The sequence below is a fragment of the Lactuca serriola genome, chromosome 5 (assembly GCF_051521515.1).
Source record: "Lactuca serriola cultivar US96UC23 chromosome 5, Lser_US96UC23_V15, whole genome shotgun sequence".
Lineage (NCBI taxonomy): Eukaryota > Viridiplantae > Streptophyta > Magnoliopsida > Asterales > Asteraceae > Lactuca > Lactuca serriola.
Genome location: NC_136412.1, coordinates 199,008,225 through 199,080,313, shown reverse-complemented (window position 1 = coordinate 199,080,313; position 72,089 = coordinate 199,008,225).

The following is a 72,089-nucleotide window of genomic DNA, read 5'->3' as shown; positions in this document are numbered from 1 at the left end:
GGTATCTCACTAAGCTTTTGGGCTTACAGTTGTGGTTTTATGCTTTCAGGTTCTCAGGAGACTGTGGCAAGGCACAGGCTTGATCGTACCGTTCCTCGCGTTGGTGTTATATGAAATGGACCTGGGAAATACTCTGTTAAATAATGTATTGAAAACCTTTTTGTAACAACGTTATTAAAATGGGTTGTTTTTGAAAAGTTTTAATTGTTTTGAAATTTTTAGTCGTTACAAGTTGGTATCAGAGCCTTGGTTTGAGTGAATTGGAGGAACACTCATGTAACTCCAGTCTCAAATCGAGGAAGGTTTTAAAAGAGAGATGAAAACGGTTTTTAAATTAAGTAAAAGGGAGGACGTGGAGGTACGATCAGCCGGAGCCAGTAAGTAACCCCAAATTTACCATTCATGACACTTGTTTTATTGAGATTTGATAGAACAGCATGCTAGAGTTAGGCTAGGGATCTTCAGGAACTCATGACAATGTTGCCTGATATGTGATGCCTATAGCCTAGGGTCCCTTATGGGAGATTCTCAGTGTTCCTCTAGTGGTGAGGGTTGAGCGTTGTTATGCATGTTTCCCTAGGGTGTTGTGGTAGTACTTCATACAAATATGGGTAGGTGTGGAAGGTAGTATGGGCCCGTACTACTGAAAGCACAGGACCCATACGCGTATTAGGGAAACCATGATCTCTAGGGTTGGATTGAGAGAGAGAGCTGGATCCCAGGATTGTGGGAAGTGTCTGAGATTTTGTGGCGTTTTTCAGTATGGAGATCCCGAGGCATGCTGGGAGTGAATCCGGATCAGGATCGGGAGATGGAGAGAGAGTTCTGGGTGGATCGATGCCATCTGAGGTTATCGATCAGATGAGCACGAGCAAGTTGGATGTGAGGATTCGCGAGATCCTGCATGATGAGGTTGCTGCATTGTTCCGGGCTGAGTTTCCGGAACTGTTTGGGTCGATCAAGACCGCCATGGTTGAGTATTTTGATGAGCGCTATGCGACTCTCGCGGAGACGGTTTCCGTGGCGGCTACAGTGGCTGTAGCAACGGCAGGGGGAGGAGTTGATAGGAATTTTCAGTATTGGGACTTCGATAATACAGAGCCTCCCACCTTCGATGGTGTTCAGGACCCGATTGTTACTATGAGATGGTTAACGGACGTGGAGGGGTGTTTCTTCACGTGTTCATGCCCTGCTGATCTGAGGGTGTGGTGTGCTTTGAACCTGTTGAGGCTCGAGGCGAAGGATTGGTGGAGATTGACCACAGGGTCATACTCGGATGCGCAGAGGGCTGCGGTTTCATGGGATCAGTTCAGAGAGATGTTCAGCACTCGCTATGTTCCGTAGGATGAGAGGGAGAGATTGGCTCAGGAGTTCCTTGAGCTGAAGCAGGATTCGGAGTCAGTGACTGAGATCACCAGGATGTTCACTGAGAGGGCGATGTTTTTCCCTGAGTTCGCTTCGGAGCAGGCTCAGATGTCCCGATATGTGAGTATGCTCAAGGGGGATATCAGACAGTTCGTGTCTGCGTAGAGGTGCGAGACCTTGTTGGAGTTGCAGGAGGCCGCCAGGCGGCGTGAGTTAGCGGTTGAGTTGCAGTTGCGTGAGCTGAGGCAGGCTCCGATGCAGTCACAGCCGGCGCCAAAACGGTCCAGGACCGTTGATGTTAGAGTGGGGGATCTGAGCGGCCACACTTGTGGGAAGTGTGGGAGGGGTCATACCGGAGTTTGTTGGTCCGGTGGTGCATGCTGCAAATGCGGAAAGGAGGGGCACTATGCGCGGGATTGTCGGCAGTCAGTGCCGATTCCGGATTTGAGGATTTGTTATCATTGTCGTCAGGTTGGACACTTGAGGGTCAACTGTCCACAGCTTTCTGCAGCATCGGTGCAGTCTCCAGCACCGGCCACTTTGAGGATTTCAGGTGGAGGTCAGGGTGGAGCGGAGCCCCCAGGGGCTCAGGGTCGTGCTTATCAGCTTGCGGCAGAGGAGGTCAGAGCAGTGTCGGATGCAGCTGCGGGTATGTTTCTTCTTGATGTTTTGTTATCTTGCGATTATTGCGGTGTGTTGTTTGTGCTGGTATCCTTGTGTGGTTTACGATGCGGTATTCGTCGTTTTGCGGGTTGGAGTTTTTGGTTATGGATTTGTGTTTCGGGTTTTCGTTTTGGTATCCGTTGTTCCCTGAGGGTTTGGTATGATTATAGTTTGGTGTTTGTGCTATCGTTGGTTATCTTTCGTGAGGGTTATTAGTGGAGATGCGACATTGGGTTGAATGTCGGGTAGCATCTGCAGTCGTGGAGTGGATAAGTGGAGATCGGGTTTCTTTGACCGGATTGATCAGTGTGGAGCTGCGTTTTGTTGAAGGTCGTTTATGCTTGTGGGAAGCAGTCCGTGTGTAAGTGTTTTCCTTGTGTAGGGTTGTTCTGGAAGGTCGGTGATGGCGACTGGTGACTGTTAGCCAGTGTTATAAGTGGGGGAGAATTGGAGGATTCTCCGGGAGATTGATGAGTACTTGAGGGTGCTTAGCTGTTGGGATTCAACAGTGTTCTGTCAGCCCAGAGTATAGGCTGATAGGAGCGAGTGTCGGGCATGCGGGGCGGAATACAGACTTATGGCATTTGATTGTGGAAGGCCTGGGAGCAGGCCGGGATTGAGTATGTATGTTGCAGTGTGGTACTGCGGGGAGCCGTAGTACTCACTAGTCAGAGGGTGTTGTGATACTGCGGGGAGCCGTAGTACTCACTAGTCAGAGGGTGTTGTGATACTGCAGGGAGTCGTAGTACTCACTAATCAGAGGGCGTTGTGATACTGCGGGGAGCCGTAGTACTCAGTAGTCAGAGGGTGTTGTGATACTGCGAAGAGCCATAGTACTCACTAGTCAGAGGGTGTTGTGATACTGCGGGGAGCCGTAGTACTCACTAGATGGCAAGAGAATTGGATGATGAAATGTTCTCCGACCAGTGTATGATGTGGAAGAATTTTGGGCTTGAGTAGCCCTAGAATTGAGTTTTTGGAGCCGGGATGTTGAACCGGGGGCGAGACTGGGGTCCCTTTCTCTGTCGGGAGATGCGGTCAGATGCGCAAGGGGTATGCGCAACAGAAACCAGAGATCAGAGTTGATACGATCCTCGGTTGGATTATATTTTCCTCGCACGAGGAAAAGATAATTTCGTGACTTGCGTGTCAGTGGGACGGGATAGTGGTCACGGGGGAAGAAGTTAGTGAGATATTTGGATCATGATATGGGTGACCTTCGGAGGCTCAGCTGTGGAGTCAAAAGCTGACCTGGTGCTCAGTCTCGAAGAGGGATATGGGAAATGAGCTAGAGCTTATCATGATGATGTCTGAGGACACTTCAGAGCCAGCGAACGATTTAGACGCTCGAAGACATGCTTCGGGCATGTGTATTAGATTTCAGAGGGAGTGGCGGCACATATTTATCCTTGGTTGAGTTATCCTATATCAACAGCCATCATTAGTGCATTGGTATGCCACCCTTTGAGCTGTTGTATGGGGGGAGGTGCCGGACCCTCATTTGCTGGGGAAAGTGTTGATTCGCGGAAGTGAAAGTAGTAGTGAGAATGAATGATTTAGAGTAACGTGGTAGAACATTGTGTCTGTGACAGTGCTATGGAATGACATCATGATGGGATGTCTGCTGAGGACGAGGAAGGGATTCCGCGGGTGTAGAGCCAAGAGTCTCAAGATGGATGCAGGGATGGAGTCTGGGACTCCCAGATTGATTCTGATCAAGGGTTGTGTGCGTAGTGGTGGTTCCTCCTAGGGATGTTGGAGATGTCGTCAGTATGGCGGTTTTCCTAACCCGAGGGTGTTAGATCTAGTTCAGCATGCGTATGTGGTTGCAAGAAGGGAACTCGTAAGAGTTGTTCTGAGATTGATAATGGGTCTTTCCGTCGTCATAGAATGGATAGAGTGGGATCCGGATCGGGGATCCGATGGTCCATGGTTTCCTAGCCCTTATGGGCCGAATGATTGTTGAGATTTAGAGCAGAGTTGCATCTTGGGTAATTCTCGGATTTTGTGTGTGATTATCAGAGGGTACAGCCGGTGCCAGGTTCGAGATGGTGGTCAGGACACCGTAAAGAAAGGGAAAGTGTGTTCGAGTTTCGATGGGTATGCTTTGTGAGACTTGGTCCGATTAAGGCCAGGTGGCACGTTGTGGGAGTATTTCTGGAGTTGAGTTGCTGTAGGCTTCGAGGACGAAGCCTAATTTATGTGGGGGAGAATTGTAATATCCCGAAATATCAAGAGTAGAGTTGAAGGGCTAAAAGAGTAAGTTGTGAAAGAGTGACTCGGCGAGTCCATGAATGGACTCAGCGAGTAGAGTCGCGACTGGGTCGCGTGTTAACTAGCCGACTCGGCGAGTCAGTAAGGAGGAGTCGGCGAGTAGGTGCTGAGTGGAGAAAATCCTAATTCCCGGGGTTGAACCCTATATAAAGAACATAACAGCCCACTCTCAGCCTCTTTATTCATCCCCAAGTCCAGAAACCCTTAGCCTTCGTGTGTGAGTGATCATATCTCATTTGGGAGCTTGAAGGAGATGATTTTTGAAGGAATTTTGGGAGTTTGAAGGATTGGAGCAAGGGGCTTTGCTTGGATTCGAATTATATTGATGTTGGGGCGTCCCTTGGAGGTAATATCTCGTTCTTGGACTGTAGTTATGTTGTTTCTTCATTTTGGGGTTTGTGGGAACTTGTCTATGGATGTAATTGGAAGTCTAGAGGTTACATCTGAGGTTGCTACCTCAGATTTGGGATGGAGAAGAATCAGAGAGCATGAAAGTCCCTGTGTTGGAGTGTTTTGTGGAGCCATCATGTCCCCAAACCCTAGCCCAATGTGCAAATGGCCTAAATCTCTTTGGATTCACGTAAAGTTTGCCACTTTACGTGATGGATGAGTGGTAGGAGGCTAGATCTATGTTTTGGAGGAATTGGATGGCTTGGAATGCTTCTGAATGGATTCAGACCGGTGGTACTCGGCGACTCACATGGGTGTACTCGACGAGTTGCTTGAAGATGAGTTGGGACTCGGCGATTTGGAAGACCAACTCGGCGAGTTGGATGAAGATGACCTGGAACTCGGCGAGTTGTATGAACAACTCGGCGAGTAGGTTGAAGATAGGCTTAGACTCGGCGAGTCTGTTCTTGGGCTCGGCGAGTCTTGTCGAAGAGTCCCGATATTTTCTGGTTGAGTCGAGAACCGGCGAGTCAAGGGATGACTTGGTGAGTTGTGTGCGAGTGGACTCAGAGTTGTTGGAGTCGGCGAGTCGCGGGGTGACTCGGCGAGTTAGGTCGCAGATTGAGTGAAGTTCTGAGTATGGAAACTCGGCGAGTCATCGGGTTGACTCGGCGAGTAGGGTCAGTCAGGGGTTGACTTTGACCTTGTCTTTGACCAAGGGTTAACCAGTGGTTTCCATGGGTATTTTGGTAATTGTTGATTATTGCTTGAGTTCAGTGCATTGGTGGCTGTCCAGAGGTGGAGATCGTATCAGTGATCAAAGCAGCTTGTGTTATCTGTTCAGTCGGCAATTTCGAGGTGAGTTATCCTCACTATATCGACAGGGTCTACGACACCAAGGCCGACCCTTTATCGGATTGAAATCCGGATAGTTGTCTGTTATGGTATTACTTGATATGGGCCGGAAGGCATTATGATATGGGTCAGAAGGCATTATGATATGGGCCAGAAGGCATTATATATTATGTGGACCGGAAGGTCATGGTCTGGAAAGGCGTATGTGCGTAAGTAGTATTTTGGCTAAGACGTAGGGTGAAGTATTGCTAGTGATGGGCTAGGTTTGTATCTTGGTTAGGCTAATGATATGCTATGTGATCTGTTGATCGATTTGCTGACTGTGAACTGTTATATGATTATATGTTATGTGCACGGTTGCTTGGTCTAGGTTTTGACCCGGTATGTATGGCGGTTCTATGATCCGTTATGTTATGTGGGCATTTTATGTTAAGGGCCGGAAGGCGATATGTTATGGGCCAGAAGGCAATATGTTATGGGCCGGAAGGCGATGTGTTATGGGCCGGAAGGCAATATGTTATGGGCCGGAAGGCAATATGTTTTGGACCGAAAGGTCGTGGCCTGGAAGGGCTTATATGTGGTTGGTATTTTTGGGGGTATCTCACTAAGCTTTCGGGCTTACAGTTGTGGTTTTATGTTTTCAGGTTCTCAGGAGACTGTGGCAAGGCAAAGGCTTGATCGTACCGTTCCACGCGTTGGTGTTATATGAAATGGACCTGGGAAATACTTTGTTAAATAATGTATTGAAAACCTTTTTGTAACAACGTTATTAAAATGGGTTGTTTTTGAAAAGTTTTAATTGTTTTGAAATTTTTGGTCGTTACAAAGACCAGATATGATAAGTTCCACTTTCTTCTTCATCAGACTCTCCTTTCACAGCTAATGACAAGCCTTTTGCCTTCGCACACACCTCCTCAAGCTTTTCTGAGTAGTAGACTTCATCTTTGATTTTTCTTTTCTTCTCCTCTTTCTTTCTCAGCATACAATCAGCTGCGAAGTGATTTGCCCCATTGCAGTAATGACAATAAATTCCAGAATCACCTTTTAGTTTCTTCTCTTCCTTCGCATCCTTATTCTTTTCTGCAACCGTTTCCAATTTCATCTTTTCCTCACCTCCAGCTTTTATGAAACCACTCTTCACATCATTTGGCTTTCCTTTTGGATTGAAAGGCTTTTTGAAAAATTTCTTAACTCTATTGTTTGAATAGAATGCAACTGCTTCATCATCAGAGTTCATTAAGAAACCTTCATTATTTGATCCTTCTGTTTCACCAGTATCATTTTCTGAAATCTTTGAAACCAAAGCCAAAGGACCTCCTAGACTCTGTTTTGATTCTTCAAACACTTCTGTAACTTCACTTTCGTGTGCTTTCAGCTGGTTGTAGAGATAATTCAAGCTGGTTGTATCAAAACTCTGTTGGTTCTTTATCATCATACTCACACTACGCCATTCTTTGCGAAGACCCATGATGAATGTTAGATTGAATTCCATGAGAGAACTTGTGATTCCATACCTACTGCAATGATGAACAAGCTCATTAAGACAATCATAGTAGTTTTCAAGAGTTTCAGCATCCTTTTGTCTGAATTCCTTAAGTTCAACAAGACATTGCTTAACATAATTGATCTTCATCTTTTCTCTACCTTGATACTTTTCTTTTAGTGTGATCCAAATGTCCTTGGCTGTTTTATAACGACGAATGTAATTGTAAACCACAGGAGGCAAAGGACCTCTTAGTTCTCTCATACACCTTTTCTCTTGTTGCTTCATGCGATTCTTTTGATTAGCAACTTCATCTGAAGAAGTAGATTGTCCAATTAGTTTAACATTATCAGGAAGTTGACCTTTTCCACTGATACAATTCCAGAGTTCTTCATCGATTCCATTTAAGTAATCATCCATCCTATCAGCCCATTGATCATAGTATTCAGGGATTAACATTGGAATTTTGGTTGAAGAACAAAGTAAGTGAGAGAAAGAAGTCATTCTATTCATGTTGAAGTTTGTCATTGATGAACACGAGAAATTTTTAGAAAGCTTTAAAAACTTGATGAATTTGTGAATTGATCGAACGAATTGATCACCAATTGCTAATCGATCACTCTACTAAACAATTCAAATGCAAAATCGATTCAAATTTGAAGATCAACAGAGATTTTCAGAACCAAAATGCGTGGAAAATGTTGAGTAAAGTTACTACTCAAAAAGCAAATGATTTTAAAACGAAAATCAGATCAATGCAGTTTGAATCCTGCTCTGATACCAATTGAAGAGAATTGTAATCGAGATTCAGAATGCAATCATGATTGTATGAATGAAAAGTAAGAACACAGAAAGTAAATATTAGTCAGATCTAATATTGATGAAGAACTGATTACAAAATATGCATAGAGAACTTGCGAATGATTAATGAATCACTCGTGCATTCGATGTCTCTACTTGTAACCTCAGTCCCTATTTATAGGCAACCTGAGTGTAGAAAAAAATATACTAAGTCCTGAACTATACGCTTCACACAAATGAAGACTTAGTAAAATAGATATCATGCGAAACTAATGAAAGAAACACTTCGACTTTTTACAACATCTAGTCTCTACAGATTTCATCTCATGTTCATAGCTCTAAGTGACGCATCGAATTCGAGATCCGATATAGCATTTTGGTAGTTGATTTATTTTCTTGAAGCCATTAAGAATTACTCATCAATGAGAGATTCCACAATTCTGAAGTCATAGATGATTTCTACCATTAATGTGGACAATTTATGTTTATGAATTGCTTTTATTCGTGTTTAAGAATTTCATGTTGAATTTAGTGCCAGCTATTACTACATCAAGCTATGGTTCTTGAGTTGTTTCATTTTCCATGTTCCTTTAAATTGCTATGTAATTAGAAGTTTGCTTTCTGCTACCTCAACTTTTAGAGGAATAAGTGAACTTATTCTTATTTGGTTTTTATATAATAATATAAATAACCCTTTATAGTATTCTACAAATTTGTAACTAGTAGATTTTAGTTTAGAAGCTGTAGGCCTATCATATGCTTTAAAACTACAAAACATGAAATAAGATAGGGATGGAGCCTTTCCATACAAAATCTTATAGAGAAAATGGTTTATTTACTTATTAATTGTGGTTGGTATTCAAAGTACAATTGGTAGTGATTAAATAATAATCACAAAAGAATAAAGGAAGATAATTTTCACCGATTAGAAATAAATCATATCAAGTAAGATTTAATTCATCCTTTATTATCACTAAGGATTTAGATGGTTCGTACCGGGTTGTGTCTCAATTTTATATTTGAAAATTTCAAAAAACGTTTCATAAATATGTTTTAACACGTAAAATATAATTTATAACTACTACAGTTGTTAATAATGTTGATTTGGTATCTTATTCTAAATCGTAGACATTTATTAGAAAGGAAGTCATACATCATAGTGTATAGTTCTTTCATAATTTATTTCACTACAACATAGTGAAATTATCATTAGGAATCTTTTATATATAAATGAGATTTACATATGTCAAATAAACTATATTATTTGCCTTCAAAAATCCCTCTCTTGAAGTTATTGTATGTGCATTTCATCTATATAATAATGATAACAATGTATTTGATATCTTTGATTTAAAATAAGTTTAAGTCAAAAGTAGTTGCATATAGAACTTGTTATTTATAAAAAAATGATATTTACTTTATAATTCTTATTTAAGATATCTAGTCACACAGTTAGAACTTTAATCATTTCTGAATACGAAGGTGATCGTTATGTAAAACAATTTAAGTAAATAGTCAATTATTTGATAAATTAACTAAGACGTACATATTTAGACAAGATAAAATAAAACATAAATTTTTCCAAACAAAACTTTTTTGTACAATACAAGTAGATTGTGTTCCAAGCATAATTAATAAACTGAACTCGGATGGTGCAGTTCTAAATTGATTGTGCTCAGTTGGTTACTCTTCTTGAAATATTTGCAAGCCATTTACAAACATTATATGAACATTAATTACCAAGTATTCGAGTGTCATGAAAAATGTATGAGTGCAAGTTCAAGATTTAGTGTGCAAGGACAAGGTTCCATAAACTCAAACCTTCAGTTAATGCTTAAGATCAATGCCCGCTCTTAAAGGAAGGTTCCACTCGAATCTGGTAATACCAGTTAGGACTTGAAGAAGATATTCAAAAAAGTATTCAAATATTAAATGATTTAAAATTGGAATATAATCAACGAAAATATATTTAAGGCACAAGAAGAATGTTGTGAAAGAATTTTGAATTTTTCACATTACCATAAATGGTGAAGTTATTCATTGCTTATATAGTGGAGGAGGAACATGGTACAAACTGAGACACATTCCTCAGACTGGGTAATAAACTATTGTTTGAAAAACTGATATCCAAAAGATACATAACATAATGTCCTTTGTGTTGGATAAGGTGTCTAAGTTCATAACTATATTTGGTATGAGTTGGCCCGAACCGACATGGTCCATTTGGGTTGCACTTCACCTAACAAGTTGTATGGATATATTTTTTAGAATAAGATGTTTATGATACATTAATACATTATTTGTGATAATATATTAATATTATTTAATTTGTGTTGATCAATATTTGATTTATGGAATTAATTCAATGATAAAATGAAACTAATTAAATATGGACTCTTGCATATATATGGAATGGGCTAATATTTATTTAGGATGGGATAAGAGTATATGGAAGTCGATGGATATTCCATGGAGCTTTTAACCCATGGATTCTAGGTAAATGAAGAGTCATGGGTATTAGGGTGTAACCCTAATCCTCCGTAGTATATAAAGAGGGCCTTGGTTTTAGAATTGGCACTAGTGTGTGTGAGAAACAAGGGTGGGCTGATTTTAGAAAGAATCATATTCTCTCAAGTATTTCGAAGTTGTTTTGGGTGATTTGTGACACCACTTGAGGCATCCACACTATTGGTGCTAGGCTCCAAAACTCCAAGCAATCAACCACAAAAGAAAGGTATGTTATTCTACTTAAAGTTTTCTATTACAAGTACGCCATAACATGGTAGTTAGGTTGTAAACGTTGGAAACGAAATTTCCATGTATTTTATAGAAAACATAGATCCAAGGTTTCTAGGGTTGCATGTACACCTTAAGAGTGTTTGAATGCTCAAAACCCATCAGTGGTATCAGAGCCAAGGCTTGTTTTCTTGATACTTGATGCAAACTTGTTGAAAAAAAACCTCAATTTTCTGCATTTTGAAGCATGAACTCGCCGAGTCCATGGGGGGACTCGACGAGTCCATGTGATAATTCATCCTACTCGTCGAGTAGGTTCTTGCACTTGACGAGTAGAAGCCCGTTAATGTAGATTTTCGAGTTTTGCTGCTGGAAATGGACTAAAAACATTACCCTAAACCGTTTTGGTGTTTTAAAACTTTTTTTAGTTGGTGTAATGCTTATGCTAATCCATTTACACTGGCTAATCCATGAAATAACACTTTGTACCTTACAAAGTCGTTAGCGGAGGGTGTGTGGTTAACCTACACACTAATAAGGACTAGTAAGAGTGGAAAAGGGTAACTTGATTTTATCATAGATCGGTGGAGTGTGTGTGGTTAAATGGCACATCGATTAGGTGATAAACTTGAGGGTACCAAGTCAATTTACGTGGTTATTCACACCTTGTTTGTAATCCTCGGCATCCCAGTCACAAACTTGAGGGGGGCACAATCGATATTCAAACATGCGATTGTAAGTTCAATGTATCTCAAATGATCTAGGAATTTCAAATCCCATAAAACATAATAATATATTTAATTTTCGTGGTGGAAATTGGTAAATCATCATTTACCTAACTTCATGTATTTTATAACTTGGATGACGACATCCCTCTTCCAGTTATAAGTTGGTTGTAGGGTCCTAGCCTTAATATTTCATTTGGGTGATTTTTTAAGGACTCTGTATCTAATAAAACTTGTTTGTCTTTCTTTCAAATGTCTTCCGACATTGCTACAGGCTCAAACCCTACACACTCATTTTCCATAATGAACTTGTGTGGGAAAATCACTTTTGATTGTTCAAATTTCAATGAATGGATTAGGAACATCAGAATGATTACTCGCTATGAGGGGAAGGAGTATGTGCTTGACAGAGAACTGAAGGTTGTTGATGAGTCGACTACTACTCCTAAGGAGGTTGATGAGTAAATTAGCAATGATAAAGATGCCACTAAGGTGTCTTGCATCATGTTGGCCAGAATGACAACAGAACTCCAGAAATCTTATGAAGATTTCTACCCTTTTGAGATGCATCAAGATCTGATGGATAGGTACCATCAGAGTGCTCGTCAGGAGATGTATGAAATCATTTCCTCCATGATAATAGCTAGGATGAAGGAGGGAGAATCCCTCACCGGTCACTTGTAGAAAATGCAAAGGTTCGTGGACCGATTATTGAAGCTTAATATGGACTCTCTTGAGGACATGGTGATTGACATCATTCTCCATTCCTTATCTCCAAGTTATGATCAGTTTCGCATGACTTATCACGGGAACAAGGAGGAAGTCACACTCAGCAAGCTTCAAGGACATTTAAGGACCGCTGAAAGTGGCCTAAAAAGTACATCAACTATTATTCCTACTCCTACTACTACCCCTGTTCTAGCAATTGGGCAAGGAAAAGGGAAGAAAATGAAGACCCCTTCGAAGGGTACCAAGGGAAAGTCCCTTGATGGCTCCTCTTCTAGTGCAACAAAGAAAGGTACCATTCCTCCTTCTTCAAACCCTTAAAAAGCATAGTGCTTCTACTGCTAGGAAAGGGCGCACTGGAAATGAAGCTGCCCTAAATACTTGAAGGATTTAAGGGATGGGAAAGTTAAACCCACCCATGTAGGTATTTATACTATATTGTCTAAAACCTCATTGCGTTCTAACTCTTGGGTACTTGATACAGGTTGTGGGATTCAAATTTGTAATGATTTGCTAGGCCTAAGAAGAAGTGAAGAAGTGGAGCGTGGGAAGATAAACTTAATCATGGGCAATAGGAAAGCATCACATGTGACCAAGATTGGAGTTTATTCTCTAATGCTTAATAATAGGTTTACTTTAGATTTGAGTAAATGTTGTTACTAATCAGAAATAGCGAGAAATATTATTTCCTTTCATAGTTTATACAAGCAAGGATTCACATTTTCATTTGATAATAAAAATGTTGCTATTGATGCTTTTTATTATGATGTCTTTTATTTTAAAGCATTACCTTGTGATGTTGTATATGAAGCTGTGAATGTTGTAGATAATCTAGGAAATAATGTATTGTGTATTGATTCTTCAAATAGTCTAGATAAAGCATTCTTGTGGCATTGTCGTCTTGGACATGTTAACAAGAAGCGCATAGGCCAATTCCAAAAGGCTGGAGTTTTGGAGTCATTCGACCTAAAGTTAGATGATAGTTGTGAGTCTTGTTTACTTGGAAAAATGACAAAGTTACCCTTCACTGTTCCTTGTGAGACGGGTGAAGGTTTGTTGGACCTCATACACACAGATGTGTGTGGACCCTTCAAAACCGCCACTAGGGATGCTAATTGCTATTATGTGACTTTTACTGATGATTACGGCAGATATAGATATACCTACTTAATCAACAATAAGTTACCGACCTATGAGAAATAAAAGAGTTTAAGCAGGAAGTGGAGAATCAACTAGGCAGGAACATCAAGATGCTCCGATCCAATTGGGGAGGAGAGTATCTTAGTATTGAGTTCGTTGTTTATCTTAAGGAATGTGGGATTGTGTCACAATTGACACCTCCTAGGACACTACAGACGAATGGTGAAGCTGATAGGTGCAATCGAACCTTGTTGGACATGGTTCGTTCCATGAGGAGTCGAGCTTCATTACTAATCTCATTCTGGCGGTATGCCTTAGAGACTGCCGCCCATATCCTTAATCTATTCCCCACAAAGAAGGTTGCTAAAACACCTCATGAGATGTGGACCGGAAAAGTTCCCAATCTGGACCACATCCAGATTTGGGGTTGCGAGGCTTTCGTGAGGCACGAGTCTCACGACAAGCTCGAACCCCGAAGCGAGAGTTGTATTTTCATCGGCTACCCACAAAAATCCTTTGGTTACCTCTTCTATAGACCCAGTGAGAATGTGGTCTTTGTGGCAAAGAAAGGAGTCTTTCGTGATAGAGAATTTATAAGCCAAGGAGACAGTGGGAGGCAAATTGACTTTGAAGAGCTTCAAGAGTCAAGCGTTGAAGGAACCTCAAACACTAGTGACCAACCTAAGGAGGAAACTCTTGTTGATCTGATAGATGAGCCCATACCTCTGAGGCATTCCACGAGAGTTAAGAATGCACATGAGCATTACTATGGTTTCCATACTACTGCGGAAGGTGATACGCTTATGAGTGATAGTACACTTATATGTCTGGATGAACCTAACAGCTACACAGAGGCCATGGCAGGCCCTGAAGCTGCTAAATGGAATGAGGCTATGGACAGCGAGATACAATCCATGTATAACAATCAAGTTTGGAACTTGGTTGACAATGTAGTAGGTCGTAAGACAGTTGGGTGCAAATAGATCTTCAAGAAGAAGACCAACATGAATGGAATGTACACACTTATAAGGCATGACTGGTTGCGAAGGGCTTTTCTCAAACTTAGGGAGTTGATTATGATGAGACCTTTCCACCAGCGGCAAAGATTATGTCTATTAGGGTTATGCTAGTCATTGTTGCATTTCATGATTATGAATTATGGAAAATGGATGTTAAAACCGCTTTCCTTAATGGAAAGTTGGCTGAGGTTGTTTACATGGCTCAGCCAGAGGGTTCTGTCAATGCAAAGTACCCTAATAGAGTGTGTAATCTTGATAAATCCATTTATGGATTAAAACTAGCACCTCGCAGATGGAATATTTGCTTCGATGAGAAAGTCAAAGAGTTTGGCTTTTCGAGGAGCGAGGATGAGTCTTGTGTATATGTTAGTGTTGGATAAGGTGTCTAAGTCCATAACTATTTCGGGCTTGTACTTGACCCGACCCGGCATGGTCCATTTGGGTTGCATGGCACCATGCAATTGGTTAGACTAACTGAGAGAAATAACACTTGGAGATTATTAATATATTATAAGTTCTAATATATTAATAATATTATTTGATTAGTTGATCAAAGAATTAATTTGGAATTAATTAAGTGATCAAAGGATAACTAATTAAATATATGGGTTGATTATGTAAATCATTCATATCTTGTATAGTGGGCTAAGAGGCTCCATGGATTATCAAGTTGGGTTCTACCCATAGGATACTCCATGGATGCTCCATGGGAGTTACAAACCCATGGGTCATGGAAATGAAGAGTCATGACACATTAGGGTTTACATGGTGTAACCCTAGATGTGTCAACACTATATAAGAGTCCTATTCTCCACAAAATTGGCTACACAAGTTAGACAAAAGAAACTAGAGGGCTTGGCCGATTTTGAGAAGTGTGTGTTATCTCAAGAGTCTTTCCAAGAGCATTTGGTGTTGTGTGAAGCATTTGAGGCATCACACTTGGGGTGCTAGGCTCACAACGTTTCAAGGAACACAAGCAACAACAAGGTAAGTTATTCTATCTATGATTCAAGTTAAAATTGTTCCCCATGTATGCTAGATAGGAATATAACCTTGGAATTCAACTTTGCATGATAATTAGACAAACATAGATCCAAGGTTATTCGGGTTGCATGTACACTTAGGAAGTGTTAGAATGCTCAAAACCCATCAGTGGTATCAGAGCCTAGGCTTGTTTGTTTGTTATTTGTGCTTAAAAGTTGAAGAAAGTCGAAAATTCTGCTGTCTGATTGACGGACTCGGCGAGTCCAAGGGGAGGACTCGTCGAGTTCATGTGTATTTTAAACCTACTCGGCGAGTAGGTTTTTGCACTCGGCGAGTAGGGTCGACAGAGTGCAGAATTTCGACTTGAGTTGATGGAAATGGATTAGAATCATTACCCTAAAATGTTTTGGTACTTGAAAACTTGTTTTAGAAGGTGTAATGTCTTTTCTAACTCATTTACAACAACTAGTTATCAAAATTACAAAGATTAAATGTGATTTTGATTCTTGAAAGTGTTCATATTCATATTCTTGTTCTTATGATGTTTAGATGATCATAGGAATTATTTGTAACCTATGTGGTAGATTGTTCATGATCATAATGTGTTTTAATGGAGTCCATAACTTGTCCTCAAGTTATGGAAAACCAAAAGTCTCTTGGATTAAAAACCATTAAAAGAACACAAGAGTTAGGAAAAATGAAAAGTCCTCATTTTATTACTCTATTAAACTCATAAGTTACAAGAAATGAAAAGTTTTGAAAGTTTACAAAACTTGCCCTCAAGTTTTGGAACAAGTAAAGTTAAGTTAAAACTTTAGTTCCAACCCATAGAATTTTAAAAGTAAAAATTCAACCCTTATACTTATATTATTATGATTTAATAATTATATATATATATATATATATATATATATATATATATATATATATATATATATATATATATATATATATATATATGTATAAGAACAAAGTCGTCTTACCGCTAGTACGCCTCATTCACGAAACCGGTCTATAAGGTGGGTATAAGGTTGTTGCCTATAAAATGGTGACTTAATGGGTGTCCACTCTCACCCACCGCTTGCTTGATCGGTGGAGGGTCGTTAGCCGAACGGGTAAGACAAGGACTTATTGATTCTCATTCAAAGTATGATGAATATTATAAAGTAACTAAATGTTTTATTAAATTCCCAATCTTAGTTACTTTAGGAAAAATGTGAATAAGGTGCTATTCCATGAAATTACACTTTACACTTTGATTAAGTCGTTGGTGGAGCGTGTGTGGTTAACCGGCACACTAACTTGGACTTAACAAGGTAGGTAAAGGGTGACTTAGGGTTTATTATAGTATCGATGGAGCGTGTGTGGTTAACCGGCACATCGATTGAGTGATAAACTTTAAGGGTACCAAGTGATTTGCATGGTTACTTCACACCTCGTTTTGTGATCCTCGGTATCCCAGTCACAAAACTTGGAGGGCACACTCGAGATTGAAACATGCCTTTGAAACAGTTCATTGAATCTCAAAGAATCTAGAAATTTCTAAGAACCATTCAAAAACCTAATACTAAAATATTGCGGTTTTCGTGGTGGAAATTGGTGAATCGTCATTCACCTACCTTTCAAATATGATATAGCTTAGATTACGGCATACCTCTTCTAAGTTATATTATATTGTGATTGGATCCTAGCCTTAATATTACATTTGGGTGTTTTATTAAGGACTCTCTTATATCTAAACAAATCTTGTTCTCTTTCCTTCAGATGTCTTTCAACAATGCTTCTGGCTCTAATCCTAATGGCTCCTTTACCCTTATGAACTTGTGTCGGAAAGTCACCTTTGATGGATCCAACTTCAATGAGTGGATCAGAAACATCAGGATGATTACCCGCTACGAGGACAAAGAATATGTCCTTGACAAGGAGCTTAAGGAGATTGATGAGTCCACTGCAACTCCTCAGGAGATCGCTGAATTTCGGGCACATGAAAGGGATGCTACTAAAGTGGCTTGCATCATGATGGCCACGATGACAGCGGAACTCCAGAAGTCTTATGAGGATTTCTACCCTTATGAAATGCATCAAGATTTGATGGAAAGATACCATCAAAGTGCACGACAAGAGAGGTATGAAATCATCTGCTCCATGATAACAACCATGATGAGGGACGGGGAATCCGTCACGAGCCACATGCAGAAAATGCAAAGGTATGTGGATCGTTTGCTGAAGCTTAATGTGAACTTCCCGGAGGATCTTGCAATAGATATTATTTTGCATTCCTTACCATCGTGCTATGATCAATTCCGCATGACATATCACATGAACAAGGAAGAAGTCACCCTCAGCAAACTTCAGTGACTTCTCAAGACCGCAGAATCAGGTCTTAAGGGGAAGTCGGTTGCTATCACTTCTACTCAAAACTCTACTCCGGTTTTGGCAATCGGGAAAAGTCGAGGGAGGAAGAGAAAGAGCTTTTCGAAGGGTACCAAGGTTCGGACCCTTGATGGCTCTTCTTCAAGTGGAACCAAGAAAGGTTTCATTACTCCTTCTTCTGACCCAAAAGAGGCTTAATGCTTCTATTGCCATGAAAAAGCTCATTGGAAGCGGAACTGCCCAAAATACCAGCAAGATGTGAAGGATGGGAAAGTTAAACCCAACCATGCAGATATTTACACTATCATTTCTAATAACTCACCCTATTCTAATTCTTGGGTCCTTGATACCGGGTGTGGTATTCATATCTGTTGTGACTTGCAGGGACTAAGAAGAAGTGAGGATGTGGAGCAAGGAAGGATAAACTTGATCATGGGGAATAGGAAAGCTATACCTGTTACCAAGATTGGAGTTTATACTTTATCGCTAAGTAGTGGGTTTAGTTTAGATTTGAATAAATGTTGTTACTCGCCAGGAATGGCAAGAAATATTATTTCCTTTCATGCTTTGTACAAACAAGGGTTTACCTTTTCATTTAATAATGAAGTTGGTTCTATTGATGCTTTCTTTAATAATGTTCTTTATTTTAAAGCATTACCTTGTGATGGTGTGTATGAAGCTGTATCTGTTGTAGATAACTTAGGAAATAATGTTTTGTGTATTGATTCTACTAATAATAACTTGGATAAAGCATGTTTATGGCATTGTCGTCTTGGACATATAAGCAAGAAACGCATAGGCCAACTCCAAAAGGATGGAGTCTTGGAGTCGTTTGACCTAAAGTCAGATGATAGTTGCGAATCATGCTTACTTGGAAAAATGACAAAGTCACCCTTCACAGGTTCGTGTGAGAGGGGTGAAGGTTTGTTGGACCTTATACACACGGATGTGTGTGGACCATTCAAACATGCCACAAGGGATGCTAATCGTTATTATTTGACTTTTACTGATGATTATAGTAGATATGGATATGTCTACTTGATCAAGCATAAGTCAGAGACTTTCGAGAGGTTTAAGGAATCTAAACAGGAAGTCGAGAATCAATTGGGCAGGAACATTAAGATGCTTCGATCCGATCGTGGTGGTGAGTATCTTAGTTCAGAGTTCCTCGACTATCTAAGGGAATGTGGGATAGTCTCACAATTGACACCTCCCAGGACACCACAGTTGAATGGTGTGGCTGAGAGGCGTAATCGAACCTTGTTAGATATGGTTCGTTCCATGATGAGTCGAGCTACGCTACCAATCTCATTCTGGGGGTATGCCTTAGAGACTGCCGCCCATATTCTTAATCTAGTCTCTACAAAGAAAGTTGCCAAAACACCTCACGAGATGTGGACTGGTAAAGTACCTAAACTAAACCACATCAAGATTTGGGGTTGCGAGGCTTTCGTGAGACGCGAGACTCATGATAAGCTCGAACCTCGAAGCGAGAGGTGTATTTTCATCGGTTACCCACATCAATCCTTTGGTTACCTCTTCTACAGACCTAGTGACAATGTGGTCTTTGTAGAAAGAAGAGGAGTCTTTCGAGAAAGAGAGTTTATAAGCCAAGGAGACAGTGGGAGGCAAATTGATCTTGAAGAAATTCAAGAATCAAGCGGTGAAGGAACTTCAAACTCTAGCCCTCAACTTGAGGAGGAAACTCCTATTGAGCGAATTGACAAATCTGTACCTCTGAGACGTTCCACGAGAGTTAGGAGTGCACCTGAGCATTACTATGGATTCCATATTACTGCAGAAGGTGAGACACTTATTAGTGATGGGACACTAGTAAGTCAAGATGACCTTAACAGCTACGAGGAAGCCATGGCAGGCCCCGAGTCTGCTAAATGGAAAGAGGCTATGGATAGCGAGATACAATCCATGTATGACAATCAAGTTTGGAACTTGGTTGAAAATGTACCAGGTCGTAAGACAGTAGGGTGCAAATGGGTCTTCAAGAAGAAGACCGACATGGATGGTAAAGTACACACTTATAAGGCTAGACTGGTTGCAAAGGGCTTCTCTCAAATTCCTGGAGTGGATTATGATGAGACCTTTTCTCCAGTAGCCAAGATTAAGTCTATTCGGGTTCTGTTAGCCATAACTGCATTTCATGATTATGAAATATGGCAGATGGATGTCAAAACTGCTTTCCTTAATGGAAAGTTGGCTGAAGATGTTTACATGAGTCAGCCAGAGGGTTTTGTCAGCAACGAGTACCCTAATAGAGTGTGTAAGCTTGAGAAATCCATTTATGGATTGAAGCAAGCACCTCGCAAATGGAATCTTCGCTTTGATGAAAAGGTCAAGGAATTTGGCTTTTCTAGGAGTGAAGATGAATCTTGTGTGTATGTCAAGGCTAGTGGGAGTATAGTTAGCTTTTTGGTATTGTATGTGGATGACATACTACTCATAGGAAACGACATTCCAACCCTGCAGGATGTAAAGTCCTAGCTTGGGAAGTGTTTCGCTATGAAGGACCTTGGTGAAGCTGCCTATATTTTAGGGATAAGGATCTTGAGAGATCGGAGTAAAAGACTAATTGGACTTAGTCAGAGTACCTACTTGGATAAGGTGCGAAAGAGATTCAGCATGCAGGATTCCAAGAAAGGAGAGTTACCCATCCAGAGTAACACCAGATTGAGTAAGACACAAAGCCCTACCACTGAGGCTGAGATAGCAGAAATGAGTCGAACACCTTATGCTTCGGCTATAGGATCGATCATGTATGCTATGACGTGTACTCGACCCGATGTAGCTTTTGCCTTGAGCATGGTTAGCAGGTATCAGGCAAACCCTGGCAAGGCACACTGGACGGCGGTAAAGAATATCCTCAAGTACCTACGGAGGACTAAGGACTGATTCCTTACCCTCGGTGGGAGTGATGACTTGAGAGTAGTAGGGTACAGTGATGCTAGCTTCCAGACTGATAGGGATAATTTCCGCTCTCAGTCAGGCTGGGTCTTTACCGTAAACGGAGGAGCAATTTCTTGGAAGAGTTCCAAGCAAGAGACAGTGGCAGATTCTACTTGTGAATCAGAGTATATTGCAGCTAGCGAGGCAGCAAAGGAGGCGATATGGCTGAAGAACTTCATTGGAGACCTTGGAGTTGTACCAGCTACTAAAGAGCCAATGGAAATTTTCTGTGATAGTGAAAGTGTTGTTGCCTTAGCCAAGGAACCAAGGGATCACGGGAGATCCAGACACATCGACAGAAAATACCATTTCATCAGACATCGGATCGAAGAAGGACACCTCGTGGCAAAGAGGATATCATCAGATGAGAATCCGGCAGATCCCCTCAAAAAGGGACTGACTCGGGTTAAGCATCTTCAGCATGCTCGGAGCATAGGGCTGAAGGATGATATTAGATTTAGTAGTTAGATAACCTCGAAATTTGTAAAGTGTAATTGACATTTGATGATGAATAAAAGGAGTTTTATTTATGAGTAAAGGGTTGCTATCTCTTGTCAATCATTTACTATATTTCTTTTGCATGTTTTGACTTCCAGAATAATTTTTTTTGGTATAACATATTATTCAAACCTCCACAGTCGGTCATATGTTGGAAGTAGATATGAATCAAGACTATCATGTTTGGTTGTAGAGGTCTTGGACAAGGCTACAACAATCATGAGTGCTCATAAGTTCTGAGCATTGGACTCAACCCACGCTCACTGGAATCACTTCATGGAATTTTATCTCGGGTGATCGTGAGACGGTAATATCATATAAGTCTTCAAACCTAGAGATATGATTTGTTACTTACAATTTGGTTATGCATTGACTGTACGAAACTGCATTGGTAACTCGATGTTATAAAACGTACTTTTGTGTGTAATTCAATGAGTGGTAGAACAAACATATGAGTCGAAGTTTATCTGTTCCTTCTTGGATTAGAAGCTGATATCTGGGCCCCTCGATGATTTTGTTTTGACCCATGTACCGGGCCAGGTCAGAACTAAGTTGATGTGTTCAATTAAGTTCTATGTCAAACAAATCGGAAATCGGGAAACAAATGCTGGACAATAAGCAAGACAATGTTCCATGTATTTGTCCAGTTGATATCTAGAACGGAGGATTATATGATCACTTATCTAAATGGCGTATCATCATCTTCTCAGTTCCGAGAGACCTTGAAAGAGCTATGATTTCCGGTCGGTTCCTGAAGTACTAGAGATATAGTTATTAGACTTATCCAAGTGGGAGACTGTTGGATAAGGTGTCTAAGTCCATAACTATTTCGGGCTTGTACTTGACCCGACCCGGCATGGTCCATTTGGGTTGCATGGCACCATGCAATTGGTTAGACTAAATGAGAGAAATAACACTTGGAGATTATTAATATATTATATGTTCTAATATATTAATAATATTATTTGATTAGTTGATCAAAGAATTAATTTGGAATTAATTAAGTGATCAAAGGATAACTAATTAAATATATGGGTTGATTATGTAAATCATTTATATATTGTATAGTGGGCTAAGAGGCTCCATGGATTATCAAGTTGGGTTCTACCCATAGGATACTCCATGGATGCTCCATGGGAGTTACAAACCCATGGGTCATGGAAATGAAGAGTCATGACACATTAGGGTTTACATGGTGTAACCCTAGATGTGTCAACACTATATAAGAGTCCCATTCTCCACAAAATTGGCTACACAAGTTAGAAAAAAGAAACTAGAGGGCTTGGCCGATTTTGAGAAGTGTGTGTTATCTCAAGAGTCTTTCCAAGAGCATTTGGTGTTGTGTGAAGCATTTGAGGCATCACACTTGGGGTGCTAGGCTCACAACGTTTCAAGGAACACAAGCAACAACAAGGTAAGTTATTCTATCTATGATTCAAGTTAAAATTGTTCCCCATGTATGCTAGATAGGAATATAACCTTGGAATTCAACTTTGCATGATAATTAGACAAACATAGATCCAAGGTTATTAGGGTTGCATGTACACTTAGGAAGTGTTAGAATGCTCAAAACCCATCAGTTAGGGCTAATGGGAGTATAGTTAGTTTTTTGGTGTTTTATGTGGATGACATACTACTCATAGGAAATGACATCCTAACCTTACAGGAGGTTAAGTCATGGCTTGGGAAGTGTTTCACTATGAAGGACCTTGGGGAAGATGCCTATATCCTAGGGATAAGGATAATGAGACACAGGAGTAAAAGAGTAATTGAACTTATTCAGAGTACCTACTTGCATAAAGTGTTGAAGAGGTTTAACATGGAGAATTCCAAGAAAGGAGAGTTACCAATCCAGCACAATGCCAGACTGAGTAAAACTCAGAGTCCGAGTACAGAGGCTGAGATAGATGAGATGAGTGAATTACCATATGCTTCCGTTGTTGGCTCGATAATGTATGCAATGACTTGTACTCGTCCTGATGTGGCCTTTGCTTTGAGCATTGTCAGCAGATATCAGAGAAATCCTGGCAAGGCTCACTAGATTAAAGTAAAGAATATTCTGAAGTACCTACGGAGGACTAAGGACTGGGTTCATACCCTTGGTGGGAGTGATGAATTGAGAATGGTTCGGTATAGTGATTCTAGTTTTCAGACTGACATGGATAATTTCCGCTCTCAGTCAGGCTGGGTCTTTACCCTGAATAGAGGAGCAGTTACTTGGAAAAGTTCCAAGCAGGAGACAGTAGCTGATTCTATGTAACGACCGAAAAATACAACCAATTTTAAATTTTTCAAAAACAACTCGATTCCATTAAATCTTTACAAAAAGTTTTTCAATACAAAACATTTAACGTGTTCCTAGATACACATTACTACAAAATCATGAGGAGCGGTACGATCACGCCTTTGCCTTGCCACGGTCTCCTGAAGAACCTGAATAACATAAAACCGCAACTGTAAGCCCGAAAGCTTAGTGAGATATCCCCAAAATAGCAACCACATATACCATACACGCATAACATGCCATAACATATCCGATCACAGAACAGCCATGTACCTCGAGTCTATAGTGTGATTGGTCCGCCCGCTCCCGGGCCTTCAATCCACCTGGTCCACTCTCCGAATCTAACCACATACATCGAGTCTGCAGTGTGAATGGTCCACCCGCACCGGGCCTTCAATCCACCTGGTCCACTCTCTGAGTCTACAGTATGACTGGTCCGCCGCACCGGACCTTCAGTCTGCCTGGTCCACTCTCCGAGCCTCGGCACGTCTGGTCCGCCCTCTTGGGGCCTACAGCCTATCCGGACCGCTCGCTGGGCCTTCGGAATAACCGGTCCGCCCTGGGTATCTTGGCCTAGAACACACAGCAGGAACCGCCTCAACCAAACTCCAGTCCAAACAACCATGTGCACATATACATACAATCATATAGAAACTCCCAGTCAACAAGCAGGTCAAACAGATCACATGACATATCATCATCCTAAGCAGAATACCGACCTAACAGGTCACTAGCATAGCATCTCCCTATCTCTCAGGATACCGATCTCAATCAGGTCTCTAACATATACCATCCTAGCTCTCAGGATGCAAATATATCACAGTAACAACATAACAACTACCCGGATCTCAATCCAATAAGGGCCGGCCTTGGTGCCTTAGACCCTGTTGATATAGTGAGGATAACTCACATCGAAACTGTCGGCTGAAAGGATAAGATCCCGCTGCTCCAACCTCCGACACGAACTCCTCCACTGAACACCAACACACTCAACTCAATAAATACCCTTAATTACCAAAATACCTCTCCAAGACAACTGGTCAACCTTTGGACAAGGTGAAAGACAACCTTTGACTGCCTCTACTCGCCGAGTCCCCATACTTAGAACTTCCCTCAATCCGTGACCTAACTCGCTGAGTCACCCCGAGACTTGTAGAGTCCAACAACTCTGAGTCCACTCGCCCACAACTCACCGAGTCATCCCTTGACTCGCCGATTCTCGACTCAACCAGAAAATATCGGGACTCTTTGACAAGACTCGCCGAGTCTAAGGTTATCTTCAACCTACTCGCCGAGTTGTTCATACAGCTCGCCGAGTTCCAGGCCATCTTCATCAAACTCGCCGAGTTGTTCTTCCAACTCGTCGAGTTCCAACTCATCTTCAAGCAACTCGTCGAGTCCACCCATGTGACTTGCCGAGTACCACAGGTATGAATCCATACAGAAGCATTCCAGACCATGCAATTGATCCAAAACATAGATCTAGCCTCCTACAACCCATCCATCACGTAAAGTTGCAAACTTTACGTGAATCCAAGGAGATCTAGGCCTTTTACACTTTAGGGCTAGGGTTTGGGACATGGTAGCTTCACTACACACTCAAACACAGGGACTTTCAGGCATTCCAACGCTTCTCCATTCCAGATCTGAGGTAGCAACCTCAGATCTAACCTCTAAACTCCAAAACACCAAAAGATATGATCTCTAACACCCCCAAAATGAAGAATCTAGACAATAGCAGCTCAAACAATGGAATGATACCTCAAAAGGAAGCTCCAAGAGAAGATTATCCCGAATCCTTGCGAAGCCCTTTGATCCAAGCCTCTTCTTCTTTAAGATCTCTTCAACAACCACCTGTCCAAGATCCAATTTGCACAACAATGAGGTTTCTCCACAAAATTAGGGTTTCTGGAACTCAAGGGATGATAAGGAGGTTGGGGAGGAAACATAATGTTCTTTATATAGGGCTCAACCCCGAGAATTAGGGTTTTCTCCACTCAGTGCGTACTCGCCGAGTACATCTTACTGACTCGCCGAGTCGGCTACTTAACACGCGACCAGGTCGCGACTGTACTCGCTGAGTCCACCTCTGGACTCGCCGAGTCGTTCTTTCCCAATTTACTCTTTTTGCCCTTCAACTCTACTCTCGATATTTCAGGATGTTACATTCTACTTGTGAATCAGAGTACATAGGAGCAAGTGAAGTGGCAAAAGAGGGAATATAGCTGAAGAACTTCATTAGAGACCTTGGAGTTGTACCAGCTATACAGGAGCCTATGGAGATTTTCTGTGATAGTAATAGTGCGGTTTCCTTACACAAGGATCCACGAGATCATGGCAGATCCAAACACTTTGACAGAAAATATCACTTCATATGACACAAGATAGAAGAAGGACTCCTCGTGGCAAAGAGGGTATCGTCAGAAGATAATCCTACAGATCCCCTCACGAAGGGACTGACTAGGGTTAGACATTTGCAGCATGCAAGAAGCATCGGGCTAAGGGACGATATTAGTTTTAATAATTAGATAGTTTCAAACTTGTAAAATGTAATTAACATGTGATGATTAAATAAAAGTTGTTATTTATTTATGAGTAAAGTGTTAATATCCTATATTAATCGTTTACTATTGTTTCAACTTTGCATGTTTTGACTTCCAGAATAACTATTTATTCAAACTCTCCAAAGTCGGTCATACGATGGATGTAAGTATCGAATCAAGACTGTCAAGAATTTGGATTGTAAGATTTACCTAAGGTGCATTAGACATAGCAATGGTTTCTACAACATTCATGAGTGCTCATAAGGTCTGAGTATTGGATTAAACCCACGCTCACTTGTATCACTTCATGGAATTTATCTCGAGTGATCGTGAGACTATAATATCATATATATCATCAAACCTAGAGATATGAGTTGTTAACTATCAGTTGGTTGTCCATTGATTACACGAAAACGCATCAGTAACATGATGTCATAAAACGTGCTTTTGTGCATAATTCAGCTATTAGTTACTACAAGCATATGAGTCGAAGTTTATCTGTTCCGTCTAGCAATAGAAGCGATATCTGGGCCCCTCGATGATATGGTTTTGACTTATGTGTCAGGCCCGGTCAGAACCTAATTGATGTGTTCAATTTAGTTCTATATTAAACAAATCACAGACTGAGAAAAAACTGCTGGACAATAAGTATGACATTGTTCCATGTGTTTCTCTGGCTGATATCTTGAGAACGGAGGATAATACGATCACTTATCTAAAATGGCGCTTCATAGTTCAACATAGTTTTAAAAGAGCTATGATTGTTGCTTGGTTCCTGAAGTTATACTTGCAGCTATAATTATCAGACTTATCCAAATTGGAGACTGTTGGATAAGGTGTATATGTCTGTAACTATATTTGCTATGACTTGACCAGACTCGACATGGTCCATTTGGGTTGCACTTCACCTAACAAGTTGTATGGATGTATTTTTGAGAATAAGATGTGACACCCCAAAACCACGAATGGCGGAAACGTTTAGGGGTGGAGGACGTCATGTAGAGTATCACAACAGTGTAATATATGTAAACATATTCATGTATCATGTATTCCTAAGTATGTGTGCTCATGTATCATGTAAGGTATTGGTATAGACTCATGAATGAACTGACTCTTGTGTGATTCCTTGTAGTAGTAATAATGTTTGATATCTTCTAACTATCCCTATGATAGTAAACTGAAAGGTAATTGGTTGTTTACGTAGGTTTATGCACTCTTGCTACCCAAGAGTATTGGAAACTAAATGAAGGGTCAAAACTATAATCTCTAACATATATATGAACATATGCGCATAAGTATAGTTTGATCCAATAAGGTAAAATAATGGTTTTGCAAGATATCTAGGAGTTTTGAACAACAATTAAGAATGACTTGATGTCATTTTAATAAACATTTCAAAACTAATACTTTTGTTCTCAAGGTATTTTAAGATAGAAAACCCCTTCATGTGTCACCTTTTGAAATATGTGAAATCTACTGAGTGAAAACACAATTATAAAATACATAAGATTGATTTAATAACATATTGTTTTCTACTTGTATTCCCCCCCCCCCCCCCATTAAAACATTTAAAATCATTTAAAACATTGATTAAGGGGTATGAACTCACCTGTAGTTGGTGATTGGGATGAACTGGACGGTATAGGATTGCTAGGTGTCAAGCGAGGACTTGTACACACACTACGATCCTAATGAACATATATTCACACATATATGCATTCAATTAGACTTAAATCACTAATTGATAATGTTAAGACATCCTAGACACAATTAGACACTTTATATAAGTGCTTTAGGCCCTAAGGATTGCATCTAAGCTAATGTGGGACAAGGCACTTGTGTTTTAGGGTTCCAAAGGACCCTATATGTGAGTTTACTCCCCATATACCATCACCCATGGAGTTTACGGTTGTAAACTCTTGAGTTTACGGCCGTAAACTCCCAACCATGGGGGTTTGGTGTGTTTTGAAGTCCCTAATGATTCCTAGAATTATTCCAACTTGGCGGCTAAGTCCTTGGAAGGGTTTAAGGTCTAGAAACACTCCATTTAGGAGTTTACGGCCCTAAGGCCATTTCCCTTAGAGTTTACGGCCGTAAACTCTGAAGTATGGGTGTTTTTGATGGTTTCAAGTCTCTTGCACATGTGGTATAGGTTCTAGGCTTTTATTCCAAGCATATGAAGACATTAGGCACACTTTGGTGCCCTTCTTTCATATTTACGGCCCAAGAACCATGTCTTGGCCGTAAACTCACTTTGGTAGGTGATTTTGATGTGCTTTGGTCCTTGATTTAAGTGGGAACAATTCCTAGTAAAATCTTGGGCCGTGAACTCCCAATATTGGGTGATTTTTGCTTGATTTCATGTCCCTAACACACTTATAAATGAGTCTAAGGCAGTAGCATAACACAAGGGTCGGTTTAGGCTTCGTTTCGGGAGTTTACCGCCCAAGAACACCTTGGGGCATAAACTCCTAAATCAAATGATTTAGCTATGTTATTTATGTTATGAACACATATAATGCTTTCTAACACTACTAGAAAGAGGTACTCACGATTTGGGATAAAACCCTAGTGCATCCACTCTCCTGATATCTCCTGAAGTGTAAACCCTGAATTACTCAAACTTACACAAGAAAGTCTGAAAATTAACTGTGACTGCTATAACTTCTATTGAAGTGATATAGTTTGTACAGAATGGAAATTTCAGATTGTCACATCATCCCCCTGTTAAAGGGAATTTCGTCCCGAAATTAGAATCTAGCCAAGGAAGTAGGTACGAATGATCGAGTCGTTATGCGAACTTCCTAATCGATTGGTTCTCGGTTGGTATTCCAACGAACCTTCACTAATGGGTGACGACGTTGCTTCGTCCTCTTGACCAGTCGGTCGAGGGTCACTACGGTTCTAATACGGAGTCAAGGATCTCGTAAATCTCGATCTCGTTGAGAGGGCTTACGAAAGTCCTAACGGAAAGATACTGTTTCAAGTTCGAGGCGCGAAGGGTAACATGTACGTTATTGAGTTCGCGGAGTAGGTCTAGTTTGTGAAATGCAGGACCGATTCTAGTAAGAATCTCGGAGGTCCTAACTACAATGGATTTTTAGCTTTCCACGCTTTATGAAGCGTATTAAGCCGTTCACAGAGTGAGGTTTCCTAAAGAATTTGGTCTCTCACTTGGAATTTCAAATGTTCTTTCTCTTGCTTAACTTCCCAGTCAAGGGCCATCCCTTGCTGGGTCAAAGTCGAAAGGGTTCCTGAAGTTTGCGGGGAGTTTCGAATGGACTATGATAGTAGGTCTGTAAGACCTAGAATTTGGCGAATTTTCTGTCGGTGACTACGGTGCTGACAAATTCCCAATGGTTTTCGATAATTTGACAGAGTACTCAAGAATTTCCACAACACTAGTAGTGTGTCTCAGGAAATTTGTCTCAAAATTCCAAAACTCTTGTTCAGAGAACTTTGTGAAGAGTGTCTCTGAGGGTAATGTTTCTATGGGTTCTTTCTTACTATGAGGGTAGATAAGTAGTCATTATATGGAGAAATGACGAACTGATCCCAGTAAGAAAGGCGTACTCCACTCATATAGCTCAGGAATACTATGGGCGTATTGGTCCTATCCGAGGGGTATCACTACGGACTCGAAGTGTCCGTATCGAGTTTGGAGGGTAGTCTTTAGGACATCATTCCCTAACACTCGAACTTGTGATATTCGGATCTCAGGTCCATTTCAGAAAGTAACACTTTCCCTGTGGTTTCTCAATTAGCTCTTCTAAGCGAGGCAGAAATAACGATTTCTAAAGGAAATCTAAACTAAGTCTCCGGTCGTCGAGGTACATATGATGCACTCCATCGACTTCTGGTAACAATAAGACCGGAGCTCTCAAGGGTGAGAAGCCTGGTCTTCTAATTCTATTGTTGAGTAGTTCGTGGTGTTGTCCGGACTGTTCTTGTATCTGTCGTAGGTGTTTAGACTGAAGGCGATCTGGTTATAAGTGTCATACTGGGTTCTAAGTTGGTTCCTATGCCAATGCAATTACTCGAACTCCTGGACAGTCTCCGTCCTGAAGTTCATATTAGAATTCATACGTGATTCAATGACCACAATTTCATGTATATGAGTCATATATAATTAAGACTAAACAGGTAGTCGAATAACTAATTCTTCCTTAATCTCACATCCCATCGAGCGAAAAGAAATTAAAGTGGAATCATCAATTCTAAACCTGTAGAACATTAATTATATATCACTCTCATGCATACATTCTTCAGTGATAGATCAACCGTATGAATCCTGGAATTGAACTTGACGTATTGCATGAGCTATAATGTAGGGATTCCTTCGGAAAGGAAAAGAACTATAAAGTACTCCTGTTATGAGTACTTCAGTGTTCTGATATGACGGCTTCGCTAAAAGACGTTTACTGAGAAATAGATGTACTTATGAAGCTGGTATTGCGAGGATCGAATCGAATCAAGTCGTATGATAATGTCGGAATCATAAAGAAACTTAAAGACATTAGATTTAAGCATAAAATGTTTACAGACAAAAACAACCGTGCAACTATGATTAGATTTACAGTACTTTAGATTTGCTACAAGACTATTGTTGCGAATCAGATATACTACAAAAGACAAGTCTACGCAACACGAGCATCCCTATACCGATAGGATCCCGCAAAAGATAAGACTCTATTTGCACTAGTTTTGGGATGGTTCATAAGTTTGTTACAACGAAACGCCTAAATTACATTAACGTGGGTCCGGAGTAGACTCTCCTGCGGCGATGGTTGGTAGTAGACTTTCGTCTGTGCCAGCAATTTCTGCCCCTGGGCAGTTCCTTTTGTAGTGACCTACTTTGCTACAACCATAGCAAACCTGGTTCAAACTGGTGTTTGGCACTTGAGCATCCTGAGCTGTTGGTGTCCTGCAGAAACGGGCTGTATGCCCCTTCTTGTTGCAGTGTGAGCATTGCATCTCCTTACAAGGTCCATAGTGGTGAAAACTGCATTTAATGCATTTTGGGAGAATTCCAGCATAAAGTTTGGCTGGTTTGGGGGCCATTGGGACGCCCAAAGGGATGGCAGTTGGAGGTGCTGATGTCGTGGCTGTGAAGGTTGTTACCGGTGGTTGTTTCCTGTTCGCCCTTCGAAGCGACTTGTTCTTCCTTTTGGCCCAAAACTTCTGGCTGTTACTCTTGGCCTCGGCACTCGGGGTACCGTGGTAGTTTGTTGGTCGTTGTGGTGCTTGGTTGTTGTTTGGATTGAAAGGGTTGTTAATCAAACCTCTAACACTTGCGTTGTTAGCGTTCAGATGGGTCAGAATAGCTGACATGGCCGGCAGCCGAGACTGCAGCTTGAAAGGTAGCTGCATCAATTTGAAGAGTTGGTGTTGGGTTGATGGGCTGATCGTTTTTCTTGGGATTCATGATTCTGTTACACCGATTGAAAAATGAATTTGTGAGCAAAAATGTTGGAATCTAAATGTAGCTCGATCGCTCATGTAAAGAATAGAAGTATGTTCTCTAAGGTTCGACCTACATCCCTATGATGCAGTCCTAGTATGGAATGGAAGTATGTTCACGAAGGTTTGACCTACATCCCTATGATGAAGCCCTAGCAAAGATCGGAAGTAAGTTCATGCAATGGTCTCAAGACGTTTGTCGTCCTAGCCGAGGTATCACTGGTTGGCTAATAACGTGATCCAACCATTACCAGGGACTTGGGGATGTCTCCGGAGTTAAATCGCTATAGCCCAATAACTTGACTAGAGCATGTTTCAAATAGTCTCTAATGAACGTATGATAAGAGTATTCAAATAAAGAATGACACAGAAGTTAGCCGACTGTCAGTATCTTTGATATTCATGACGTACAAGTTCGGGAAAATGACCTTGTAAAAAGGTCTTACATCATATCTAGAGAAGATAGTTCTTGACAGTATAAAGTCCTAACTAAAGTACTTATAGTACAAGATAGTTTCATAGAAAATGCCACATCGGGCATAGACAGGCATACGATTCCTTTCTAACAAGGAATATAAAGTAAAGCATCCACTACTGGCGACGGTCATCCCTCTGGTGAACTCTTAGTTCAGCCAGTTGGCGTTCCACATCAAGTAGGTGTCTTTCGTACACTCTCTTGCGTACCCGAAGTTCCATGACTTCGGCTCGTGATTCAGCCAGTGCTTACAGCTAGATTTCATGGTCTCTCTCAGACCTCTCACGAGCATGTTCGAGGCGACTGGTGCGAAGCATATGCATTCCTACATTTGTATCAACTTCTGCGATACGTTGTAGAGCTGTCCTGCCCTGAATTTCGTTTCGGGCAACTCTTCGGATCAGAATTGGCATGATTCAGTCTGCGGAACCCCCATTGCTCAGGTCATAGAAGTTTCGGTCACCAATAAATGGCATGGGCTGATCTTGCCCTTGGCTCCATGTTTCCAAACATTCCACCCACTCAGGCGTAGGGCCATGAAAAGCCGGACGAGGGTTAGGAATCGGAAAGGGAGCTGCCTGGGGTAGGTTCTCAACCTCGGGTTCGGAGATGGCATCCTCTGAAAGGTCGTCAGCATGGTGATCATTCAGAGGGATTGGATGATCATCATCTGGTTCTTCTCCAAACCATCCAGCAATCACTTCGTTCGGAAGGAATAGGTTGTCGTGGGGATGGGATCCAGCCATGTTATCTACGCAAGAATTCAGGTAAGAAAATAATTATTAGACAAACTATCTAGATAATTAATTAGTAAATCTTCATTAGTTCCATCGCTACTTGTAAAGTGCATACCAGTTATATGTAATCAACACAGGATAGGCCTTCGAATAAGTGACCTCAACTCCAAATTCACAAGGAATAGGGGTAAAGCAAAAATTTCACCGATTCTAAGTCTATAACATCCTAGTTACATATAACTTTAGCGTATCCACTTAGCAATTATCAACTTAGGAATGAAGATTCCATTTTAGTTCTCAAGTATAAAGTACTTATAGTAACACAGAATACCCCTATAGTATTTTAGACTTAGGTTCTATTATAATGTTCTCATTGTGGTAATGTTGGTAAGCTTTTAGACTTGTTGCCATATCACAACCATTCTTGGGCATGTGCTAATCACTCTTTGGAACAGCATAGTTGATCAGGCTATGCCACTTCCAAGGCTGACCATACATCCCCGAGCTTACCTGTGATATTCAACAATCGTAATACTTTTATTCTTATCATTGTAACACTGATTTTAGTATGAATGCAGGCACGTATACTTTGTTAAACGTTTTATTATTTATAAGCATTAACTCTTAGACAGAGTGTTTTAATCCCAGCGTGTTTATAGTTAGTATATCTTTTATGGGTTGATATACTTAATTCACTATAAACAATGCTATGATACCAATCTGTCACACCCCAAAACCACGAACGGCGGAAACGTTCAGGGGGGGAGGACGTCATGTAGAGTATCACAACAGTGTAATATATATAAACATATTCATGTATCATGTATTCCTAAGTACGTGTACTCATGTATCATGTAAGGTATTGGTATAGACTCATGAATGAACTGACTCTTGTGTGATTCCTTGTAGTAGTAATAATGTTTGATATCTTCTAACTATCCCTATGATAGTAAACTGAAAGGTAATTGGTTGTTTACGTAGGTTTATGCACTCTTGCTACCCAAGAGTATTGGAAACTAAATGAAGGGTCAAAACTATAATCTCTAACATATATATGAACATATGCGCATAAGTATAGTTTGATCCAATAAGGTAAAATAATGGTTTTGCAAGATATGTAGGAGTTTTTAACAATAATTAAGAATGACTTGATGTCATTTTAATAAACATTTCAAAACTAATACTTTTGTTCTCAAGGTATTTTAAGATAGAAAACCCCTTCATGTGTCACCTTTTGAAATATGTGAAATCTACTGAGTGAAAACACAATTATAAAATACATAAGATTGATTTAATAACATATTGTTTTCTACTTGTATTCCCCCCCCCCCCATTAAAACGTTTAAAATCATTTAAAACATTGATTAAGGGGTATGAACTCACCTATAGTTGGTGATTGGGATGAACTGGACGGTATAGGATTGCTAGGTGTCAAGCGAGGACTTATACACACACTACGATCCTAATGAACATATAATCACACATATATGAATTCAATTAGACTTAAATCACTAATTGATAATGTTAAGACATCGTAGACACAATTAAACACTTTATATAAGTGTTTTAGGCCCTAAGGATTGCATCTAAGCTAATGTGGGACAAGGTACTTGTGTTTTAGGGTTCCAAAGGACCCTATATGTGACTTTACTCCCCATATACCATCACCCACGGAGTTTACGGTTGTAAACTCTTGAGTTTACGGCCGTAAACTCCCAACCATGGGGGTTTGGTGTGTTTTGATGTCCCTAATGATTCCTAGAATTATTCCAACTTGGCGGCTAAGTCCTTGGAAGGGTTTAAGGTCTAGAAACACTCCATTTAGGAGTTTACGGCCCTAAGGCCATTTCCCTTTGATTTTACGGCCGTAAACTCTTAAGTATGGGTGTTTTTGATGTTTTCAAGTCTCTTGCACATGTGGTATAGGTTCTAGGCTTTTATTCCAAGCATATGAAGACATTAGCCACAATTTGGTGCCCTTCTTTCATGTTTACGGCCCAAGAACCATGTCTTGGCCGTAAACTCACTTTGGTAGGTGATTTCGATGTGCTTTAGTCCTTGATTTAAGTGGGAACAATTCCTAGTAAATGTCCAATGCTTTAGGTGCCTTAAAAGCACCATTTGGAGCTTGAAATTGAAGTTTACGGCCTAAGAAACTCTTGGGCCGTGAACTCCCAAACATGGGTGGTTTTTGCTTGATTTCATGTCCCTAACACACTTGTAAATGAGTCTAAGGCAGTAGCATAACACAAGGGCTGGTCTAGGCTTCATTTCGGGAGTTTACCGCCCAAGAACACCTTAGGGAGTAAACACATAAATCTAATGATTTAGGTATGTAATCTATGTTATGAACACATATAAAGCTTTCTAACACTACTAGAAAGAGGTACTCACAATTTGGGATAAAAACCCGAAGATCCGTGAGAGAGAAAATGGCTTTTCTCTAGTTGGAAATGCAAATAATGAATGAATTTGGTTCAGAATTCTATTTATAGGCATGATATATTTTTGGCAGAAAATATTTTTATTCCTGAAATGATCTCTAATATAATAGAGTGATGGAATAATAGAGTTGCACTAAACCGTAGTGCATCCACTCTCCTGATATCTCCTGAAGTGTAAACCCTGAATTACTCAAACTTACACGAGAAAGTCTGAAAATTAACTGTGATTGCCATAACTTCTATTGAAGTGATATAGTTTGTACATAATGGAAATTTCGGATTGTTACATAAGATGTTTATGATCCATTAATATTTTATGCGTTATAATATATTAATATTATTTAATTAGTGTTGATCAAGATTTAATTTATGGAATTAATTCAATGATCAAATGGAAATAATTAAATATGGACTCTTGCATATATATGGAATGGTCTAAGATTTATTTAGGATCGGCTAAGAGTATATGGAAGTCCGTGGATAGTCCATGGAGCTTTTAACCCATGGATCCTAGGTAAATGAAGACTCATGGGTACTAGGATGTAACCCTAATCCTCCATCGTACATAAAGAGGGCCTTGGTTCTAGAATTGGCACTATTGTGTCTGAGAAACAAGGGTGGGCCGATTTTAGGAAGAGTCATATTCTCTCAAGTATTTCCAAGTTATTTTGGTTGATTTGTGACACCGCTTGAGGCATCCACACTATTGGTGCTAGGCTCCAAAACTCCAAGAAATCAACCAAAAAAGAATGGTATGTTATTCTACTTAAAGTTTTGTATTAGAAGTACCTTATAACAAGCTAGTTAGGTTGTAAACCTTGGAAATCAAATTTGCATGTATTTTAGAGAAAACATAGATCCAAAGTTTCTAGGGTTGCATGTACACCTTACGAGTGTTAGAATGCTCAAAACCCATCACTTTGAACTATTACATCAAAAATAAGACAAAAAGCATTAAATGCTACAACAGACTTCTAATCTCGAAATTGCTTGATCTCAGACTCCATCTCTATCTCGGAATTCAATACATCTCAGACTTCAACACATCCCGGACTAAGCTAAATTCGGAGCATGATTACTTGTGATTGCTAGAGGTTCACTTTTCGTGATCGAACAATATCTCCCTATGTGAACTTAGCAATCATGTGAGCTTAGTTGGCTTCTTCATTCATGAATAGATAAGCGTTGTAGAGCCAATTTCGGACTTCTAGGCACCATCAAAGATCATTGATGAATTAATTTTTCATGTGATCAGAAGTATCTGACTTGGTTGCATTGGAGATAAATTTTTTAGAGAATCTTCATAGGAACGAGATGCTTGTCAAGGACTCGAATGAAGTCCTTTTTGTTGGTCTTCTTTTGCAAGTACACATATCGGAGCACTGGTTCGTCAATTGGCCCTTCTACCAGAAAGTCTGCTTCAGGAAGTGTGTAGTTGATCTTGGACAAAATATTTTTAGCTCCGAACAGATTTGCGTGTTCAAAGTCACATTTACAAACCTCGGTAACATAGTCTTTAAGAAACTTCATTGCAACACTATAAGAGGTGATGCTCATTTGTTCATTCTGGCGAGTTCGGAAGTGAGCTGCGATTGTCAAAATGTCATTCAGATTGATGGAGGGAAAGTCTGCATCCGTGATGGTGATTTGCTTTGATATGTTCCAATAGATGTAGTACACGTGTAGTATGCAGTTCATATCAAATTTTCTCTGAACTTTTCGTCCGAACCAAGAAATCTTTATGACTCACTTTCGAGACCACACTTCCTTTAGAGGTTTTTCATTGACGGGGTAGAATGTATTCAATCTTTCTTTTTCTGTCCTGACAATCATTTGAGGATCATCATTTGAATGGAGCGAAAAAAACATACTATAAAATCCTCCAAATGGAGAGATTGGGAGATTAATTTGATATGCATCCTGCATGGGTAGATCATAGATCATGAATTATCCCTTCACGAAAAAGTGTAGATAAGCCCAACATTAGATTAGGATTATCTTGAAGAGCTTGAATCTGAATGCTATCTTCATGGACTTGATCTATCTGGGCATGTGACCATCCTTTAGACTTTTTGGTTGTCTGTTCAGTGTTGTAGATTACTAAGATAGGCTATTTTTTTCCTTTGTCTTGTTGCTTGTTCAAGTTAGAAATGACTTGTTAAATGTCTTCTGGGATTTCGAACTATGGTGGAGGAGGAATCATGTAACACCGTCAATTTCAAAATAATTTTTCACAATTTATAAAAACATTTCCCATTAACTTTTCATAAAAACATCAAGTTTAAATCTCAATTCTCATCATACAAAATCCCAAGATCACAAGTATAGCAAAATCCCTTGTGTGTGTACGGATCAAGTCGGCGCCTTCCCACGGTCATCGCTAGTACCTGAAACAACAACACTAACACTGTAAGCACGAAGCTTAGTGAGTTCCCCAAAATACCACACATAAAACACATATTAACCACTCGAGGCTATAACTCTATGGGTCCGTGCACCCAGACTCTGTGAACCCTCAGGTTCTAACTCTAGGAACCTTCCGGTTCCAACTCTGTAAACATGCACAGCATAAGTCACATAGAAATAATGCAGTACAACATATAGCATACATAACATACAAATACTCTGTCACATAACTCTGGTTACCTACTCAAGGTAAAGTATAGTGAGAAGACTCACCTCGCGTATCTCGGTATCTCACGAATCCTGGAAATCCCTCGTGCTCGATCCTCCGAGCTCTAATCCTCCTATAACATCACATGTCTCTAATTAACACTTTTTATCTCTAAGGTTGACTATCCCTAAGAAGTCAACACGGGTCAACTCTGGTCAACGGTAAATGGTCAACGGTCAACTTTGACCGGACTCGGCGAGTGCACAAGGGCAACTCGGTGAGTCTAGACGTTTTCACCAACTCTCTAGGATTCCCTTTTTACACGTCGAGTACTCCCCCTGACTCGATGAGTTCCACCTGGCAGAATTGCGGGGCCACCCCAACTCAACTTACCGAGTTCCAAGAACAACTCGGCGAGTCCCAGCTCGACTCAGTCCACTGACCACCCTTCCTAACTCGCCCAGACTCACTGAGTCAACCCATGACTCGACTGGACCACTCACTGGCTGATCTAAGGGCAATCTTCAAGCTACTCGCCGAGTCTGCTCATCGGACTCGGCGAGTCCATGCCATGCAATCACTCAAACTCGCTTCTAAGGTCAAATCTGTTCCATCAATTCATAGATCTGGCCTTCCTAGACTGTTTCACCACGTAAAGCCCCTATCTTGGTGTACATACAACCTCTATATGACCATATATGAAGAATTATCAACAAATGCCACAACTCAAGGTCATAACCTCCATTGTTCTTCATAAAGCTTGATGAATGAGGCTCTCTGGACCTCTATGGATCCAGATCCAAAGCCTCATCACTAGCAAGGGACTATTTGGCCATCAAATCAACCCAACAAAGGCCACAAGAAACCCTAAATCCAATTATACTCCACAAAACAGATGATGAGCCGAAATCATACCTCTAGATCGATGATCTAAGCTTCAAATCCACAGTATAGCAACCTCCTTTGCTTCCTCTTGGCTAGAACCTCCCTCTCCTTTGCTAAACAACACACAAAGGTCAAGAAATGCTTCCTTTCTCTCTCAAAACATTCAAGAACTCTAGGGTTTCTCTCTATGGAATGCTGAGCACAAATGACGGCCATAAGGCCCTTTAAATAGGTCCCAAACCCGAGAAATTAGGGTTTCATTAAACAGCACGGACTCGCCGAGTCCATATCTTGGACTCGCCGAGTCCAGGCGAATCCCGCGTCCAGAATCTCGATCCTACTCGGCGAGTCTGAGCTCCAACTCGCCGAGTCCCTTCTCAAAACACCAAAATCATAAACATAAAAGATACCTGGAAATCCGGGCTGTTACAACTCTCCCCCACTAGAACTAGACTTCGCCCTCGAAGTCTCGCTCTGAAAATAGCTCCGAATGTTGCTCCCGCATCTCGCGCTCCGGCTCCCAGGTCATCTCCGATCCCTTCCGGTGTTGCCACTGAACCAACACCAGAGGTACCTCCTTGTTCCTCAGAACCTTGATCTTCCGATCTCTGATGGCCACAGGTCTCTCGGCATAGTTCAGGCTCGCATCCACCTGAATATCCTCTAATGGAACCACTGCCGACTCATCGACTATACACTTCCTCAATTGCGACACATGAAAAGTGTCGTGGATCTGCCCCAACTCTGCTGGCAATTCCAAACGATAGGCTACCCGGCCTACCATCGCAATCACACGAAATGGCCCAATATTCCGGGGCCCCAACTTGCCCCTCTTCCTGAATCGAATCACTCCTTTCCGAGGAGAGACCTTCAGGAGAACGAAGTCGCTGACCTGAAACTCAAGCTCGGACCGACGTCTGTCTGCATAACTCTTCTGTCGGCTCTGGGCGGTCAATAACCTCTGTCTGACCTGCTGAATCTGCTCTGTCGTTTGAAGCACGATCTCTGTACTGCCCATCACTCTCTGCCCAACCTCTCCCCAGCAAATGGGGGTCCGACACCTCCTACCATACAACAGCTCAAAGGGTGGCATACCAATGCTCGAATGATGGCTGTTGTTGTAGGAAAACTATACCAAGGGTAAATACGCATCCCAGCTACCCCCGAAATCCAACACACATGCTCGAAGCATGTCCTCAAGCGTCTGAATCGTCCGCTCACTCTGACCGTCTGTCTGGGGATGGTATGCGGTACTAAAATGCAATCTAGTACCCAACTCCTCATGAAATTTCTTCCAGAATCTGGAAGTGAAATGCACATCACGGTCCGAAACGATCAAGATCGGCACCCCATGCCGAGATACCACTTCTCTCACATATATCTCCGCCAACTTCTCCGCTGAAGAACTCTCACTGATGGCAAGGAAGTGAGCGCTCTTCGTCAACCTATCCACAATCACCCAAATTGCATCAACTCCTCTGGCAGTTCTCGGCAATTTGGTGATGAAATCCATAGTGATCTGTTCCCACTTCCACTCGAGAACCTCCAATGGCTGCAACTTGCCATGCGGTCTCTGGTGCTCGGCCTTAACCCTGCGGCATGTCAAGCACCTCTCAACAAACCAGGCGACGTCCCTCTTCATACAGGGCCACCAATACTCTTTCCTCAAATCCAAATACATCTTCGTAGCGCCCGGATGGATCAAAAATTTCGACCGATGAGCCTCTTCCATCAAAGTAGTACGCGTACCGCCCACAAACGGTACCCAAATACGACCCTGAAAACTCATAAGCCCTCAACCATCCGTAACGAACTCTGAAACCAAACCAGACTACTGAGACTGTGGCGGAGATCACCGCCAAGTTCAGGGAGAGGGCACTTCTTGTACCGCAGTATGTCGCGGATGAGGAGATGAAGAAGGCTCGGTACCATGAGATGTTGAGGGATAACATCAGGGAGTTCGTGAGCAGGTCCAGCTGTAAGACGATGGAAGATATGATTTCTCGGGCTAGAGAGAGGGAAATTGATTTGGAGCAGATCCGGAAGAGGAAGCCGGATGAGGTTCAGGTAGCTGCGGGTTCGGGCAAAAGGCCCAAGGGATCGGATTCGAGATCGAGGGATCATCAGGACTGCAGTCGGTGCGGAAAGTGTGGCAGGGTGCACGGGGGTGCGTGCAGGAGTGGTAGCGGTGGTCAGTCTGGCTGCTTCAAGTGCGGTCGGACTGGTCATTTCAGCAGGGATTGTACTGTTACCGCCGCGCAGGGATCAGATATGATATGTTTTCATTGCAACCAGCGGGGCCACAAGAAGGCCCAGTGCCCCAGTTTGTCTTTGGCAGGACGGGTGATGGCACCCGCCCCTGCAACTTTGAGGATCATAGATGGCCGTCACGGCCGGGTAGAGGCACCTGCAGCAGGGAGCAGGGCTTTTCAGATGACGATCTTGGAGACGCGAGCAACGCCGGACGTTGCAGGTATGCAATTTCCCATTTTCAGTTCTTTTATTTGTGCATGATTTCATTGTTATGGTTCTGCATCATTAGCGGTAAAAGTATTTTATTTTGATTGGTTGATTGTGATCGAGTTATATGCCATCTGCATACCTTGGATATTTGCATGGTAGTTAGGGGATGTGCTCTATTGAAGAAGGTTTCGAAGGATGCAGTAACTGTAGCATGCTTGGGAGGGATTTGGTACGTTTCGCTAGTTCAGAGTGGTGCAGTGGTTGTGATGGATTGGCTAAATCCCTAGCTATGGCGGGCTTAGGTTCCTCAGTAGATGGGTTATGGAATGGTTGCAAAGATCGGGATCTCTTTGAGTATTGGGCAGCAAGGGGTAAGCAGGATCGAAGTGGGAGAGAATCCTCCGGGTGTGCCCAGAGAGGAGCACGCAGACCCAGAATGAGTACGTGACCTCCGAGAGGGAAGAGAAGTAGTTCAGCGTTTGATGGATTAAGGATTTCAGGGTTGTGAGTTTGAGAAACTCCATATCAGCTAGTGCGTGAGAGGGTAATGGTTAGTTATGGGTGAGAATTCAGGTTGCGGATTGCCCGAACGACTCGCGGGAGTCAGAATAAGGATCTTGAGCAGCTGATGGCACGTGGGTGCCTTCGTATTAGCAGTCAGTAGTGGAAGTGTTGTAAGACTACGGGGCAGCTGTAGCATTCACTAGCAGTCGGCAATGGTTGGTGATGTAAGACTACGGGTAAGCTGTAGCATTCCTTAGTAGCTCCGTTAGTGGAGGTGGGGCGAGGCCCTTATCTCCTAGTGATCAGGTGGGGATCAAGATTGGGTAAGTGGATGAGAATGATAGGGAGTTGCCTGTATAACTCTAGAGAGGTGAGACCTTGGGAGAGGCCGCTCCAGGATATAGTTGGGTGAGACCCGTGGGCGAGGCCCGTATGAGATTAGCAGTGTAGATGAGACCTGAGAGCAGGGTTGCTCAGTAGTATGGTTGGGTGAGACCCGTGGGCAAGGCCCGAGCGAGGGTCACTGGACTAGTGAGACTAGAAGGATAGAGGCAGGTGGGACCCGTGGGCGAGGCCCGTGAGTTCTAGCAGCACAGGTGGGACCTGGTAGGGACCTTAGTGTCAAGTTAGGGGATCGGGGATCCTAGGTTTGTAGTGCCTGGATGGCAGGATTGATTGAGTAGTTATAGGCGGTCGAGGTTTCTTTGGAAGTCGCTGAAAGCGACTAGTGATGGTGTTGGGACTAGCTACCGGTGGGAGCCGGTAATCCAGTCATTGATAGGTTGGTAGGGACCAGGGTGGTCTCAGCATCAGGGAGTCAGACGAGGGATAGCAGAATGGCCAGTCGGTGGCAGTGCGAGTATGCAGCGTATGGTGGAATTCAGTTAGTTGAGTCGAGGGGTGCTCGACACCAGGTGTTGGCAGAAAGGAATGTCAGTGAGTACAGACGGTGATGACCCGCTCTGGGAACAGCGGGGGTGATGGAGTCAGTAAAGGATAGGACCTTCCCAATGTCAGAGGAAAAGTCGGGTATGAGGCTTTGCCTTGGGAAGGCAAGGAAATTGCGCAGGGAAAGTAGTGGAGAACCTCTGCGGGTTCAGTGCAGTACTCGGTGAGTACCAGAAGGATTATCTATTGAGTAAGTTCTGTTTCTAAGTTGTTCAGGGTCAGGTTTGACCCGAGGTTTACTCGCGAGGTTGATGATAGTCAGAATGACCAGGTGGAAGACCAGCGCAGGTAGGCGGCTGGTGTTGGGTATTGGAGGCAAATCGCAGGCGGTGGGCCATGGTAAACTTCGAGGACGAAGTTCAGTTTAAGTGGGGGAGAGTTGTAACACCCAAGATTTTGAAAGCCAAGAAAGTAAAGGAAACCCTAAATTTAGGATGGACTCGGCGAGTCCAATGAAGGACTCGGCGAGTCGGAGCGGGGTCCGGGTCGAGGAGTAAGTGACCAACTCGGCGAGTCGGCCAAGTGGACTCGGCGAGTCTGGTCTGTGCGAGGAAAACCCTAAATCCGGGGCTTAGAGCCTATTTAAACGTCTCAATCTTCTTCCTAGGCCTCCATTGTGCTTATTCAAGCACCCTAAGCCTCCATTGTGCTTATTCAAGCTTTTAGCCATTTTTGAGTGGTTTTAAGGAAGAAGAAGGAGTGGGAATCTTTGAAGCATCAAGGGGTGGTCTTGGATCCGAAGTTTGGGGAGCATTTCAGAGCATTTGAAGGTATTAAGTCGTTTCTCTCCTCCAGATTTTCCTTGGTTATGAGTTTTGGGGCTTTTAAGCCATGTTTAAGATCAATCTTGAGCTTGAGGTCCAGATCTGAGGTTGCTACCTCAGATCCATGTTTGTTTTGGTTTAGAATCCAGTAAAGTATCAGCCATTGGGTGGAATTTGGAGCCTCTTGATCTTAAACCCTAGTTGTTAGTGCATTTTGCCTAGATCTCCCTCTCTACACGTAAAGTTTGCAACTTTACGTGGGGAATAGGCCTGGGAGGGGTAGATCTACAGTTTGGAGTTCATGCATGACTCGGAAGTCCTCTGCATGTAAGTGGATCTTAATGGAGTCGGCGAGTCCTTCGAGTGGACTCGACGAGTAGCTTGAAGATGAGGAGGAACTCGATGAGTGGGATGAACAGCTCGTCGAGTCGGATGAAGATAGGCATGAACTCGGCGAGTTGGATGAACAACTCGGCGAATTGGATGAAGATTGCCGTGTGCTCGGCGAGTCTGTTCTTAGACTCGGCGAGTCAGGTCGCCTGGTCCCAAACCCTTCGAGTTAAGTCTCGAATCAGCGAGTCGAGCCAGGACTCAGTGAGTTGGACAGGACAGGAATCGGGAAAGACTCTGGAATAATGAACTCGGCGAGTCAGTAGGGTGACTCGACGAGTAGGGTTGACCTGGAAGGTTGACTTTGACCAGGACGTTGACTTTGACCAGATTTGACTTGGTTGACCTTTGAAGGTCAGTTAGACTAAGTGTTATGTTGATATTGGTAGCTCGGGGAGCTAGCGGAGCAACAGTTCGGAGTCAGTGGTCAGGTAGCAGTCAAAAGGGTTAGCAGCAGCAGTTCATCAATATCAGGTGAGTTTCCCTTTGTATGAATGGGTCTACGGCCACAATGCCGGCCCATGTAGTTATGAGTAGAAGACCCGGGGGTTAGCCCTAGGCACAGTATGCTAGTATGATATTCGGACGAGGTCCAATGATAGAGGGCGGGTGCCCAAGGAATGGTTTATGTGATAGTTTATACTTGTTGTCTGTGTGATACTTGTATGTGCCTGGTAGGGAGGTGAGTGAGGGCGAGGTCCCGTATCTCACCAATAGCAGAGTGTGGATGGTGTTCCACATCTCAGTAGCAGCAGAGCAGGGGCGAGACCCAAGTTAGGAAATGAGTGAGGGTGGGCTGTGCCCGTATCTCACTATCAGCAGGAGTATGGACGAGGTTCCATGACTCACCAGTAGCAGGACACGGGCGGGGCCCAGAGATAGGCGAGGACTTAGAGCAAGAGTTGTTAGTATATGTTTAGTTTATGTAATGATATGTGATGTGTTTATGTGCTATTATATGTTAGTGGGCAAGGCCCTGTGACAGGCGAGGCCTGAGTGAAACAGATCTGTATCCGAGCGGGGCTCGAAGCCAGGCGGGGCCTGGAGCGACGGGGCCGTTGTAGCGGGCGAGGCCCAAAGTAGAGGGCGAGGCCCAGGATAGTGGGTGTGGCCCAATATGTGCAGTATATGGTTTTGCATGGTATGTGGTAAGGTGGGGAACTCACTAAGCTTCGTGCTTACGGTTTTCAGTTTTGTTTTCAGGTACTTCCGATAGCGGAGGGAGGAGCTCGGGGTGATCGCATGGCACACACCATAGATTAGTCAGCCTGGGAATGCTTACTCTGATAATAAACATGTGTTTGAAAACTTATACTCAAATTATGTTTTGGAATGTTGTCTTTGGTTAAAGTAATGTTTTATTTAAAAGAAATTTTTGGTCTTGAATTTTGGGATGTTACAAGTTGGTATCAGAGCCTTGGTTTGAGGGATTCAGGCATACTCTCGGGTGTGCCTGAACTCAAACTGAGGGGTCGGATAAAAAGTTTTCAAAAGTGAAAAGACAGTTTTGTAAAAAGAATTTTGAGAACGAAAAACAGTTTTAGAAAAGCAAAAACAATTCAGAAATAAAAGAACTTTGAAAAAAGAAAAGAGGTGTGGTGCATGCAATCAACCGAGCTCAAGTAAGTACCCCAAAATACCCATACAAGTTTATGTTATGATTATCAGTTGATAGAACCGCATGCTAGAATAGGACTAAGGATCTAGGGATGATGCCTTATGTGCCTGTTATTTGTGCTTTTGAGCTGCATGATAGTGCTGATTAGACAGTAGTAGGATAGCCTGTTTAGGTTATGCCTGAGTTTATGAGTTTGTGTTGCATGCTAGTTCAGATTCTTGCTATGTGGATATGATTGCTTAAGTATGTTGTGGTTAGACTTTCCCCTTGTCTGAATGCTGCTTGCTTTGTGCATTGTGGGATTTTGAGTTATGGGAGTTAGCCATTAGATAGATACGTTACGTCACATGTGATCAGGTTTGAATAATCTCAGAGTGCTGGATTTGGCCCTATTGCGCAGCTCTTGTCTGAGTCCAACCGTTGTAGGGACGAGTCTTTTACTTGAAGGATTATCTGAGCCTCGTCACAAGTGATGGTATCTAGGTGATGGCTAATTGGCATCACAAGGAGACCTTCAACAGCTGAGGACTGGTTTGAGTTGAGTCAGAGGTTTCCCTAGGGTAAGCCTAGGATGAGATAGTGTTGGGAGCATTATTAGTAGATAAGGGACCTGGTAGAGTCAAAGCAATTCCCGAGGAAAGTACGGATAGATGTGGAAGGTAGTATGGGCCCGTACTACTGAAAGCAGAGGATCCGTACTTGATTCGGGAAGGGCCAAGACAAGACCGGGAACCTAGTAAGGGGTGTGTTTGATCTCGCATCAGTGATGAGTATTCTGATAGTGGTTGTGGTATATTTTCAGCATGGTGACATTGCGAGAGAGACCAGCGGGCGGATCAGGCGCCAGAGAGGGATCAGGCTCGGGTTCAGGGACCGAGCAGCTCGAGGAGCGGATGAGAGAGTTGATATCAGCTGAGGTTACGCGCAGTATTCTAGCTCAGACTCCTATGATCTTTGGCACGGTCAAGGAGGGTATACTGGAGATTTTGGATGAGAGGCTGGGAGCCTTTCGTACTGAGATGATGGCACTGATGGGAGCGCGTACCTTGACATTTCGAGAGTTCAGAGCCTACGGGGCACCAGACTATCATGGGGCTAGGGACCCCATTGCTAGCAGCAGATGGTTGGCTGATGTTGCCAACGCTTTTCGTACGAGCAGGTGTCCCGAGGGGGACAAGGTTAGACTCGCTTCCTGTCTTCTGAAGGACAGAGCGAGGGATTGGTGGGAGGAGATTGGTCATGCTTTGGGGGATGATGCCGCGTTGGACGTGATGACTTGGAGCGATTTCTCGGCCAGGTGCAGGGCGGAGTTTTCGCCGATTATTGAGGTGCAGCAGCTGGCACGAGAGTTTCAGGATTTGACGCAGACTACTGAGACTGTGGCGGAGATCACCGCCAAGTTCAGGGAGAGGGCTCTTCTTGTACCGCAGTATGTCGCGAATGAGGAGATGAAGAAGGTTGGGTACCATGAGATGTTGAGGGATGACATCAGGGAGTTCGTGAGCAGGTCCAGCTGTAAGACGCTGGAAGATATGATTTCTCGGGCTAGAGAGAGGGAAATTGATTTGGAGCAGATCTGGAAGAGGAAGCCGGATGAGGTTCAGGTAGCTGCGGGTTCGGGAAAAAGGCCCAAGGGATCGGATTCGAGATCGAGGGTTCATCAGGACCGCAGTCGGTGCAGAAAGTGTGGCAGGGTGCACGGGGGTGCGTGGAGGAGTGGTAGCGGTGGTCAGTCTGGCTGCTTCAAGTGCGGTCGGACTGGTCATTTCAGCAGGGATTGTACTGTTACCGCCGCGCAGGGATCAGATATGATATGTTTTCATTGCAACCAGCGGGGCCACAAGAAGGCCCAGTGCCCCAGTTTGTCTTCGGCAGGACGGGTGATGGCACCCGCCCCTGCAACTTTGAGGATCACAGATGGCCGTCAGGGCCGGGTAGAGGCACCTGCAGCAGGGAGCAGGGCTTTTCAGATGACGACCTTGGAGACGCGAGCAACGCCGGACGTTGCAGGTATGCAATTTCCCATTTTCAGTTCTTTTATTTGTGCATGATTTCATTGTTATGGTTCTGCATCATTAGCGGTAAAAGTATTTTATTTTGATTGGTTGATTGTGATCGAGTTATATGCCATCTGCATACCTTGGATATTTGCATGGTAGTTAGGGGATGTGCTCTATTAAAGAAGGTATCGAAGGATGCAGTAACTGTGGCATGCTTAGGAGGGATTTGGTACGTTTCGCTAGTTCAGAGTGGTGCAGTGGTTGTGATGGATTGGCTAAATCCCTAGCTATGGCGGGCTTGGGTTCCTCAGTAGATGGGTTATGGAATGGTAGCAAAGATCGGGATCTCTTTGAGTATTGGGCAGCAAGGGGTAAGCAGGATCGAAGTTGGGGAGAATCCTCCGGGTGTGCCCAGAGAGGAGCACGCAGACCCAGAATGAGTACGTGACGTCCGAGAGGGAAGAGAAGTAGTTCAACGTTTGATGGATTAAGGATTTTAGGGTTGTGAGTTTGAGAAACTCCACATCAACTAGTGCGTGAGAGGGTAATGGTTAGTTATGGGTGAGAATTCAGGTTGCGGATCGCCTGAAGGACTCGCGGGAGTCAGAATAAGGATCTTGAGCAGCTGATGGCACGTGGGTGCCTTCGTATTAGCAGTCAGTAGTGGAAGTGTTGTAAGACTACGGGGCAGCCGTAGCATTCACTAGCAGTCGGCAATGGTTGGTGATGTAAGACTACAGGTAAGCTGTAGCATTCTTTAGTAGCTCCGTTAGTGGAGTTGGGGTGAGGCCCTTATCTCCTAGTGATCAGGTAGGGATCAAGATTGGGTAGTGGAGTCGGTGGCAGTGCGAGTATGCAGCGTATGGTGGAATTCAGTTAGTTGAGTCGAGGGGTGCTCGACACCAGGTGTTGGCAGAAAGGAATGTCAGTGAGTACAGACGGTGATGACCCGCTCTGGGAACAGCGGGGGTGATGGAGTCAGTAAAGGATAGGACCTTCCCAATGTCAGAGGAAAAGTCGGGTATGAGGCTTTGCCTTGGGAAGGCAAGGAAATTGCGCAGGGAAAGTAGTGGAGAACCTCTGCGGGTTCAGTGCAGTACTCGGTGAGTACCAGAAGGATTATCGGTTGAGTAAGTTCTGTTTCTAAGTTGTTCTGGGTCAGGTTTGACCCGAGGTTTAGTCGTGAGGTTGATGATAGTCAGAATGATCAGGTGGAAGACCAGCGCAGGTAGGCGGCTGGTGTTGGGTATTGGAGGCAGATCACAGGCGGTGGGCCATGGTAAACTTCGAGGACGAAGTTCAGTTTAAGTGGGGGAGAGTTGTAACACCCAAGATTTTGAAAGCCAAGAAAGTAAAAGGAAACCCTAAATTTAGGAGGGATTCGGCGAGTCCAAGGAAGAACTCGGCGAGTCGGAGCGGGGTCCGGGTCGAGGAGTAAGTGACCAACTCGGCGAGTCGGCCAAGTGGACTCGGCGAGTCTGGTCTGTGCGAGGAAAACCCTAAATCCGGGGCTTAGAGCCTATTTAAACGTCTCAATCTTCTTCCTAGGGCTCCTTTACAGCCTCTCACACCCAGAACGCCGCACCCTAAGCCTCCATTGTGCTTATTCAAGCTTTTAGCCATTTTGAGTGGTTTTAATGAGGAAGAAGGAGTGGGAATCTTTGAAGCATCAAGGGGTGGTCTTGGATCCGAAGTTTGGGGAGCATTTCAGAGCATTTGAAGGTATTAAGTCGTTTCTCTCCTCCAGATTTTCCTTGGTTATGAGTTTTGGGGCTTTTAAGCCATGTTTAAGATCAATCTTGAGCTTGAGGTCCAGATCTGAGGTTGCTACCTCAGATCCATGTTTGTTTTGGTTTAGAATCCCGTAAAGTATCAGCCATTGGGTGGAATTTGGAGCCTCTTGATCTTAAACCCTAGTTGTTAGTGCATTTTGCCTAGATCTCCCTCTCTACACGTAAAGTTTGCAACTTTACGTGGGGAATAGGCCTGGGAGGGGTAGATCTACAGTTTGGAGTTCATGCATGACTCGGAAGTCCTCTGCATGTAAGTGGATCTTAATGGAGTCGGCGAGTCCTTCGAGTGGACTCGACGAGTAGCTTAAAGATGAGGAGGAACTCGACGAGTGGGATGAACAGCTCGTCGAGTCGGATGAAGATAGGCATGAACTCGGTGAGTTGGATGAACAACTTGGCGAATTGGATGAAGATTGCCGTGTGCTCGGCCAGTCTGTTCTTAGACTCGGCGAGTCAGGTCGCCTGGTCCCAAACCCTTCGAGTTAAGTCTCGAGTCAGCGAGTCGAGCCAGGACTCAGTGAGTTGGACAGGACAGGAATCGGGAATCAGTAGACTCGGCGAGTCAGGGGCTGACTCGGCGAGTAGAGTCGCGAGTGGAAAGACTCTGGAATAATGAACTCGGCGAGTCAGTAGGGTGACTCGATGAGTAGGGTTGACCTGGAAGGTTGACTTTGACCAGGACGTTGACTTTGACCAGATTTGACTTGGTTGACCTTTGAAGGTCAGTTAGACTAAGTGTTATGTTGATATTGGTAGCTCGGGGAGCTAGCGGAGCAACAGTTCGGAGTCAGTGGTCAGGTAGCGGTCAAAAGGGTTAGCAGCAGCAGTTCAGTAATATCAGGTGAGTTTCCCTTTGTATGAATGGGTCTACGGCCACAATGTCGGCCCATGTAGTTATCAGTAGAAGACCCGGGGGTTAGCCCTAGGCACAGTATGCTAGTATGATATTCGGACGAGGTCCAATGATAGAGGGCGGGTGCCCAAGGAATGGTTTATGTGATAGTTTATACTTGTTGTCTGTGTGATACTTGTATGTGCCTGGTAGGGAGGTGAATGAGGGCGAGGTCCCGTATCTCACCAATAACAGAGTGTGGGTGGTGTTCCACATCTCAGTAGCAGCAGAGCAGGGGCGAGGCCCAAGTTAGGAAATGAGTGAGGTTGGCTGGGCCCGTATCTCACTATCAGCAGGAGTATAGACGAGGTTCCATGACTCACCAGTAGCAGGACACGGGCGGGGCCCAGAGATAGCCGAGGCCTTAGAGCAAGAGTTGTTAGTATATGTTTAGTTTATGTAATGATATGTGATGTTTTTATGTGCTATTATATGGTAGTGGGCGAGGCCCTGTGACAGGCGAGGCCTGAGTGAAACAGATCTGTATCCGAGCGGGGCTCGAAGCCAGGCGGGGCCTGGAGCGGCGGGGCCGTTGTAGCGGGCGAGGCCCGAAGTAGAGGGCGAGGCCCAGGATAGTGGGCGTGGCCCAATATGTGCAGTATATGGTTTTGCATGGTATGTGGTAAGGTGGGGAACTCACTAAGCTTCGTGCTTACGGTTTTAAGTTTTGTTTTCAGGTACTTTCGATAGCGGAGGGAGGAGCTCGGGGTGATCGCATGGCACACACCATAGATTAGTCAGCCTGGGAATGCTTACTCTGATAATAAACATGTGTTTGAAAACTTATACTCAAATTAAGTTTTGGAATGTTGTCTTTGGTTGAAGTAATGTTTTATTTAAAAGAAATTTTTGGTCTTGAATTTTGGGATGTTACAGACTTGATCTATCTGGGCTTGTGACCATCCTTTAGACTTTTTGGTTGTCTGTTCAGTGTTGTAGGATACTAAGATAGGTTTTTTTTTTCCTTTGTCTTGTTGCTTGTTCAAGTTAGAAATGACTTGTTAAATGTCTTCTACGATTTCGAACTTTGGTGGAGGAGGAATCACAGGCGCATCTAGGATGTCATCAGGTTTCCGAAGTGGAGAACTTTCATCAATGTGAACTACTCATGGAGGGGAGATAGGAGGCAGCATAGACTGGGTAGCTTGGAAAGCGTGGATGATGAGCCTTGTTTTCACTTTGGCCATTTCACTGCTTCATTGAAGAACGTCTGCCAAGGATTATGGCCATAAAAAACGGACCATATCCTTCTCTCTTCCTTTAAAAGAACCTTTTCCAAAAAATTTCTTGGAGCTTGAATTCGAACCACGACATTGGGGATATATTTAACTTTATCATCATCTTCATCATCATCAGATGGGATACCTGTGCACAAAACCTGAATATTATCATCATCAGACTCATCTCGGAGACTAAACACTGAGGAAGGCTTCCAAGAAATGGTACGGTCTCTTCAGCTCGGTCCTTCTCCCTCTCTTGCATCGGATGACCGAACAAAGAAGGCAAGTCTAGCTGATTCTATGACTTCAGATAGCCTATCGAACATCATTTTGAAGCTTGTGTTTATTTTCTTTGTAAGAGAATCATAGGCTTCAACTGTGGGCACTTGAGATTTCAAGTGATTAAATAGGGAGGAGAGGATGGAGAGCATCTCATCTAACTTGTTATTCAAAACGTCGACTATGTTCCAACAGTCTCAGATTAGTTTGACGAGGACCTACTACATAATATGCTTAAGTTCATCCTTCTTCTTGATCTCCTTCTCCAACCTCTGAATGTGCTTCTCATGTCGGACATGGGTTTTCTTTATGAGCTCGTTGGTGTTACTTGTCACACCCTAAACCCGGAACGGCGGAAATGTTCGGGGGCGGAGGACATCATGTACAGTATCACAAGAATGCATAATAGTAAACAAGAAACAACATCATCCATTGCATTAAATAGTATAATTTTAATACAATTGTGTTTTGAAGTTTATAAGACACCAAAATGATTAATCAAAATAAACACGAGTCTTGTAAGCTCCGTGTTCTCAAAACCTGGTCACCGGTACCTGTCTACTGGCGACCTGAGAATACAAGTTATTTTGAAAGCGTAGATAAGCATTAAAGGTGGTGAGTTCATAAGTATTTTAGTGTCATTGTTTGTATAAGTTTGAAGAAAGTATTTGTAAATGATTGATGTAAATGTTTGTAAACTTCCTAGAAAATCCTATATTTTCTACTAAAGTAGTCTTCTACCAAGACTGAACTGTTCTGTATGTTTGTTCTTTTGTAAAAGTGAGTATTTTTCCAAAAGTATGACTATAATTTCCAAAATATTGTTTTTCATTACCGTTTATGTGAGAAGATCACAATGTGAATGAAATGGTAAAATAAAGATGATTTGTAGTTTTACCTAGGTAACTACTAATGTACTAACTACCTTTAAACTTGTTAGTTTAATTAAAGTAAATGTGATATGATTGTAACCGTACTTGATTGACTAGTATAACATGAGGTTTGAGATGTTGAAATGATATGACATTCATCACCGGTAGACCAGCAAGTCCTACTGTAGCTAGCAGCAAGGTGTAGGAGGGTCAGTCCCATATAGATCTATACACAAATTCATGCTCTCCCTCCAGCAGATTATAGGTACAAAACGCGACGCAACAGTATATTACCAAACCATGAAAAAGTATCTCACATTAACGTCATAGTATTCTTGTATTTGTATAGTATGTTCTCTCTGTCTAGTTTGTAGTATGTTCTCTAGTGTATAGTGTGTAGTATGTATTGTTTCTCATTATAGTATGAATTGTTTCTCTTTATAGTGAGTATTGTCTCTCATTATAGTATTCTCTATCTGTTTCTTTTTATAGTGAGTATTGTCTCTTGTTATGGTATCTCTACCTGTTTATCTTTATGGTGAGTATTGTCTCTCATTATAGTATGTACTGACTCATGTATGAACTGACTCTTTGCGTGTTTCATTGTTCTAGGAATAGTATTAGTGACTTCATAAACTATACCTATTATAGTTTACTAGTAATTTTGTTTGTATGAATGAACATGTGTGTACACCTTTGCTACCCAAAGGTCTTGAAGTGAAGAAAGAACTTTTATATCTATATACACACACCTAATATATAACTATGATTCAAACGACCTTCGGACAAACAACCGATACCGTAAGTCCACAACCAAATAAGGAACAGGAAGTAAGGCGAGCTATCAGTCCTAAGTCCTTTCAATCCTACTTATATAACTATATCTATATAGATATTTTTTTGACAAAATGTAAGTTTAAAAGAGTTTGATAAAGAGTTTTGCAATATAAAAGAGTTTGTAAAACTATTTGAAGAAATTTTGTTGAAAACATAGTTGATGTGTAAGAAATTTTCTAGTTTGATACTTATTAATCACATTTGATTGATATGGAAGTGTTATAATCATAAAGGATTGCATCTAAGGGGTATACGACCACACAAGTGTGTTTACGACCAAGGTGTTTACGACCATTGTGTTCAAGGCCCTAAGTGTTTATGGCCATACGGCCCAATGAGTTTACGGTTATAAACTCATGGATACATATGCCAAAGAGTGTAATCTAAGGCCCTATCTTGCATCCGTTAAATGTCAATGATATTGTGAAGGAATATAACATGAGTTTGAGGCCAAATAAGCACCAAACAAGGGTTTACAGCCAAGGGAGATGGTTATGGTCGTAAACTCTTGGAGTTCATGCACTCTATGATGATACAAGGCTAGGAAATCAAGAGTTTAACAAGCCTATATATGAAATAGAAGATATACTCACGTTTTTGAAGCTTGGGAGGGGGTTCACGGTCCAAGAACTAGTAGGTGTTATTGGTGTTCTTGGTGAAACTTAAGAACACTTGATGATCTACCAAAATGAAGTGATTTCATTGATGAAATCAATGATCTTTACTAGATAGTGAAAGGAATCAACAAATCAAGGGAAGAATACTTCCAATCTTGAAGATTTATGAGTAAAAATCAGATGATAGTTGAGAGAGAAGTGAGTTCTTGAGGAGGAAGTGTGAGAAATGAATGAAAATGAAGGAATAACTACCTTAAGGCCAAGAGTTTATGGCCACCATGAGTTTACACCCGTAAACTCATATGGTGTGGCTGTAAATTCCTCATGAACGAGTTTATGGCTTAATTGTTGGTATTGTGCTTCAGCAGATACTTGCTAACACTAATTTCTTGGATGTAATAGGCTTAGAACGCCTAAACAGACCCTAAACAATGCTAAAAGATAGCAGAAACAAGCCTGAATTTGATTGAATTGGACTGTTGTACAAGGTACAAATTTCTGGTTGTCACATCATCCCCTGTTAAAGAGAATTTCGTCCTGAAATTAGAGTTTAAACAGTTAACCTATTACAAATAACTAAATGAAAAGATGAGGATATTTCAGTTTCAGATGATCCTCGCGCTCCCAAGTGAATTCAGGTCCTCGCTTGGCATTCCAACAAACATTCACTATCGGGATACGACTTTTCTTCGTTTGCTTGACATTTTGGTGCATGATCTCTACAGGTTCTTCCATGAAATTGAGGCTCTCGTTGATCTCGATCTCGTCGAGTGGGATTACAAGAGTCTCGTCGGACAGGCACTTTTTGAAGTTCGAGATGTGGAAAGTAGAATACACGTTACTGAGTTTGCAAGGTAGTTTGAGTTTGTAAGCTATAGGGTTGATTCTAGCGATAATCTCAAAAGGCCCTACATATCTTGGATTTAGTTTTCCATGCTTTTCGAAGCGTACCAAGCCCTTACAGGGTGAGACCTTCAATAGAACACATTCGCCCACTTGGAATTCCAAAAGTTTCCTTCTCTTGTCTGCATAGCTTTTCTGTCAGTCTCTAGAGGCTTTCAATCGGTCACGAATCTGAATGATGTTCTCTGTCATTTCCTGAATGATTTTTGGACCTATGAGAGTGCTGTCAGGAACTCGTCCTTTAGCTAACTGAGTGTCGCCCACCTTAGCCCAACACAGAGGGGATCTGCACTTCCCGGCCATAGAGGGCTTCAAATGGAGCAGCCTTTATGCTCGTGTGATAACTATTGTTGTAGGAGAACTCGACAATGGTTAAATGAGTATCCCATGTCTTCCCAAAGTCTATCATGCAAGCTCACAACATATCTTCTAAGGTTTAAATAGTCCTCTCACATTGTACGTCGGTTTGCGGATGGTACGTTGTACTCATGTCCAGCCAAATTCCAAGGGAGCTTTGTAGCGACTGCCAGAACCTCGAAGTGAATCTACTATCTCTATCTAAGATAATGGATATGGGAACACCATGAAGTCGTCCTATCTCCCTAATGTGTGTTCTTCATAGTCTCTTCATCTTGTTTGTTTCTTTGATAGGCAGGAAGTGTGCGGACTTTGTTAGCATGTCCATGCTCACCCAAATGGTATAGAGACCATCCGTTGTCTTGGGCAACTTGCTTATGAAGTCCATCGTGATTCGCTCCCACTTCCATTTAGGTATATCCAATTTCTGAAGTAAACCTTATGGTTTTGGGTATTCGACCTTAACCTTGGAAAAAGTAAGGCATTTACTCACGAAGGTAGCAATCTCTGCTTTCATGTTAGGCCACCAGTATAACTTTTTAAGATCTAGATACATCTTATCTCAACCTAGGTGGACGAAATAGCGACGGTTGTGCGCCTAGGTCATGACCAAGTCTCTGAAACCACCATGTCTCGGTGTCCAGATCTGATCCATTAGATATAAGGCTTCGTAACCCTTGACAACCAAGTTCTTGTCCATCCATCGCAGGGATTAACCCGCCACATTTTCAGGTTTAAAGGCTTCTACCTGAGCCTCCTTAATCTGTGTGGACAAGTGTGAATGGACAGTCATAGTAAAAGATTTGACTCTGTGAACAGAGTATTCTTTCCGACTTAAGGCGTCAGCTATTACGTTGGCCTTTCCTGGATGATAACGAATTTCGCATTCATAATCACTGAGAAGCTTAACCCACCGTCGTTGTCTCATGTTGAGCTCCTTCTTTTCGAATATATGTTGTAGGCTTTTGTGGTCTATAAAGATAGTGCTTTTTGTACCATACATATAGTGTATCCAGATCTTCAGAGCAAACACTACTGCTCCTAACTCAATGGTGTAGTTGACCTTGTAGGTCTTCAGCTGACTTGAGGCATAGGCGATGACCTTACCTAGTTGCATCAGAACTGTCAGACCCCCAAACCAGAACGGTGGAAATGTTCGGGGGCGGAGGACGTCATATTCAATATTATAACAGTTCATAGTAAGGAAAATACACACCACCATATTTAGAAAAGTTTCAAAATGTTTACATAGTTGTATTTGTTACATGTTCAAAAGATAAATACATAAACATCTTTCAAAAGAAGTAATTAACGTCCGAGCGTTAATACCCAAAAGTTGGTTTCCAAACCTGCTTAGCGGTTCCCTGAGAATACAAGTTATTTCAATGAAAAGTGTCAATAATTAAGTTATTGAGTTCATAACGTTTGGTGAAATGCATGCTATTCCAAAGTTCGTGCGTTTTCTAGGAAAATCCCTTATTTTCTTATAAAAGTATGAAATGCATATGAATGTTTGTGTTGTAAATTGTAAATAGTTGCACTTGGAAAATCCCTTATTTGCCTATTAGTTGATTGTTTTAGGTACAGGAAAATCCCTTATTTTCCTAAAGTAACAGGCAGTCTCTAAGAACGAAAATTGCAAGCAACTGACGTGCTTAAAGGTTGCTGCATAGTTTTAAATAATAAAACTATAAGAAGTTTGCACTTGTTAGTTGAAGAATAGTTTTAATAGTTACTCGTTCATCAAGTCAAAATACCTTAATAATTGTCTATCCGGTGAGTTTTATAACTATACTAAACATAATATGCCTATGGCGACGGTCTTTTGGCGTCGAAACGTTTATGACAAACTGTCACCGAAAGGACACTAGCTAATAGTCATGGAGCGGGATCATTACTTCCCGTGTAGATGTATACACATTTGACATGCTCTCCAAACGGCAGACTTTGGTTATAATAGACAGGACTTTAAGTTGTACCTTTTCGCAAAAAGGTAGCCTTGAAGATGTAAATGTCTCACGGGTTCTCAACTAAGTCTGTGTTAAGGTGATAGTTTCGTATACAATGTTTATTCTCTCTTACGATGTTTGACTAAGCATAAATCTCAAGTCCTTTGAATGCATAAAATGGTTTAACACGGATGGCTACCCTGAATACTATGCATTTTGTATAAACCTAGTGCATGCAAGATATAACAAGAGTTTTCACGTTTTCACTTGGGATTAACTGGGTGTTTACTTGTATTCACCCCCGAAATGTTTTAAAAGTACATTATAAGGTATTTGAGGGTGTATAAAGGGGGTATGAACTCACTTGATTGAAGTGGTTGCCTTGAAGTAGTCAAGAGAAGAATCGAGCAGAACGTCGACAGGAAAAGCTAAAAACACGGGAAAATCCAGGATTCTCGGGACTCTTGGGAGTGTAGAACTTCCTTCGGGACTTGAGTGTGAAAACCGGGGCTTCGGGACGGCTTATCGAGGTAATTATGCACAGTAACATCACTTAGATGGAATGAGATGAGCACCAAACCCGGCACCCTTAAGCTTCTATTTATAGGGGCATATTTTGTGTGCCACGTCGTGGCAAAAGGTGTGCCACGTCGTGGTGAGTCTTATCCTCTTCCATTGATTGGACACCCTCAGTCACTTGTCGGGTCGCGGCAAACTGTGCCACGTCGCGGCCAACCTGACAGCCTCAAATTTCGTGTCTCGAAGTTGTAAAATCTGTAATTTTCGCGTAGGAGCTCAGTTTTCGACGTTCTTTATATGCACGCGTAGGTGAGAATATATACTCTACAAATCTCATTTAGACTTCGTTGGCTAATTTTGAATTTGTTATGAATTATTTATTATTAACAGGTCAGGACTGGAAAAGCCCGTTAAAAATCCATAACTTCTTCATCCGGCGTCCGTTTTTGCCAGACTTTTTACCGTTGCGCTAGTTTGTGTGAGTCCTTCGATTCTCATTTAGGTTGTTTCGGCCAAAAGTCTCTCGATCTCTGTTTTGAGTTTTTAGTTGTCTACTGCTATATCCGGATCTTGGAAAAATCATAACTTCCTCATACGAAGTAAGATTTGGACATTCTTTTTACGTACGTTTACCGTTTAATGATATCTACAACTTTCATTTACATACTTAAGGCTAAACACTATTTTATTGAAACTTCGCGTTTTTCGGTTAATCGGTGTTGTCGGTTTTGTCTGAAATCTTAGGATGGTCATAACTTCTTCGTTATAACTCGGATGTTAGTGTTCTTAGTATTTCTATAAACCTTGACACAATATCTAGCATAGTAGGTAACCCAATAGACACTTTTGTACATTTTATTTTCGAAGTTAACTTCATTATTTCAAAAGTGGTTAAAATACTTGACTTTTTAGGTCATTACACAAAGTCAAAATATCGGGTTGTCACATCACCCCCCCCCCCCCGTTAGAGGGAATTTTATCCCGAAATTTAATGTATGAAAAAGACTTTTGAATTAGGGAAAAAGATGTGGGTACTTGTGTTTCATCTTATCTTCACGTTCCCATGTGTATTCTGGTCCTCGCTTTGCATTCCAGCGGACATTCATGATGGGTATGCGACTTTGTTTAGTTCGTTTGATTTCCCTATCCATGATCTCGACAGGTTCTTCCACAAAGTTAAGATTTTCATTTAGTTCAATTTCGTCTACTGGAATCACAAGAGTTTCATCAGACAAACACTTTTTCAGGTTAGATACGTGAAACACTGGATGTACTTTGTTAAGCTCAATCGGAAGTTGAAGTCTATAAGCCATTGGACCAATCCTTGAAGTAATTTCGAAGGGACCAATGTACCTTGGATTTAGTTTTCCACGCTTCACAAAGCGTATCATGCCCTTCCAGGGTGAGACCTTTAGTAGAACGCGGTCACCAACTTGAAATTCCAAGGGTTTTCGTCTTTTGTCGGCATAGCTCTTTTGCCTATCCCTTGAGGCTTTTAGACGTTCTCGAATTTGGACGACCTTTTTAGTTGTTTCTCTAATGATCTCCGGACCTGTGAGAGTGCTATCAGGGACTAGACCTTTTGCCAACTGCGTGTCACCTACTTCCACCCAACACAGAGGTGATTTGCAGTTACGGCCGTAATGGGCTTCAAATGGAGCAGTCTTGATACTAGTATGATAACTGTTGTAAATGAACATTGTTGGAATAGTGTCTAAGGCTGCAACTATATTAGGCAAGTATTTGACCCGATTGTGCATGGTCCTTTTGGGTTGCCTTCACCATAGCAACTTGACAGGATGATTTATTAAGAGAGAATAAATATTATTAATATATTATAAGAATAATATAAGGAATAATAATATTGTTATTTGATTAATATAAGTCATAAATTAATTAGTATTAATTTGGTGACTTAAAGAGATTAGTTAAATAAGAGGGTATAAACTGTCAATTGTTTGATAGTTAAACTTTAGAATGTAAATCCTTATTGGATAGGGGTTGGACGAATTCTAGAGCTAAGAATAGATCAAAATCGTCCAAGGCTATCTATGGTAAGGATATTGATTGCTTTAAGAGAAGATTATCCAACTAGGGTTTAAGCTGAAACCCTTAAGGAGTCTACAAGTATAAATAGACCCTATGGCAAAGGGAAATCGGCATCTCATCTGAAGTAGAGAACCCATGGCCGAATTCCCTCCCCTCTCCTCTCTCTCAAATCATCTTCCTTGCTATTTGGTGTTTGTAAACCATTAGAGGAGTGACAATTATGACTCTAGAGCTCCAAGACAACAAGATCAAACAAGAGATTCAAAGGTATGATTCTAGATTTGATTTAGTATTGTTCTTATACCTAATTAGTCATTAGAAGTCTTGGATTCAAAGCATGTTTAATTAGAAAGCCTAGATCCAAGCATTAGGTTTTTGCATGCGCACATAGGAAAGTTCTTATGGCTAAAACGCATCAGTGGTATCAGAGCCTAGCTTGGTTTCTATTAAATTGTTGCTTATTTGGTTGAAACTTAACTGCAAAATTCGATTTTTGTGTTTCTGAGTCATGGACTCGGCGAGTTCCATAGTGGACTCGGCGAGTCCCTTGGTGCACTCAGTGAGTCCAAGCGTCAGGAATGGCCAGATTCGGGATTTCTTCATGATTATCTTATGGAAACTTACCTTAATCATATTAGATCAACCCTAATCCGATTTTTTGATATATATGAATATAATCTTGATCTAATTAAAGATATGTATCAAATAACAAAATATTTAATTTCCTTATATGATAATTAATTAATTATTTTGATTAATTTGGTAATTATCTTGCACGAAATCTTGAATAAATCAAATATAGATAATTAGGAAATTAATTGTTAATTAAAATTATTTGTTATTTGATCCTCCATGTTTTAAATGTTTAAAACTTGTCCTCAAGTTTTGAAATTTATATTTTGTGATTAAAAGTTTTAATTTAGACAATTTAGATTTCAAACCCTAGATTTTTAAAAGGTTTAAAATACAACCCTATACTGATATAATATTACAAGAATAATATATATATATATATATATATATATATATATATATATATATATATATATATATATATATATATAACTAAAATGCTAGTCTTACCGTTAGTAGGCCTCATTCACGAAGCCGATCTATAAGGTGGGTATAAGGTTGCGGCCTATAAAATGGCGCTTAATGGGTGTACACTCACACCCACTGCTAGCTTGATCGGTGGAGGGTCGTTAGCCGAACGGGTAGGATAGGGCAACCTCATCCTCTCATTAAAAGTATAATATGTAATACAAAGTAGCTACACATTTTTTATAAAATTTCCCAATCTTAGTTACTTTAGGAAAAAGTGAATTGATGCAATCCCATGAAATTACACTTTGCACCCTTGCTAAGAAGTTGGTGGAGCGTGTGTGGTTTACCGGCACACTAATTAGTTCTAAGCAAAGGTGGCAAAGAGTGATTCATTGTTTATCATAGTTCAATGGAGCGTGTGTGGCTTACGGGCACATCGAATAGGTGATCGTTACAATGAAGGCACCATGTGAATTTGCATGGTAATTCACACCCGCTTTGTGATCCTCGGTATCTGAATCACAAACAAGAGGGTCATATCGAGATTTAAACATGCAATTGAATAGTTTCAATGAATCTCATCCGAACCGAGGAATTCTCAATACATTTAGGACTTAAAGTTATGTTTTTATGGTGGAGAATTAGTGAATCGTCATTCACTTACCTTCAATTTATTTGCATGTTAGATTACGGCATCCCTTTTCTAAATATGTAAATATTGTTGTTGGATCCTAGCCCTAATTTTTCTTATTGGGTGATAATTAGGGATTCATATTCTAATCTATCTTTGTCATTGCTATTTTGTAGATGTCGAACGCAAACAACGCTGCTGCTAGTTCTTTCACATTGATGAGCCATTGCCAAAATGTCACTTTCGATGGAATGAACTTTAGCGAATGGATAAGATACATTCGCACCATTGCTCGCTATTAGGATAAGGAGTATGTCCTCGATGAGAAGCTCGAGAAAATCAACCCTGAAATTGCTACTCCGGATGAAATGACCGCTTTTGAAACTCATGAGCGCGATGCAACGAAGGTACATTGCATCATGATAGCCACCATGAACTCCGAATTCCAAAAGTCCTATGAGGACATGTACCCGTACGAAATGCATCAAGACTTATTGGAGAGATACCACCAAAATGCAAGACAAGAACATTATGAGATTTTCACTATCATGATTTCCGCTAAGATAGGTCATGGAGAATCTCTTACCGTGCACCTGCAAAAGATGCAAAGGTATGGCGACCGCCTTTGCAAGTTAAATGTTAACTTTGGGGAAGACTTGGCGATCGACATGGTGCTTCACTCTTTGCCTCCGAGCTACAATCAATTTAGGATGACCTACCGCATGAACAAAGACGAGGTCACCCTATGCAAACTCCAAGGTCTCTTGAGGGTCGCTGAGAGCAACTTCAAAGACAAGTCTGTTGCACCAACTCCCAATCCACCCGCTGCTCCTGTCTTGGCTATTGGTCAAGGAAAGGGAAAGAAGAGGAAGGCTTCGTCTAAGAACTATCGCAAGGTTAAAGCTCGAAATGATGCCTCCTCTAGTGGGACCAAAGTTGATCCTGCTAAGCCCTGCCCTAACCCAAAGGAGGCAGAGTGCCACCACTGCCATAAGATACGACATTGGAAGAGAAGCTGCCCAGAGTACCTGCAATCCATCAAGGATGGAAAGATCAAGCCATCTTTCACAGGTATATACACAATTAAATCTAACGATTCAAATCAACTATATCTTGGGTTCTTGATACCGGTTGTGGTTACCACATTTGTTCTAATGTGCAGGGACTAAGAAGAAGTAGGGATGTAGAGCAAGGAAGGATCAATCTAATCATGGGGAACAGAAGATCGTCGCCTGTGACCAAGATTGGAGTGTATTCTTTAGTGCTTAGGAATAATTTATGTTTAGATTTGAACAATTGTTGCTATTCGCCAGAAATGGCTAGAAACATCATTTCATTTCCTGGTTTGTTTAGACAAGGTTTTAGATTTTCTTTTAATAATGAGAATGGTTCTATTTTGGCTTATCTAAATGGTATCTTTTATTTTGAAGCTATACCATGTAATGGAATTTATGAGACTGTTATGATTGTTGATAACTTAGGAAATGATGTTTTAAATATAGATTCTTCCAACAGTATGGATAGAGCATCCTTGTGGCATTGTCGTCTTGGACATGTCAACAAGAAACGCATAGCCCAAATCCAAAAGGATGGAGTGTTGGAGTCATTCGACCTTAGGGAAGATGACACGTGCGAGTCTTGTTTTCTTGGAAAGATGACTAAATCACCCTTCACGAGTACGTGCGAGAGGGGTGAGGGTCTATTGTACCTAATACATACCGATGTATGTGGACCCTTTAGATCAACCAAGAAGGATGGGAACCGCTTCTACACGACTTTTACCGATGATTATAGTAGATATGGGTATATCTATTTAATCAAACAAAAGTCAGAAACCTTTGAAAAGTTCAAATAGTTCAAGAAGGAAGTGGAGAATCAATTGGGCAGGAAAATCAAGATGCTTCGATCGGATCGAGGAGGAGAGTACCTAAGTCTTGAATTCCATGATTATCTCAAGGAGTGTGGAATAGTTTCACAATTGACGCCTCCTAGGACACCGCAGTTGAATGGTGTGGCAGAAAGGCGTAATCGAACCTTATTGGATATGGTTCGCTCTATGATGATTCATGCTTCACTACCTATCTCTTTTTGGGGGTATGCCATAGAGACTGCCACCCATATCCTCAACCAAGTCCCTACTTAGAAGGTTATCAAAACACCTCACGAGATGTGGATAGGGAAAGCTCCCTCGTTCGCACATATCAAGGTTTGGGGTTGCGAGGCTTTCGTAAGACGAGATACTCACGACAAGCTCGAACCTCGGAGTGAGCGATGTATTTTCATCGACTACCTGCAGAAATCCTTTGGTTATCTCTTCTATAGAACGAAGGACAATGTTGTCTTTGTTGCGAGGAGAGGAGTTTTCCGAGAGCGAGAACTCATAGGCCAAGGAGACAGTGGGAGGCAAATCGAGCTTGAAGAGATTCAAGAGTCAATAGATGAAGGAACCTCTACCACTGGCACTCAACCCGAGGAGGAAACTCCGGTTGAACCGATTGACGAGTCCTTACCTCTTAGACGTTCCGATAGAGTTAGAGTTCAACCCCAGTTTTATGGTTTTCATATTACTACCGAAGGGGACACGTATATTAGTGATGGTACACTAATAAACCTTGATGCACCTAATAGCTATAAGGAAGCTATGGCAGGCGCGGAGTCTGCAAAATGGAAAGAGGCAATGGATATCGAGATCCAATCCATGTATGATAACCTAGTTTAGAATTTGGTTGATAATGTGCCCGGACGTAAGACCGTTGGGTGCAAATGAATCCTCAAGAAGAAGACCGACGTGGATGAAAATGTACACACATATAAAGCGCGATTGGTTGCGAAGGGCTTTACTCAAACTCCTGGAGTTGACTATGATGAGACCTTCTCACCAGTTGCGAAGATACAATCTATTAGAGTGATGCTAGCGATAGCCGCATTTCATGATTATGAGATTTGGCAAATGGATGTCAAGACCGCTTTCCTTAACGGAAAGTTGGCTGAGGATATTTACATGTCTCAGCCAGAAGGGTTTGTGGATCCGAAGCATCCGAATAAAGTGTGTAAGCTTGAGAAGTCCATTTATGGACTTAAGCAAGCGTCTCGCAGATGGAATATTTGCTTTGACGAGAAAGTCGAAGAGTTTGGATTTGTACGAAGCAAAGATGAATCATGTGTATATGTCAAAGCCAGTGGGAGTATAGTTATCTTCCTTGTTCTATATGTCGATGACATATTACTCATAGGAAACGACATCCCGACTCTGCAGGAAGTTAAGTCCTGGCTCGGGAAGTGCTTCGCTATGAAGGACCTCGGAGAGGCTTCTTACATTTTGGGAATAAGGATAGTAAGAGAAAGAAGTAAGAGATTAATTGGACTTAGTCAGAACACTTACTTAGAGAAGGTACTAAATCGTTTTAGTATGGAAAACTCAAAGAAAGGAGAATTACCGATACAAAGTAATGTCATGTTAAGTAGGACTCAAAGTCCAAGTACCGAAGCTGAAATAGCAGAAATGAGCTGAGTACCATACGCTTCCGCAGTTGGCTCAATCATGTACGCTATGACTTGTACTCGCCCTGATGTAGCCTTTGCTTTGAGCATGGTTAGCAGATATCAAGGGAATCCTGGTAGAGCCCATTGGCTTGCGGTGAAGAATATCCTTAAGTACCTTCGGAGGACGAAGGAATGGTTCTTAGTCCTCAGAGGGAGTGATGACTTGAAGGTGCGAGGGTATAGTGACGCCAGCTTTCAGACCGACAGGGACAACTACCGTTCGCAGTCGGGCTGGGTTTTTACCCTGAACGGAAGAGCAGTGACATGGAAAAGTTCCAAGCAGGAAACCGTAGCTGATTCATCGTGCGAATCAGAGTACATTGCAGCGAGCGAAGCGTCGAAGGAGGCAATATGGCTGAAGAACTTCATCAGTGATCTTGGAGTTGTACCTGCCATAAAGGAGCCCATGGAGATTTTTTGTGATAATGAAGGAGCGGTTGTCTTGACCAAGGAACTGAGGGATCATGGTAGATCACGACATATCGACAGAAAATATCATTTTATTAGACATCGTGTAGAAGAAGGACAACTCATAGTGAAGAGGATATCATCAGAAGATAACCCAGCAGATCCGCTTACGAAGGGACTGAGTAGGGTTAAGCACTTGCAGCATGCTAGGAGTATTGGGCTGAAAGATGATATTAGCATAGATTAGATAGTATTAGAAATGTGTAATAGATAAATGTAGTTAACATTTGATGATTAAATAAAGGAGTTTTATTTCTGAGTAATGTTACTGTCTTATGTTAATTGTTTAACTATTGTTTCTCTTTGCATGTTTTGACTTCCAGAATAATTGAGTTTATTAAGAATAAACGAATTATTCAAATTGTCCACAATCGTTCATATGTTGGAAGTAGATATGAATGAAGATTTTCATGAATTGGTATGTGGATTGTCTAAATGGTGTTAGACATAGCAAAAGATTGTTGTGATGTTCATGAGTGCTTATGAACTAGTTTTGAGCATTGGAACAAACCCACGCTTGCTGGAATCACCTTATGGAATATGATATAAAAGGGTGATCGCAAGACAATAATATCATATAGTCTTAAAACCTAGATATATCGTTTGTTATTTGTTAATTGATTGTACATTGATAATGCAAAAATGCATCAGTAACTCGGTGTTATAAAACGCATTGTTGTGTATAGTTGATTAATGAATAAGTAAATACATATAAGTAGAATTTTATCTATAACTTTTATCCCAAGAGGGTAAAAGCGATATCTCGGCCGCTCGATGATTTAATTTGACATATGTGTCGGGCCCGGTCAGAACTGAATTGATCTGTTCGATTAACTTCTATGTCGAATAAATCAGAGATCGAGAAACCTAAATGCTTGACTAATCATTCCATAGAATTGTCAGCATGATATCTAACAGAGGACTGTACGATCCCTTATGTAAAGGACAAGATTGATTAGATCAGAGTTTGACAGCGTCTTTGAGAGCTACGATTGCAAATCGAATTGTACTTGTGCATATAGTTACTAGACTTATCCAAGTGGGAGACTGTTGGAATAGTGTCTAAGGCTGCAACTATATTAGGCAAGTATTTGACCCGATTGTGCATGGTCCTTTTAGGTTGCCTTCACCACAGCAACTTGACAGGATGATTTATTAAGAGAGAATAAATATTCTTAATATATTATAAGAATAATATAAGGAATAATAATATTGTTATTTGATTACTATAAGTCATAAATTAATTAGTATTAATTTGATGACTTAAAGAGATTAATTACATAAGAGGGTATAAAACTATCAGTTGTTTGATAGTTAAACTTTAGACTGTAAATCCTTATTGGATAGGGGTTGGACGAATTCTAGAGCTAAGGATAGCTCAAAATCGTCCAAGGCTATCTATGGTAAGGATATGGATTGCTTTAAGAGAAGATTATCCAACTAGGGTTTAAGCTGAAACCCTTAAGGAGTCTACAAGTATAAATAGACCCTATGGCAAAGGGAAATCGGCATCTCATCTGAAGTAGAGAACCCCTGGCCGAATTCCCTCCCCTCTCCTCTCTCTCAAATCATCTTCCTTGCTATTTGGTGTTTGTAAGCCATTAGAGGAGTGACAATTGTGACTCTAGAGCTCCAAGACAACAAGATCCAACAAGAGATTCAAAGGTATGATTCTAGATCTGATTTAGTATTGTTCTTATACCTAATTAGTCATTGGAAGTCTTGGATTCAAAGCATGTTTAATTAGAAAGCCTAGATCCAAGCATTAGGGTTTTGCATGCACACATAGGAAAGTTCTTACGGCTAAAACCCATCAAACATACCACCCTTTAACAAAGTCTATTACACGTGCTCGCAACATGTCTTCAAGGGTTTGGATCGCTCTATCACTCTGTCCTTCAGTTTGCAGGTGATAGGTTGTACTCATATCCAACCTTGTTCCCATGGATTTTTGCAATGATTCCCAGAATCTGGAAGTGAATCTACTGTCTCTGTCCAAGATGATATACGTCGACACTCTATGTAGTCGCACGATCTTTCGAATGTAGGTTCTCGTTAGATTTTCCATCTTATCAACTTCCTTGATCGGTATGATGTAACAACCCAAAAATACAACCAAAATTTTTTTGTTTTAATAATAATAAAAACCATATACTGATCGTCACATCATAAAACCATGTGTCAAATATCTCAACCCATAATAAAATATCAAGAACATTCGTGACAAATCAAAGTATGAATCAAAACAAACTCCCAGGAAAAAGACTGAAGTTGTGGTATGTGCGATGCCATCATCCCGAGGTCTTCCCTTTACTTGCGGAAGTACCTGAAACAAAAACTGAAACGGTAAGCACAAAGCTTAGTGAGTTCCCCCAAACTACCACATATCATACAAGCGTATAAATCATATACTGGGCCTTGCCCACTGCATCGGACCGAGGTCCGGACTAACTGTGATAACCCGAAATTTCCATTTTGTACGAACATTATCAAGTCAATAGAAACTAGACCAGTTACAGTGGAATTCAGACTTTTCCGAGTAAGTTTGAGTATTTCAGGGTTTACATTTAAGGAGATATCAAGAGAGTGGATGCACATGGGTTAGTGAAACTCTAGAATTTCAAAACTTCATAATATTAGAGTTCATTTCCGGAATAATAATATTTTCGGCCAAAAAAATCCCAGGACTATAAATAAAATTCTTAACCAAATTATGTCATTAGTTACATTTCCAACTAGAGAATAGCCATTTTCTTTCTCATGGATCTTCGGGTTTTTATCCCAAATCGTGAGTACACTTCTCTAGTTGCCTTATAATGCTTATAATGTGCTTAATAACGTAGATTACATAGCAAATCTGTGAGATCCGGGAGTTTACCGCCCAAGAACGTTCTTGGAGAGTAAACTCCTATATGTGGCTTAAATGCTACCTAGTCTTTTCCCCATGTTAGGTAACAAACTTAGGCTTGTATATAAGTGTGTTTAAGGCTAGAAAACAAACAAGAACACCAAGATTAGGGTGTTCACGGCCCAAGAAGTTCTTGGACCGTGAACTCCAAAAACAAAGGCTAAAGAGTGCCTAAACCACTCCTAAAGCCTTGGACATTAGACTAGAATTATTCCTAGCTAATTTGTGGACATTAAAACATCAAAAACCCATCCCCATGAGAGATTACGGCCGTAATCTCTAAGGGAAAAGGTTCATGGGCCGTGAACATCAAGGAAGGGTACCATAGTGTGCCTAATGCCTTCATTAGCCTTAGATAATTTTCTAGAACCTATCCTAAATGCGTATGGGACTTGAAAACATAAAAATACCCACTTCCATATGAGTTTACGGCATTAAAATCAAAATGAAATGGCCTTAGGGCCGTAAACTCCTAAAAGGAGTGTTTTAAAGCCCTAAACTAGTCCAAGGATTAAACTACCAAGTGGAACTTCTTCTAGAAATCAAGTAACACTTCAAAACAAATAATGTGATTATGTTTGAGAGCTTACAACTATAAACTCAAGGGTTTACGACCGTAAAATCCTTGTGTGGAGTTTATTGAAGAGTAAACACATATATAAGGGCCTTTGGAACCCTAAACCCCTTCAGCCTTGTCCCACAACAACTTAGAGGCAACCCTTAGGACTTATAACACTGATACAAAGCGTGTTCATGTTCTAGAGTGTCCCAACATAATTTATTAGTTATTATTTGGCTAATTAGTTATATATATGCTCATTATATGATAACTAGGCTCGTGCGTGTGAACAAGTCTCCGTTTGCCACGTAGCACAGTATCCGACACTTCAATTCAATCCACTCACCACAAATGAGTTCATACCCCTTTAATTAACCTTTGAAATACTTCTAAATGTTTTAAATGCTTTTATGGGGGGGGGGAATACAAGTTGAATATTTATGGTTATTACATCAATCACATGTGATTAATAACTACAAAACCAATGATTTTATTTCCGTTCAAATAGTTTATCAAACTGTTTTACTTCAAACTGCTTTACAAACTCTTTTACTTATCAAATACTTTTACTTAAACATTGTTATACTTATAATAAATTTCATGCCCGTATATGTATAGTTATATAAGCAATGTTTAAAAGGCTTAGGAAGGTCGTCCACCCTGTTTCCTTTTCCTCGATTTGGATGTGGTCTGGTGGGATATCGGGTAGTCGTCCGAAGGTCATTTCAATATTGATTATATATCATGTGTACATATATAGACATAAAAGTGCTTCCATATTCATGCGTATTAGTTACATCATTAGTAAGCTACCATCGGGGTAGCACAGGATCATACTTACACTATTGCTAGATCAATGAGTCAGTTCATTCATGTGTCAATACTTATTACTATGAGAACATATACATTACATTACTATGAGTACATATACAACTATACTAGGAGAAGAACATATACAACTATACTAGAAAGAGAACATATATAACTATACTAGAAAGAGGACATATACAACGATACTAGAATGAGTAACAATACATCCACTGTATCGGAGCATGCCTTAAATGTCATGGCCTGAGTTGTAGCCAGAGTCTCTTGGAGGTAGAGCGTGAGTTTGCGTATAGATCTATACTGTATTGACTATCCTACACCTTGCTACTAGCTACAGCCGGACCTGCAGGTCTACGGGTGCCAAACGTCATTTCTTTTTACGACCTACATTTTTCGTTGTTTATCCAGTCGATAGTATGGTACAATTAATCACATGATACCTTAATATAAATACGATTTAAGGTAGTTAGTACAGCAGTAGTTCCTATAATACAACACTATAGTACTACAATAATTTACCCCTTACGTATATTTAGTGATTAATTCACTTAAACATTAATGTACAAATTACATTTTGTTAATGATAGTTACACTTGGGAAATTACACACTTTTACAACAAATGAACATACAAAACACTTAAGCCTTGGTAGAAGGCTACTTTAATAGAAGATATTGGTTTTTCTGAGAGATTCAAACCTTTACAAACACTTACAAACATTTACATACATTTTACAAACTTACACTTAAGACATGTTTAAACGTTTTGATAACTAACACTGACACTAAATACTTATGAACTCGCCAGCTTAATGCTAATAAACTCTTTCAAAATAACTTGTATTCTCAGGTCGACAGTAGACACGTACCGAGGCCAGTTTTTGAGAAGATGGAGTGCATCCAAGACTCATCTTATTATTTTGATTTACTTTTTGGTGTTTATAACTGTACAAAACACAGTTGTATTAAAATTATATATTTAATGCAATGGATGATGTTGTTTACTTATTTATTGTTATACTGGGTTGTGATACTATACATAACGTCCTCCGCCCCAGAACGATTTCCGCCGTTCTTGGTTTTGGGGTGTGACACTAACTGGGGCCTTGCCCCCTGCATCGGACTGAAGTCCGGAAACTGACTAGGACCTTGTCCCCTGCATCGGACCGAAGTCCGGACTAACTGAGACTATGCCCCCTGCATCGGACTGAAGTACGGAAACTAACTGAACAAAGCATAACATAAACATATCAACTAACATGAACACACATATATTGCATTCTGCATCGGGCCGTGACCCGGAACACATAACACATAAATCCTGTCTGAGCCACGAAGGCGTCAAACATACTAACTACTGCATCAGACCGAGGTCCGGAAACTACTGCTAGCTAAATGGGCCGACATTGTGGCCTTAGACCCGTTCCTACTGGAAGGAAACTCACGTCGTAGCCTAGCTGCTGAAAGGACTGCTCCGAAATCTGTCTATTACGGCTCCGGTTTCACCCTCGCTACAATTTCCATAAGCACCATCAATCAAATACTGAGAATAATACTGAGGGAAAAATGACTCTCTTACCCCTGGTCCAGGTCAACCTAACGGTCAAAGTCAACATTCAGTTGACCTGAATCGTCGAGTTGGGTCACCAAATCGTCGAGTCCTTACTCATACTTTCTTGTTTCTACTCACTACTATTCGTCGATTTATGGCACAAACTCGGCGAATTCCTCATTAATACTAACACTACGACAATCTACATCCGACTCGCCGAGTTGTATCAACAACTTGTCGAGTTCTCCATCATCAGATGAACACTCTAGCTGTGACTCGCCGAGTTGTATGAACAACTCGTCGAGTCTGTTCTTGAGGCATGAAGATTGCCTTGGACTCGACGAGTCATGGAAATGACTCACCGAGTTCTTCCACGAGTGAGTCTAACCCTCTAGCTCACCGAGTCCACCTCTCACTCACTGGTTCCACTCGGCATAACCGAAAAGGGAAAAACAAGGGACTCGCGACTCGACTCGCCGACTCTGAAGAACGACTCGCCGAGTCGTATACATGAAAACATTATATACTCAATTCTGCTTGAAACCAGTCCATTCCATTCATAGACCGGGGTTCCTGGGACTTGATTAACACGTAAAGTTTCCAACTTTACATGTAAATAACATCAAATGAAGGTTTTAGGGTTCAAAACACACTATAAGAGTAGATCTAGAGCTTTCATGTAAAAAGGCTCCATAGAGGTGCTAGATCTAAGCTTCTGGAACTCAAACCAAGCTAGATCCAAAGGCTAATCAGCTCCATGAGTCCTCTATGCTACTACTAAGCCAAGAAATGGTTCAAGAACAGTCTTAGTTGCTTCAAAAAGGGGATTTAATCATGGAAACAGAAAAGGGCCAAGATATACCTTACTATCTTCTGAAATTCCTCAAGGATCTAGGATATCCTTCTTCTCCTCTTGATCTACCTTCCTTTTTTCTCTCAATATCTTCAAAGAACACACCAAAATCACACAAAAATGCAAAGAGGGCTCTAGGGTTTCGAGAAGGATGCTCTGAGGGGTGATGGGGGCTGACTTGAGGCCCCAAAAGTTGTTTAAATAGGGTGCAAACCCTTGAAATTAGTGTTTCATTCAGACTGGCGGACACGCCGAGTCCGAAATACAGACTCGTCAGGTCGCCAACTTAAACATGC